The sequence below is a fragment of the Glycine max genome, chromosome 15 (assembly GCF_000004515.6).
Source record: "Glycine max cultivar Williams 82 chromosome 15, Glycine_max_v4.0, whole genome shotgun sequence".
Lineage (NCBI taxonomy): Eukaryota > Viridiplantae > Streptophyta > Magnoliopsida > Fabales > Fabaceae > Glycine > Glycine max.
The window spans coordinates 23,428,615-23,500,703 of NC_038251.2; the positions used below are offsets into that span (position 1 = coordinate 23,428,615).

The 72,089-nt window shown below is 35.2% G+C and overlaps 3 protein-coding genes, 1 long non-coding RNA gene and 1 other non-coding gene across 6 annotated transcripts; all 5 read left to right on the plus strand.

Annotated features, from left to right (window-relative positions):
* Positions 1-5,508: 5,508 nt before the first annotated feature.
* PHYE2 (phytochrome E-like) lies at positions 5,509-17,166 on the plus strand (the record flags this gene model as incomplete). The annotated part of the gene is given in 5 exon segments (NM_001289257.1): positions 5,509-6,378; positions 11,044-12,127; positions 12,721-13,525; positions 13,979-14,275; positions 16,923-17,166. Coding segments are annotated over 5 exon segments (3,300 nt in total), but the record flags the coding sequence as incomplete, so codon positions are not given.
* A 10,477-nt stretch (positions 17,167-27,643) lies between these two features.
* LOC112999635 (small nucleolar RNA R71) lies at positions 27,644-27,750 on the plus strand. The gene has a single exon (XR_003264846.1). It is a non-coding gene; the product is annotated as a small nucleolar RNA R71 (small nucleolar RNA).
* An 11,359-nt stretch (positions 27,751-39,109) lies between these two features.
* On the plus strand, positions 39,110-39,690 carry LOC121173521 (uncharacterized). The gene is made up of 3 exons (XR_005888594.1): positions 39,110-39,404; positions 39,482-39,572; positions 39,645-39,690. It is a non-coding gene; the product is annotated as an uncharacterized lncRNA (long non-coding RNA).
* Positions 39,691-39,888: 198 nt separating this feature from the next.
* LOC102659383 (uncharacterized) lies at positions 39,889-40,994 on the plus strand. Its single transcript, XM_041009563.1, has 4 exons — positions 39,889-40,040; positions 40,116-40,236; positions 40,595-40,654; positions 40,774-40,994. The coding sequence occupies exons 1-4, from the start codon at positions 39,925-39,927 to the stop codon at positions 40,936-40,938; spliced, it is 462 nt and encodes a 153-aa protein (XP_040865497.1). The 5' UTR covers positions 39,889-39,924; the 3' UTR covers positions 40,939-40,994.
* A 9,025-nt stretch (positions 40,995-50,019) lies between these two features.
* On the plus strand, positions 50,020-51,347 carry LOC102665111 (uncharacterized). 2 transcript variants are annotated; one of them, XM_041009564.1, is made up of 3 exons: positions 50,020-50,227; positions 50,608-50,910; positions 50,990-51,333. In XM_041009564.1, exons 1-3 carry the CDS (start codon positions 50,195-50,197, stop codon positions 51,128-51,130), a joined length of 477 nt encoding a protein of 158 aa, XP_040865498.1. In that variant the 5' UTR covers positions 50,020-50,194; the 3' UTR covers positions 51,131-51,333. The 2 variants fall into 2 exon arrangements, 1 of the variants encoding a protein (XP_040865498.1); XR_001384993.3 differs by having other exon boundaries at positions 50,021-50,486; positions 50,990-51,347.
* Positions 51,348-72,089: the final 20,742 nt, after the last annotated feature.

The window sequence follows — 72,089 nt, forward strand, 5'->3', positions numbered from 1 at the left end:
AAAACCATAGTTGTCAGTTTAATTAAGAAACAATTACGTGACCAATTTGATAAACCTTTTGAGTCAATCATATATAGAAACCTTTTGGTGTGTTGTTAAATTTCAATGTTATGACATTTTTTTTTAAGAAATGCTAGGAATACAATATTATTAGGGATTAATAATTACGGTGAAAGTTATGTAGGACCACATGGTTCCATTAACACCTTCATTGTTAATCCATAATAATAGTTTAAACCAAGATTTTTAAAATTGGATTGATCATTGAAACAATAAAGTTAATGATTCAAGGTTTAATGGTGCAATTTTTATTAATCATTGTTAAATCTACAATAAAATAATAAGCAATCTTGAAAAGAAAATCATAATATTCATAACTCCATAATATTATTAATAAGGATGAGCATGAGATGGATTGAAATAAGTTTATCTTTTTCCTCCTACTCGGCCTGAACTTAATTTGTTAGGGTCATTTATGTAAACTCAAATCAAATTGGATTAAGACTAAATAATATATGGAATAATACTAAGTAAACACAATTTATTCAAGTAATATCTTAATATTAACACTATATTGAGTTAAATTGTATAAGAAAATAAGTATATAACCTAAATAAAGGTATATTTTACAATTCATATTTCAAAACAAATAATTAATATCATTATAAATATAATATTATTTTAGAAAAAATATTTTCTATTAAATTGATTTTTTAGTAATACATAATTGTTAAAAAATGATTTAAATATATTTTTAGTCCTTTAAATTTGAAGTACTTTAATTTTTGGTCCCCCAAATGAAAATTCGAGGAATGTTACTTTTGGTCCTTAACTTCACTTTGAGGGATTAAAAATTTGGGGGGGGGGGGGGGGGGATAAATGGACTAAAAACCTATATTTTTTTGTCCTTTAAATTTAAGGGTGTTTGTGGCTTTGTTTGGTTCAATTTTTCATTAAAGAGTTACTTGAATCAAACTTATAAAACATATGTTGTTTGGTTTCACTTGATTTTATTTAAAATAAAATCCAAACCAAACCAATATTTTGTTGTTTGATTCAGTTCAATTTTTGCAATTTTTACTAAAATATTATTTCATTAAAATTTATATACTTTCTTTTCATCTTTTAAATTAAATTGCATTAAAACAATGTTCATAAAAATCTACCAAACTTATTAATATGTTAAACCTTCTATAATAAAAATTTGTCAAATTTTCATATTTTAAACCAAACATATATTAAAAAAAATCATTTGAAAAAGAAAGTGGTGTACATTGTATAAGTTTCATATAAATAACACTACAAAATACTGAACTCAAGTGATATGTATATAAAACACATAACACTAAAGTAATATAAGTCTTGGCGGTTTGATTCAATTTCAAAAACACAAATCGTAAATTGAACCAAACCGATTAGTTTGAGAAAAAATCATCCAAACAAATCCAAAAGAGAATAAGAGTGGTTTGGTTTTTGGTTTTTTTAAGCATTTTTCGATTTTTGTTTGGACCGATTTGGATTTGAACACCCATACTTAAATTCACTTTGGGGGAACTAAAAACAACATTTCACAAATTTAAGGGATTAAAAGGAGTAAATTTTTAATTGAGGGACCTAAACCAAAAATACCCCAAATTTAAGGGACTTGAAACATATTTAACTAATTTATGTAAAAAAAAATATACTTCTAAAAGAATATAGGACACCAAGTTATGTTAGGACAACCCAAAGCATAACCTAAACCCATTCTACAAAAACATCAAACTAATTTTTACAACTTGAACCCATAATGTATTGCTAGTGTTTCTCAATAAAAAGAGTCATAACATTAATCTCAGGTCAAATCGAGTTAATCTATTCTAGGTTATTGGTATCGAAAAAACTCAATCGAATTAAATCGAGTTACTCTGAGTCTATCACATATATCGTTTAATAGCCTAATCGAACTGATTAGGACACCAATTTTCCTTCAAACCAGTGTGATTGGATGTGGTTTTCACAATTATGAAAATTTTGTAATGTATTTGGTCATCCCATTAGAAGCCTCACAGAAATAGAAAACAAACAATTTGATTTTTTTAAGAAACATTGCAATTTAAAAACTACCAACGCACAACACATGCCTTATACTAGAACAAGGTTTGATAGCATAATAGTATACCTGGCAAAGGAAAACCTGACTCTAGTATCAAATGATGAATTTTGTACACCAAAAACAACATAATAGTATATTTAATTTAATTAGGTTACTAACCTACAACCATAGCTCTTCCCATAATTCAACAGATGAATTTAACAACACTCGTAGTTTCAATTGCAAAGAATACTTCTAGCCTTTAACACAATCACTTTAGATGGAATAGGTATTGTTTTCTTATGTGCTTAGACTAGGGACTCTATGCCTATTTATATAGATAAGATTTTATCCATCAAAAAAACTGATTCCATAATATCAGGATGCAGGTATACTCTTAACAACTTTATAATTAAAACTGAAATGTTGTTACCAAATTTGACTAAGTCAAGTGATTGAGAAAACAAAAAAGTGGGTTAGAAAAATTAGGACCACTTTAATTTGATTTCAAAATCAAAACTAACATTCTCCCACTTAATCCAATGGTTCTCACACTTTATGATATCTACAACACTGATATTTGGTACATGTAACAGTTTAATCTTTGATAATCTCTGGTGATAAAAATAAGGTTCCCATATTGACGGGAGAAAACTATAAACAATGGAAGGAACAAGTTCTTCTCCCTTTAGGGGTTGTTGACCTTGACTATGCTCTCCGTAGGGTTGAGTTAGCTAAGCTGAGTGTTGTCAAATTCATCTGCTGAATTGTGGGAAGAGCTATGGCTGGAGGTTAGTAACCTAATTAAATTAAATATATTGTTATGCTGTTTATGGTGTACAAACTTCATCACATCATTCCTCGTTGAACATGGTAACACACAATGCAATTGGCATGTCCGATGTGGTGCGCGAAGTAATTGAACATCCGGAAGAGGAATTGGGCCTATTCTCCGAGGAAGTTCTTGACAGTTATGACCATTGTTGATTTTGGTTCTCTTTATGTTTTCGCAGTGGCGACAAACTATAGAAGTGGTTCTCGCTGAGATGGCGACTGGGGTTGCGGCTTCTACTGACTTGACACCACCACTGGTCGACATTGACGTGGTGGTTAGTAAGATGATGGGTTTGTGTTTTGGGTTGGGTTTTGATTTAGTTTAGGAAAAAAGGGAATTAGGGTTTTGTGAAGGATGAAATTGGTTTTAAAAATTTGAAATCTATCTTGATTAGGAAAGTGTTATAAGTCACAACATCAAACAAGGTTTCATCAAACAAGGTCTCACTCGAGAAGTTTGGAATTGGAAACCTGAGTCTAAGATTAGGATTGAAAATTTAGGATTGGAGAAGAAGGAAACATGATTAAATTCAGATAATATATTTGTAGAAATTTTGTGACGATTTTGATTTTATACTGTCATGAAATTATTTATATTTATTAAAAGTTAAAAGTAATTATTGGCGGATTTTAAACACCAATAATCATTAATTAACTTAAACTTTTTTTTGACGTGGAAACTAACTTCTAGTATCAAATGAAATCAATTTTTAAAACATAAAAAATTAAAATAATTTTTTAAAAGATAAATGATCAAATTAAATAAAAAATAAGATATAAAGTACCAAAACAATCATTTGATCATGTTTTTAACATCTTCAAGTAATATGAGAACAGTAAAATTATAATCGAGCGCCTAAATTAATTAACACATGATTGTTAACCAGTGGTTGAAGAAAAATATTTGTGATTCATAAAGATTTTATCCAAAATAGTTACCTGTAACGAAAGAAATGAAGAAAAAAGAATATGGAGAGGATTCATTTCCAAAAAGAAGATACTTGTAAAAAAAACAAAACTTATTATTTTTCGTGCCTTCAAATTCAAATTAATAACTCCAAATAATTACTCTCAATTCATTTGATAAGTAAGTGATAATTGAAAAGATAAAAAAAATTGTATACTATAAGTATACGTGTTTTTTTTACATTATTAATTAATTAAAATAATCTTAAATGTGTCTTTTAAATTAATTATTATAAAAAAATATTCATAATTTATAATTATATAATATTATAAAAAATATAGTCAAAATATTTAAACCAATATTTTTTATATTAGATTGGTGATTGAGTCAATCATATTAGTTCAAAATTAAATAGTTCAATCATGTTCCAATTGTGATTCAACTGTATTAATAAAATAATACATAAGATAATATCAAATAAATATAATATAATAAATTTCTAAATTTTAAAACTAAAATAAAATATTATTTTATAAGCTCTTAACATTCAAAGTACACTTAAAAGCCCAAATCAAATATATAATAATATTAAGTTGTTTTTGAACAGATAATATTTAGGTTTTAACAAAATACAACAATATTCGTTGACAATAACAAAGAAAATGATAACTTAATATAATATAAAATATAAGAAATTAAGATGTTTAAAAATTTTAAATTAATATAAATGCCCCAATAATATGTTTTATAAGATTAACAATTAACAGTAATTGGTAAAATAATTTATACCTATGTATCATCCTTCTTAAATGCCTTTTTATTTATCATAAAAATATTTTAGATTAAATTTTAAAAAAATTGAAAAATAGAAAAATTTGAAAAATACCATTTCAAGCTACTTTTTTTTTTTACTATTTTCATCAACATTTACTGATTTTGAATCAATTTGACTATTTTTTTTTAATCAATTTTCGCAAATTCTAAAATGATCGAGTTTTTCTAGAGCTAACCACCAAACCGATAAAATTGCAAGCTAAAATTGTTTCTAAAATTTGAATTTATGACCTTTGAATCACCAAAAAGCAATGCTATATAATTTTTTGGTTACCGTGACATTGGAGTATATTCACCGTTTTACTCACTCGAACCAACTTGTTGGCAGAAACAATGCATTATAGAGTACGGCATGAGTCTGCCACTAATTGTCCTCGGTAGTTTTCCAGGATTCGTGGAAAAAGAGGGAAAAGTAACGGTGAAGTAAGTAAGAAGATAGAAACGGAAACTAAGGGTGGTGGTGTCTTTTTGACAAATAAAGTACTATAATTGGATATTTTCAAGTTAACCAATTACAAATTGTTTTCCTAGAATTATTGCCAAAACTGGTTGGCCAAGGAATTTGATTCCATGCTTACGTTGTTAGCAGTAAAAGTTAAGAGAGGATAGCAATTTGCATGAATTGGATTGAACGAATGTAATAATATAGGAGAGTCATTAAGTGGGGTGTGTTCATTGTCGGCTTGTCTCAACAGAAGAACAATGCGCTTTGAATAAAAACTCTCTTCTTAATTTTTTTTGCTTAGAGGGTATCTGATAATATACAAAGCTAGAATCAAACTGGCTTCATAGAAGGTGCAACAAACAAGGTACAATAAGCAAATAAAATATTTGGTATATTTTTGCACAGCCTTGAAAAATGAGTTTTGGAAGTAGAGGGAAGCTGAAAGACACAAGCTTGAGCACATCAGCTGAAAGCAACACGAACACCAAGAGAGACAAGATACTGGCTCAGTACAGTGCAGATGCTGAGATTCTGGCTGAGTTTGAGCTGTCTGGTGTGTCTGGCAAATCATTTGACTACTCAAGGATGGTTCTTGATCCTTCCAGGTTAGTGTCTGAGCAGAAAATGACTGCATATTTGTCCAAAATCCAAAGGGGTGGCCTTATCCAACCCTTTGGATGTATGCTTGCAATTGAGGAATCCACTTTTAGGATCATTGGGTACAGTGATAATTGCTTTCAATTGTTGGGTTTGGAGAGGCAAATTGATTCAAAGCAGTTCATGAATCTAATTGGGGTTGATGCCACAACCCTTTTCACTCCCCCTTCTGGGGCTTCACTTGCAAAAGCTGCGGCTTCCAGGGAAATTTCACTCTTGAACCCTATTTGGGTCTATGCTAGGACAACCCAGAAGCCATTTTATGCCATACTGCATAGGATTGATGTTGGGGTTGTGATTGATTTGGAGCCTGCGCGGATGAGTGATCCGACATTGTCACTTGCTGGGGCTGTTCAGTCACAGAAGCTGGCTGTTAGGGCTATTTCAAGGCTGCAATCTCTTCCCGGGGAAGATATTGGACTGTTGTGTGACACTGTTGTTGAGGAGGTGCAGAAGCTTACTGGATATGATAGAGTTATGGTTTATAAGTTTCATGAGGATGATCATGGTGAGGTTGTATCTGAGATTAGGAGGTCTGATTTGGAGCCTTACTTGGGTTTGCACTATCCGGCCACGGATATCCCTCAAGCTTCTCGGTTCTTGTTCAAGCAAAACCGGGTCAGGATGTGATGCAATCCTACTCCGCAAGGGCATTGGATAGAAAAACTCCAAATAGATTGGGCCAGAGATGCAAGAGAAGGCCCTAGGGTTCTTATGAGCCTTAGGGTAGATTTCGGGCCCATGGGCTAAGTACGAGCCCGCTTATCTTTGTAAATATTAGATTAAGGTTTCATTATTTTTGGGTCTTGTATTTAGGGCTCCATAATGTAGGTAGGATACCCTAGAAATATAGGATTTTTCAGCCCTTGTATTTTAGGGCACCTAGACTAGTTTTTGTATTAGGGGTAGTTTTGTAATTTCACATGCACTAAGTGGATATTTGATGTGTGTGGTTGGAAATAAATTTAATTGAATTGGTAGAAGCCCAATCCAATTAAATTTTAGAGGGGGAGGTGAGCATTTGCTTACTACACCCCATTGCCACATCATATAGTCACACTTTGTGCATGTCCTTCATGCTTTTCATGCCTCATGATACCTAAGCACACTTAGTGGAGAATCTTGGAATTGATCTTGGATTAGTGGGCTGAACCATAACTAAAATTCACTAATCATAATTAGTGAAATTTTGGCTCCAAAGTTTGGCTCCACAAATTCAATTTCAAATTCAAGTGAAATTTGAATTTCCCTCCAATTTTGTGTGACACTTAGGCTATAAATAGAGGTCATGTGTGTGCATTTTTTTCAACTTTGATGATTTGAATATTAAACTTCAGATTTCAAAGCTCATTTAGAGCACAAAATTTCGTGCTCTTCTCTCCTTCTCCCTTCATTCATCTCCTTCTTCCTCCAAGCTCTTATCCATGGCCTCCTATGGTGGTGAGCTTCTTCTAGACTCATCTTCTCCTTGAAGTGGCGTCTCCTCTCTCTTTCCCTTTCTCCATTCCGCTGCCATTCATCTTCCAAGAAGCAAAGGAATCCATTGATGAAGAAGATCCTAGGCCTACAAGCTCCAATGGAGCTTGCATCATGTGGTATTCCCTCCCCCTTGAAAAGGATTTGACCTCAAATCCTGAGGTTCTTGATACTCTGGGCTCCTTCCCTTAACACCTGTAAAAAGGAAAAAAACATATGTATTAGTGGTGTTTAGTATGTTGAAGTAAGGTAAGGTCTGAAAACTCATTTCCTGGGCATCTTCCCATGAAGGAACATGGTTCCTCACCAACTCAATGAGTGGTGCTACAAGTATAGAAAAATATGGGGCAAACCTTTTGTAAAAGTTTGTTAAGTCTTGGAAGCCCCAAATTTTTCTTACACTTGGTGGAGCGGGCCACTCAGGAATGACCTTTATTCTCTTAGGGTTCATGGGAACCCTTTGATCACAATTTAAAAAATTAAGAAAAGTAAAGCAATAGAACATACCTTTTTCTGTATTTTCATGTTGATTATTCCTACCAAAAAGTATGACAAACCTAAGGTGTCCCATATGAGTGCCTAAGTTTGTATTGAAACTAAAAATAAGAACAAACCTACCTAATGAGTCCCTATGTACACAAATCATGAAGATGTTGGGTGCATGAGTAATTTTACAAAAGAGTGTTGCACCACCCAAAGCATTCATCACACCACCTATTTTAGGGATTTGGTGCCTAATAATACCTATTTTGGGCACCAACAAAGCACAAGGATTTAATCTCTTGAGAACCAAACCCTCATCCAACAACTCCTTTACTTGAGGAATAAACTCAAGCCTAAGAGATGTGGCAATGCTAACAAGTGTCTTTTTACAAAGGAGAAAATGTGGAGGTTGTCTAAGAAGGGAAATTTCTTTAATATTTGTCTTTATTTCAAAATGTCTTTCCTTCTTAGCTAACCTCTTGGAGGAGACACTTACCTCCTTACACTCCTCCTTAACCATTAAAGGTTGTCCTTCTTCTTGGGGGTAGATCTCTTCACTAGATTCTTCCCCTTTTGCTTCTTCACTTTTACTAGAGGAAGGTGAAGTAGTAGCCTCATCTTGGCTACTATAAATGTCTTGGCCCCTCATAATCATGGTTTTCTTGGTGGGGCATTGAGAAGTAATGTGTCCTCTTCCAAGACATTTAAAGCACTTCATGGAGCTAGTCTTCTCTTGCATACTAGCCTTAAGGGGTTGCTTTTCTATTGTCTTCCCCTTATCATCTTTGGGCTTAGAAGGTCTCACCCCTAAGATTCCTTGACCTTGGTCTTTCTTTGGATAAGAGTGAGAGCCATAAGATTTTGAAGTAGACTTCCTTTTAAGTTGTTGCTCTACCCTTATTTCCCAATCTAAATTGGCCTCTACATTGTCCTTCCCATGGAAGTATGGGAGTTTAATGTTAACCTCTTGAGGCTTTCTTTCATTTTCTCTCCTATGGGAGTGAGGTCTAAGATGTGACCTATGCCTTCCTTCATAATAGTCACGAAGTTCTTCACTTAGGCTCTTGCAAGAGTTATGACTACTATAGGAGACATGTTTTTCTCTTTTCATTTCTTTCATTATTTTTCTTCTTTCTTCCTCTCTTATTTTCTTTCTTTCATCTTGACTTATTTCTTCCACTCTTTTTTTACCTTTTTCTTTTCTCTCTTGTTTTTCTTTCCACAACTTAAGGGATCTCAACTCATCTAATATCTTATACAAGGGGTCCTTAGGAGTAGAACCCTCACCATTAACACTAGATGAAGAATGAAGACTCATGTTGGTTCCTAAGTTATGGTTCTTTCTTGTTGGGGGTTTGAAAAAAAGGTAAAAGAAACTATGGTTGAAACTAGCCAAAATAAACACTAAAAAAAGGTGTGAAAGATAAGGTAAAAACTAATTGGTAAAAGGAAAGCTATCTAGGCGGTTTGACAATGGAGGGTAAAGGAAATAAGCTATGAAAGTAAGCAAGAAATTAAAGTGCAAGAAATGCAAACTAGGCGGATCCTAAGAGTGTTTGGATGACCTCATTTAAGGTTCCCAACAAAACACTCACTATCCTAAGGGAAAATTGCCTAAAATTATTACACACAAATGGAAGTAGGGTGACCTAGCGGAGGCTCCCAACTTACTTCCAATGAAAGGCCTTTTTGTTACAAAATTTGAAAGCAAAGCAAATTGCCAATTACAAAATTACAAAGAAAAAAGTCCTCAATTGTGGTGGCTATTCTCTCTTTAGTGTTTCACTCAATTTGGAGTGCTTCTTAGTCCAATAGCTCTTAAGGTGGTTGGTCCCTTGCTTCTTGACTCAAATTCTTCAAGATATGGCACCAATCCTCCTTTCCAATTCCCTATATGGCAACTCACAAGCAAGGAAACAAAGAGACAAGCAATAACCAAAGACAAAAAAAATGAAATGAAAGCTAAACCAATAGAGTTTTAACAAGACAAATTTCCAAGGATTATTCAACAATTAAAGCAATGGAAAGCACAAAAAAGCAAGCTAGGACTCAAAGAGAAACCTAGAATGGCTCTAGAGTAGAGTAGAAAAACTAAAAAAAAAAAGACTCAAGAAACCTCTAGTTTTGGCACTTGTTTTCACAATAATTTTCAATTGAAATTTCAGAACTAGGATTGGTATAAAATAGGCACCAATTATAGAACAAATTTTGAGCCAAAACAACAAGCACACTTTCCTTTCACTTTTTTTTTTCCTGGACACTGATTTTTCTGCCAACTTGTGAGATTTTTCTTTATTTTTCCTTTAATCCAAATCGCTTGGTTCTTTTTTTATAATTTTGGTCCAGATGTCTAAAAAATTCAGTAAAAGTTTCAGCTCAAAAAACGTAGTGACCAATTCCCAGTAATTTATACACTTTTGTATGTTCAAGCTGCCTGCACCAGCGATTTCAACCTAGAAATCAAGAGTAGTGTTTATGTTGCTTAAGGCTTGGATAGTTACAATTTGTGTTTGCTTATGCTCAATTATCTTGAATAACACAATTCAAGAGAGCTTAAGACTTATTTGATTCACAAATCCAGCCACAACTCAACACCACATCTCAACTTCATCATAGGCATCATGTAGGAATCTTAGAAAACAAAAAAGAGTTCAACAACAAGACTACTTCTAGGAATTGATTTAGAACATGTTATGAACTAAATAACATGCATGAATTAGACTCAAAATTCAAAAGATAGGCTAAGAATGACAAGAATACATGAAAAAATGTATCTAGAATTCAAAAAACAAAATAAAAATTCAACACAAACTTAGAGCATAATGTGACAATTACTATGACTAAACATGACTCTAAGACAACATGGATTAAGTGATTTACACTTAGATTTTTGTGTTTTTTTTTTCTAATCAATATTTTGGAACAAAATTTAGATCTAAAGGTTCAGCACAAGAATATTATGAATGAAAAATGATAGAACCTAAAATCAACACAAAAACAAGATTCAAGAGTAGATCTACAAATTTTGAACCATAGAAATGCAAGAACAAGTGTAGATCTAAGATTTAATCGGTTTAATTTTTTTTGAATCTACTCCAAGCTCTTATCCATGGCCTCCTATGGTGGTGAGCTTCTTCTAGACTCATCTTCTCCTTGAAGTGGCGTCTCATTCACCGAACAAAAAGATAGAGGAAGCAAAAGAACATCACCTAGATGAAGATGCTCTTGATACCACATGATGCAAGCTCCATTGGAGCTTGTAGGCCTAGGATCTTCTTCATCAATGGATTCCTTTGCTTCTTGGAAGATGAATGGCAGCGGAATGGAGAAAGCTTGGTGAACTCAACCCTTAGGTTACCACATGGTTGTCACACTCAGTACATGGCCAACATGGGCTCAATTGCCTCTCTGGTGATGGCAATTATAGTCAATGGAAAGGATGCAACAAGGCTTTGGGGTTTGCTAGTTTGTCATCACACTTCACCACGCTCTGTGTCTTTCCTGGTTCGCTATGCTTGTGAGTTCCTAATGCAGACTTTTGGACTGCAGCTTTACATGGAGATTCAATTGGCATCACAGATGGCAGAGAAGAGAATTCTTAAGACACAAACCTTACTGTGTGACATGCTCCTTCGTGATGCACCATTCGGCATTGTTAATCAATCCCCAAGTATCATGGATCTTGTGAAGTGTGACGGGGCTGCCTTGTATTATGAAGGAAACTGTTGGCTGTTAGGCACAACCCCAACTGAAGCACAGGTGAAAGACATAGCTGAATGGCTACTTAGTAATCATGGGGACTCAACAGGTTTGACAACAGATAGTTTGGCCGATGCTGGTTATCCAGGCGCTGCTTCACTGGGCGATGCAGTTTGTGGCATGGCCACAGCAAGAATCAATTCAAAACATTTCTTGTTCTGGTTCAGATCTCACACTGCTAAGGAAGTGAAATGGGGAGGAGCCAAGCACCATCCAGAGGATAAAGATGATGGAGGAAAAATGAACCCAAGATCATCATTTAAAGCTTTTCTTGAAGTAGTCAAAAGCAAAAGTTTGCCTTGGGAAGTGCTGGAAATCAATGCTATTCACTCATTGCAACTAATAATAAGAGATTCATTCCAAGACACAGAGAACACTGGTCCAAAGACTTTAAGTTATGTACAGAAAAGTGACACTGCAGCTGGAGGGATGGATGAACTCAGTTCAGTAGCACTTCAAATGGTGAGATTAATTGAGACAGCAACAGTCCCAATTTTTGGGGTTGATTTAGGCGGTGTAATCAATGGATGGAATACTAAAATAGCGGAATTGACAGGTCTACAGGCCAGTGAAGCTATGGGAAAATCCCTGGTAAATGAAATTATACATGCGGACTCGGGTGACACTTTTAAAAATACTCTAAGCAGAGCCTTGCAAGGTAAATCAATTCTTGCCGAAAAGATAGTGGTAAATTCAGAGTTTTAACTTTATTAACTCACCCAAATGTTACTCATGATTCAGTGTGGGGAAAAAAATGTTCTGTAGTTGCTAGCCTAGCAGCCACAGGGGCCGTTCTTCAGAATTTGATTCCACCATGATCGTTTGAAATGTTCAAATCATGAAACTAATACTGATCCTTGCATAGGTTCAACAACTGAACCATGCATAGTTTCATACCTTATCCAATATTAGATATTGGTGACCGTCTTTGCTGAAAGCTTCAGCATTTATTCTCCATTTGCATATCCTTTACTTCCCTATGCTTCTAAAATTAAAATTTAATTTTGAGGTGGTTCACTTCTGAGACTCTGAACATCTCAAGGATGAAAGTTTTTGGTGTATATATAAGGCTTTGGACAAATAAATATATCATGTTTTCTAAGGTTATGCTATTGTTTTCATCAATAGGAATGTAAAATTAAATGGATAGTGTTATATAATTGAATATGAAAGTTGGAGTTTGACTTGTAATCTTATTTCAATTTCTTCTCCCTCAGAAATTTACCCTTATTGATTACTGATGTTTTTCAGGCCAGGAGGACAAAAATGTTGAGTTGAAAATAAAACACTTTGGGCTTGATCAACAACAGGAAGTTGCATGTCTCATGGTCAATGCTTGCATTAGTAGGGACTACACAGATGCTATTGTTGGGGTATGCTTTGTAGGTGAAGACATCACTTATGAAAAAGTGGTTCAAGATAAATTCATCAAGTTGGAAGGTGATTACAAAGCAATCATACAGAGTCTGAGTCCACTGATTCCACCCATATTTTCTTCTGATGAGAATGTCTGCTGCTCTGAATGGAATGCAGCGATGGAGAGGCTAACTGGTTGGAAAAGAGATGAAGTCATAGGAAAATTGCTTCCTGGTGAAATTTTTGGAAGCTTTTGTCGACTAAAAGGTCAAGATACACTGACTAATTTTATGATTTTACTATACCGTGGAATAAGCCGTCAAGATTCTGAGAAGTTACCATTTGGATTTTTTCATAGAAATGGAGAATTCATAGAGACTTACATAACAGCAAACAAGAAAATTGATGCTGGTGGGAATATGCTTGGCTGTTTCTGCTTCTTGCAGATTGTAATGCCAGACCTGAATCAGCCTTCTGAAGAACACAATCCTAGAGGCAGGGAAAGCATTTCTGAATCTGAAGAGGCATATATACTACAAGAGATGAAGAAACCTTTAAATGGTATACGATTCACCCGCAAACTTTTGGAAAATACAACTGTCTCGGAAAACCAAAAACAATTTCTTGACACTAGTGATGCATGTGAAAGACAAATCATGGCAATTATTGAGGATACACACTTGGGAAGTATTAACGAAGAGTAAGTGTTTTTGTTGCATTTTGATAGGCATAAATTCTCTTTGAGTTGTACTTTCTTTTTTCATTTGTTATGATTAATGTTTAAAATAGGGTTAAATATATTTTTCGTCCTAATAAAATTTCAGATTTCGTGCTTTATTTTATTTTCCATGATCGACAACAGTCCCTGCGAGGGACTATAAAATTGGCAAAAATAGATTAAAAAATTTAACCCCCACAGACTGGTATTGATGACAGAAAATAAACAAGAAACTAAAAATAGAAAAAAACATTTAAAAGGACTAAAACTAGAAATCTGAAATTTTATAGGGACCAAAAGCATATTTAACTCTTCAAAATATCACTTTATGTTCCACACTGACATATATGCATACATACTGTCACGCCTTTAGATTACGCAGATAAAAATACAATAGTGCTGACTTTTGTTTTTGATATTTTTTGCTGATACTAGCAGCACTTTGCAGCTAAACGTGGAAGAGTTTGTTCTGGGAAATATTTTAGATGCCATTGTCAGTCAAGTCATGATGTTGATAAGAGAGAAGAACTTGCAACTGTTTCACGAAATTCCTGATGAAATAAAAATGCTTTCTCTATATGGTGACCAAATTAGGCTTCAGGTGGTCTTGTCTGACTTTTTGCTTAATGTAGTCAGCCATACGGCATCTCCAAATGGCTGGGTAGAAATCAAGGTTTCACCTACTTTAAAGATAATACAGGATGGTGATGAGTTTATCCATCTGCAGTTCAGGTAAAATAACCAAGAATTTATTGTTGTCCATAGATTATTCATAGCTGATTAATTTGGTTGCTTATACCATATATTAGACTTTCTGACTCAATGATAGTTGATTTCTCTCATTTTTGTTTCACATGAAATTCATGTTTGGTTGATGTCTGAATCAGTTATGGTTTTATATTTAAAATATAGATTTTTGTGACAATTGTGGGTCAAGCTTCCTCTAACTTGTTTGTACCACATGTTGCATTGCATATGTTTTCTACTTCTAGTTCTCAAATATTCTAGATCCATGTGCACTTTTTCTCTCTTATTGTTTATATTGGCTGCAGTTGTCCACTATGGAAATTGACATTGGTCACAAGGTGTAGGTAGACATCTAAATTATGTTATGAAAAGCATCTTTTGTGAAATACATATGCAAATTTTGGGTCACTATTGAGCCTTATTTAAACCCACTCTATTACTGCACTAGAAAATAGAAGACCAGAAAGGATCTTTGTCAGTCAAAAAAATATTTGGCCTGCTTGTCATAAAATTGAGGCATGATGCATTCAACAACAAAGGAAGCCCACCATTGAGTAGTAAAATGTGCTATCATTCAATTTTAGGTGATCTTGGTACTATTTTAGACAATTTCCTAGGCACTAAAATTATGTTAATTCTGTGCTTCCTTGTTCATTTACTTCACCTAGATGTGATATATTTAACCCTTTTCTGCATTTCATGGTTGGGATTTGTTATAATCCTTCACTTTTAGACCTGCTGGCTGTCTTGATTAGACATGCCAACTTAGGCACAGTTAAGATTAGCTTCTAGCTCATCAGCGTGTTTTTTAATTCTAGAAGGCAAGAATAGCTCTGTTGAGTTTATAGGTGGTTATGGAGAGGTTAGATACGGAATATTTTAAAAAAGTTGATTTTAACTTTTACAAGAAGTTTGATTAAATTTACTTCCTTTATTCATTTTATTTTCTTTTCTTGTAGGTGCTGAGTGAATAGGCAATTTAGTCCCTGAGATTGTACCCATTTTGTATATTAGTCCCTAACTTAATATTAAATTCAAAATAGTCCCTATCTTTGCATAAGTGTTGCAAAATAGTCATTCCGTTAAATTTTAAAGTAACGTCGTTAGTGAGGTAAATTTTAATGCCACGTGGACTATCCAACATGGTACCAAAGGATGACGTGGCATGACACGTGGATGTGTCTCCTAAAAGATGTCATGTCATTTAATGATAACAAAATGAATAAATAGGCAATTTAGTCCCTGACTTTGTACCCCTGTTGCATATTAGTCCCTAACTTAATGAAAAATTCAAAATAATCCCTATCTTTTGCATAAGTGTTGCAAAATAGTCCTTAACTTAAAAGATGCCAGAAATCGTGCTTAAAGTGTCCATGCATTGCAAAGGTTGTGCCTTGCACGATTTCTGGCGGCGCAGATTCCTCCTTGGATTCCTTGTCATCTTTTGATTCCTCTAGTTTTTTCTCTTCTTCTTTCTTTTCTTCTTCATTTGCTTTTTTCTCCTCCACTTTGTTTTCCTCTGATTTTTTCTCTTCCTATTCAAAACACAAAAAAAAAAAAAAATCAAAACCCGGAATGATACATTGATGGTAATTGAAGAGAAAAAAGAGAGGAAAAGAGAATGGTTATGCAGACCTCGCCCATTGGTGTTGACGACAATAGAGATAAGGTTGTTGCTGTGGATTTTTGGTTCTTTTTATTTGTGCAAGTGTGTGTGGGTTCTTTTTCGTATATATGCTTCAATTGGTTCAGAACCATCAAATTTGAAGAAGCCACTCATTCTATCATCATCAAATGACGTGACACTAAAATTGACCTTACTAACAGTGTTACTTTAAAATTTAACGGAAGAACTATTTTGCAATACTTATGCAAAAGATAGGGACTATTTTGAATTTTTCATTAAGTTAGGGACTAATATGCAACAGGGGTATAAAGTCAGGGACTAAATTGCCTATTTATTCGTTTTGTTATCATCAAATGACGTGACATCTTTTAAGAGGCACGTTCACGTGTCATGCCACGTCATCCTTTAGTGCCACGTTGGATAGTCCACGTGACACTAAAATTGACCTCACTAACGGTGTTACTTTAAAATTTAACGGAAGGACTATTTTGCAACACTTATGCAAAGATAGAGACTATTTTGAATTTAATATTAAGCTAGGGACTAATATGCAAAATGGGTACAATCTCAGGGACTAAATTGCCTATTCACTCGTAGGTGCTTGTTGAAAAGTGTTTCCAAAATGTCCCTTACACTATTGCTTCTAGTTCTATAATGATACTTTTTTCCCTTCTGTTTGAATAGTTGATAATCACGTTTGTTAGATTATCACTGCTTTCTCTCACTTTAGATTCTAAACTTTACTCACGTTCATGCATTCAACACAACATTCCTAATATCACCCACCCTTAAAAATGCAAATGCCTATAGTCGCGATTGTATGACCATTTCATGGGATAATCATTATTGTTTTAGAAACAGCATAGTTTTGGACTCTACCTGTTGTGATGGTTACTTTAAAGATGTCACCTAAATTAGAATCATTCTTGTTTTAGAAACAACATAGTTTTAGACTCTACCTGTTGTGATAGACTAGAGGCTCATTTTATGACATTCTTCAAGCAGAATTGCCCATTCTGGTCAAGGTATTCCTTCCAATGTTATTCATGAAATGGTTGAAGGAGGGAATCAATGGACTACACAGGAAGGTCTAGGACTATATATGTCCAGGAAAATTCTCAGGAGGATGAGTGGTCATGTCCGCTACCAAAGAGGACAAGATATGTGCTATTTTCTCATTGATCTTGAAATTAGAACAAGAAAAGAAAGGCAAAGGAATTTGCATGCAAAGACAAGCATGTTAAGTTAGTTTTATTCTCTTGATGCTCTTACAAGTGAAAGGGGTGTTAAGGATCATTTGCAGAGAGAGACCAGTAATCTTGCTTTGAAGCTTGCAGATATAGCAAGTGCTCATATCAACACTGGGATTTATCTTGTAATGCATTAAAGGAAGTCTACGCTTGTGCAGGAAAAATTTTAGGCAGTATATATACCTTCGTACTAAGGCTTAAATATTATTACAGTAACACACATAGTAGAATGCTAAGAGGAATTTTGAATATTGTATGCCCCTTCCTGCAAAGACAAGCATGGCTATTGATTGTTTGTAATACTAATATTTTATGTATAAATAAGGCGCAATCTAGTAATATTGCCCTACATAATTGGCTATACCATGCAGATGCATTTTTTTTTTCATTTTTAGAGCTTAAAAATTCATAGAAAAAGCAGAAGTCAGTACATCAATTAATAACATAAAAGGAACAAGCATCTCTTCTCACGAAAACTAAGCCATGACAAAAAATTAACTTCTTTCTATTATAGTAATTGACCATGCCACAAAGATTCATGCAGTTCTTCGTAGCTGTCGCATAAATTCTCTGTAACTTATACATAAAAGGTGCACACAACTCATAAGGTCACCTTATGCTATGTTTTATCAAAATTTTAAAGATCTTTGAAAAATGTAAACACCTATGAACAATGACTCCAACAGAATATTATATAGTATAGACAATACTCTAAAATAACATTACAAACTGAAAAACACGTTTGGTGCTGTCATGCCATAAGCTGTACTAATCAATGTAAATATGATAGGGAATTGCTATGGGCACCATTCATTTTGCTGGTACACCCAGCACAACATATGTAATTCTCATATTGTCCTTCTGTAATTGGTTTACAAATTCACAATCCATAAGCCAATTATGGATCAGTAATTCGTATGCCATATACGAATTGTCGATCCATAATTGTCTTATGGATTGTGAATCCGTAAACCAATTATGGATCAGCCCAATCCGTATGTGGCCCTTACGTTTTTTTTTTAATTTTTTCAAAAATATGTTTTACGAATTAATTTAAAATTAATGGTTCAAGTTCGAGTTATTAACACAATGGTCCAAGTTGGCTTGGATTTGTAGAGGCAACACTCATGTTTGGCATGAAAATGTTGACTTCACTTTGATGCACCATGCACATTTTTCAACATGCTAATTCAACAATCACAAGCTCCATTAACTTAATTTGTTTTTTTTAGGGAATTAACTTGATTTGTTGAATTAGTAAAATCCACCAAGTCACCATCTCATTATTATCATTAAGTTTGCTTTGGTGGGGAAGAAGACTATTGGCAAGATTTTCACCAAGGAAGAGAAAGAAGAAATGGTACAATAGTGCATTAGTGATGGGTGAACTACTAGGAGAAAAATCATAAGTTTAAATTTAAATTTTTGTACTTTGAATTAATAAAATAAGATTTTGTGACTATTTTTTTCCATGTGACTTAAAATTTCATGTACTTCATGTTAGGCAACCATAAAAAATTAATGTTTTTTCATTTCTTTTTATAATTATTAGATAATAAAAATAATTTTTTGATTTATTAAAGGGAAATTGGATTGGATTTTTGGAGTAGGTTTACACCAAACTAATTACGCCATGTCCTAATTACTGCATGTGACCAACACCATCATACAAGTCACACTCATTGCAAAAGGGAAGAAACATAAGCACTAAACTTCACAACCACAGAGTTCGGTTAAGAAACCTATTGCAAGCAGTTCTCATATCCAAAATACAGACTTTGTCAGTCAGGAAACTTCTTTGAATCTTCAAGCCCTAGGAGGATCTCAAACAACACTTTCAAGTAAACAGGTCTAGTCTAGAGAAAAGTTGCAAATGTTGGAGGAGAGGCTAAGGGCCGTAGAAGGTAGCAACTATGACGTTGGGGAGGTTGTTGATTTGTATTTGGTACCCAATGTAGTCATCCCTCTGAAATTTAAGGTGTCATAATTTCCTATGTACAGTGGAACAAGTTGTCCAAAAGGACATCTGATGATGTACTATAGAAAGATGGCATCACATGCTTGTAATGAGAAGCTACTCATTCATTGCTTCCAAGATAGCTTAACTGAGGCAACTCTCAATTGGTACATGCATATAAAGCAAGCACATATTCGTTCTTGGAAAGATCTAGTATATGCTTTCCTAAAGCAATACAGATATAACATTTATATGACTCTAGATAGGTTCGAGTTGCAGATGATGTCAAAGAAGAACGGTGACACATTCAAGGAATATGCACAAAGATGGCAAGAAGTGGCAACTCAAGTAAAACCTCCTTCGTCTGACAAGGAAACAATGATGCTTTTTATTGATACTTTGCGAGCACCATTTTATGACAAGATGATTGGAAATATTTCTTCTAGCTTCTCAGATATAGTGGTTATCGGGGAAAGAGTGGAGAATGGCTTGAGGAGTGGAAAGATCACCCTTGATTTTTTCTAGAATAACTGGCTCCAAGAAACCTTCAAATTGGTCAGGGAAGAAAAAAGAAGGAGATGCAAACATGGTGACGTTCAAATCCTCCGAGATGTCTAGCTAGAGACCACCTCAAACATTTAATACCTCTCCTATGGCCTATCCCCACATCACAACCATTTCTCAAACCCCTTATTCTCAACCATTCCACCCAACTTCACCCACTACGCTTGCCACAAAATCACCTCGACCTAACTTGTCATGGAACCAAAGTTCCAATCAAACTAAGCCATAAAACGCCCAAAATTAGAAATAAGTTGAGCTTGATTTCATTCCTATGTCTTACACTAAGTTATTGCCTCACTTAATTCAAAATGTAATGTTAGCACCTATTCCAATGAATCTTGTAGAGCCACCATATCCTAGGGAATATGTGATCGAGGCCGTACCCAAATCAAATAAACATTAAAAATGCAGTATCTAGGAAGTGATCCTAGGTCGTCTCTCAACGAGCAATGGTCAACCAACGTTCATAATAGATAGTGATAAAACAGTAACGAATTAGGGGGGGGGTTGTTTGTTTTTGTAATTTAAACAACAAGCAAATTTTAATTAGAAAATAACAAAATTAAAACATGTTGTTTCCCCTTGATTCACAAGCAAGTCTTTTATCCTAGGTTACGAGGATTTATCCCTAACCAGTTCAACCACTTAATCCAACCCTAAATTAAATTACTAAGCGAAAATTAACATAAAGCTGTCATTATGTGATTAAGCAACACATACACCAATTAATCATGAACAAAACTGATCATTAAGCATGAACGTAAATTAAGCGTAGAGGCAATTAATCAAGCACTAAGCACGCATGAATTAATAGCAACAAATACAGAGTAATTGGTGAAGAGGAAAAACTGATCAGCATTCAATAGTAATAACAAAACCTCAAAGAGAGCTGTGCTTGATCCTCAAGAGAAAACAACGCTGGAGACTTAGTCTTCCATTAATCAGCATAAAACGAAATTGTAGATTGAAGCAGAAACGAAATTGCAGAAAACGAATTTTATTCTACATGAACAGTGTGCATGAACAGTAATAAAAACTGGAATTGCAAAACCCTAAAATTATTCTCCTCTCTGAAAAACTCCCTAAACTAAAACCCTGGTGTTGTTATATAGGTCCTCAGCCCCAAAGCTTACAAATCTATTTTAAGTCCAAGCCCATAAACGAAATAAAATAAAATTAGGGCAAGATAAGATAAGATTGGATGAAATGAAATCTGGACGAAATAAAATCTAGATGAAATAAAATCTGCATAAGATAAGATTTGATAAAATAAAATTGTCTGCTCTCTTCAAGTCCAAGCCCAATTCCGGATTCAAGCCCAATTGCTTATAATTCTCCTGAAATTAAATTAAAAACACAAAATTAGTCAAGTAGGCCCAAATGATAAAACTGCATAATTAATTTGACAATTAAGGCTAATCAGTAATTAAAATGGTGACAAAATGGATTAAGAAATAGGAGAAAATAATGACACATCAAATCCCCCCACACTTAGCCTTTTGTACTCCTGGGCAAAATCAGAAAGCAAAGCAAGGAACAAATCTAGAGACATTAAAGAGAAACAAACAAACACAAAAACAATTACATATTTCTCAATGAATCTCAAGGAATGAAAGGAATGGGCAACATCCAACACGTAGAGAGTTAAAGAATCAAGATAGAAATGAAAATCATCCAAGCATCTCAAACATGGCAAGATAGTCAATCAGCTCAAGAATGAAAAGTGATAAAGCCTCATAAGATATGCACTCTATCTCTCAAGTGTCTAGGCTATTGTTTACTCTTAGAGCACCCATGAAAACAAACACCACATAGACTTGGCAAGACTCTAAAATTGACAACCACACCACAAACATATGCATATGAGGATCAAAAGGTCTTTTAAGGTTGTAATAGGGCCAAGGACAAGGTAGAGGAAAGTATGGGATAAGTAGCTAAAACCCAAAGGAATAGAGGAGCAATGGGAAATAAGTGAGAACTAAGAAAATGTAGTAAATCCCAAAACCAAAATTAAAAATTAAGCAAAAAAAGTAAACCCAAAGCAAAGTCAACCAAGTCCTCAAACCAATCCAAGTCTTCAAACCAAGACCTCATGTATTCAACTTCATTCTTTTTCTGTTTTTTTTTAACGTGAACAGTAGCAATTGAAAGCAATTGAAAAATAAAGCAAAAATTAGGAAATATATGTATATACATCAAGCCTGGCCAAAATACATCATCAAGCATGGCCAACGAAAACATATCATCCAATGAAACATACCCCCCCACACTTAAACCCAAAACAATTCCAAAGCTCCAAAATTCCTTAAGGGTAGGGTGAGATCATGGTTTTTCACTTAAGGCTTGTAATGAGCTTCAAAACAAAGAAAGGGGAACATAGGCTCAAAGGGGCTATCAAAGGAATTAATTCAAGGTAGGCTCATTTGGTTAGAGGCTTATAAGAACAAAATGCCTAAATCATCTCCCAACATGCATTGAAGCAAGAAGTATCAACAAGAGTCAAGCCAAGGCTATTGTGCAAGCAATCAATGGGGCAAAACACACCGAATAAAATAGATGATGATGGCTCAAATTCTCACCAAGGGTAAATCTATCACTTCCAATTCGAACATTCAAAACTAACTTGACATGCAAAGAAAAACAAGGATTTCAATTCACAAAATGCCAAGAAACTCCTATTTCAAAAACAATTACCCATTACCTGTGTACATAACCTATAATTCAAAGAGAAACATGCAATATTGTACATAAAACATAAAACCAAAATAACAAAATTAACCTAAAAAACCTAAAAAAATTAAACTAGAAAACCCAACAAAATTAGTCTAGAATTCCCAACAAAATCAACAAAATTAAAGAACAATCTTGCCCCCCACACTTAAACAACACATTGTCCTCAATGTAGCACAATCACAAGATCAAGATCAATCAAAACAATCAATAAAATTGGACAAGTGCAATAAAAGTAAAGAAGTAGACAGAAAAAGAAAACTCCCTAAGTCATGGCGAAAGAGAAGTAGGGTGAAGTAAGGAGGTCTCCTCCACCACTACATCCACTAAGGAGGGATTTTTGAGGAATGGTTTCAGCCGGTGTCCATTGACCTTGAAGCTCTTATCTGTGGATTCACTTTTGATCTCAACTGTACGATAAGGAAAAACATTAGTCACCACAAAAGGACCAATCCACTTTGACCTCAACTTACCACTTATGAGTCCGAGCCTAGAGTTATACAATAAAACTTTCTGTCCAACCACGAAGTCCTTCTTAGCTATCAAGCTGCCATGGAACTTCTTGGTCTTCTCCTTGTAGAATTTGGAATTCTCATAGGTTTCTAAACGGTTCTCATCTAGCTCACTTAGTTGCAACTTCCTTTCCTCTTCAGCTTGATCAATAGAGAAGTTGCAGGTCTTTACAGCCCAGTAGGCTTTGTGTTCTATCTCTATAGGAAGATGGCATGCCTTGCCAAAGACGACCCAATAAGGCGACATTCATATGGGTGCTTTGTAGGTAGTCCTATGCACCCAAAGAGCATCATCCAGCCTGGTGCTCCAATCCTTTCTATTCGGCTGCACAATCTTCTCTAAGATCCTTTTTATCTCCTTGTTTGAAATCTCAGTCTGCCCATTAGTTTAGGGGTGGTAAGGTGTGGAAATTCTGTGCACGACCCCATACTTTTTGAGCAAGGCATACATGGATCTGTTACAAAAATGGGTGCCTTGATCACTAACGATGGCTCTAGGGACTCTAAACTTGCAAAACAAATTAGATCTAACAAAGTCCACAACAACCTTAGCATCGTTAGTTTTGGTGGGTTTGACTTCCACCCATTTTGAAACATAATCAATGGCAAGGAGAATATAAACAAAACCAAAAGAGACAGGGAAAGACCCCATAAAATCTATACCCCAGACATCAAACACCTCACAGAATAACATAGGTTGTTGAGGCATTTGTTGTCTCCATGAAAGTGAGCCGCTTGCTCTCTGACAAGGCTCACAAGTGCTACAAATTCTCCACGCATCCTTAAAGATGGTGGGCCAATAGAAACCGAAGTCAAACAGAATTGCAGGATCGAGTTGATCTCATGGTCTAGAATGCATCTCCTAATAACCTAGTCACTGCACAACTTTCACAAATAGGGGTCATCCTAAATATAATGTTGAGCATCGCTCTTAATTTTATCATTTTGAGCTTTAGATGCTAAGGGAGGAAAAACAGAAGCAACCAAATAATTCACAATATTAGCAAACCAGGGAGTGGGGAAGGAATCAGAAATACTATACTGAATGTACAAATGGCCATAAGGAAAATCATCTTGAATGGGTGAGTCCTTAGACACACGCTCAATCCTACTCAGATGGTCAGCCACGAGGTTCTGTGCACCGCTTCGATCACGGATCTCCAAATCAAACTCTTGGAGCCAAAGCATCCACCTGATCAATCTAGGCTTTGATTCAGCCTTCTTCAACAGGTATTTCAAAGTTGCATGGTCAGTATAAACAATAACATGAGTACCAAGTAAATATGAATGAAATTTCTCAAGAACAAAAACTATCGCTAATAGCTCCTTCTCTGTGGTAGTGTAATTTGCTTGAGCAGCATCCAAAGTTCTGGAAGCGTAGTAGATCACCCGAGGCAGCTTATCAATCTCTTGAGCAAGGATAGCCCCCAATGCGTAATTGGATGCATCACACATTAGCTCAAATGGAGTTGTCCAATCAGGTGACTGAATGATAGGGGTGGTAGTCACCGCACGCTTGAGGCAATCAAAAGCCTCTTTGCATTGGTCATCAAAATCAAACTCCACCTCCTTTTGCAGCAGATTGGATAGTGGAAGGGCCACTTTGCTAAAATCCTTGATAAAGCTCCTATAAAACCCTACATGACCAAGAAAAGAATGAACCTCTCGCACACAAGAGGGGTAAGGCAATTGTGAAATAACATATATTTTTGCAGGGTCTACCTCTATGCCCCTACTGAAAATGATATGCCCTAAAACTATACCTTGTTCTACCACGAAGTGACATTTTTCAAAATTCAGCACAAGGTTAGTTTCAATGCATCTACTAAGAACTCTATCCAGACTATCCAAACATGCATCAAAAGAGGATCCATAAATAGTAAAATCATCCATAAACACCTCTATGCATCTCTCTAAAAAATCACTGAAAATGCTAAGCATACACCGCTGGAAGGTACCAGAGGCGTTGCATAGGCCAAAGGGCATCCTTCTATAGGCAAAAGTGCCAAAGGGACAGGTGAATGTGGTTTTTTCTTGATCCTCAGAAGCAATATGAATTTGTAAATAACCAGAAAAACCATCAAGAAAATAGTAATGAGATTTACCTGCCATGCGCTCAAGCATTTGGTCAATGAATGGTAGGGGAAAATGATCTTTTCTGGTTACCTGGTTCAGCCTCCTATATTCAATGCAGACTCGCCAGCTATTCTGCACTCTTGTGGGGATAAGCTCATCCCTCTCATTCTTGATGACTGTGAGGCTTGTCTTCTTAGGAACCACTTGGACTGGACTCACCCACTGGCTGTCAAAAATGGGGTAGATGATTCCAGTTTGTAAGAGCTTGGTCACTTCCTTTTTCACCACATCTAGAATGACGGGGTTGAGTCGTCGCTGTGGCTGTCTCACTGGCTTAGCTCCATCCTCTAAAAGTATCCTATGCATGCAGGTAGATGGGCTAATACTAGGAATGTCTGCTAAAGTCCATCCAATGACTTTCTTGTGCTTCTTGAGAACTAGCAACAACTTCTCCTCTTGCTCAGCAGCAAGGGAGGCAGAGACGATCACTGGAAATTTTTCCTTGTCCTCCAAGTAAGCATATTTGAGGATTGCTGGTAAGGGCTTCAACTCTGGTGTGGGTGGTGGCTGAACAGTGGGAGGTACCAGGGTAGGAGAAGAAGACGGTTCCTCAGCCTGTACCTCATAAAGCAAGTCAGAAGTATATGTACTTCCTGCAACATGGTTAGTGCATTCTGACTCTAAAAAATCAACATTAAGAGGTACAACACCCAGAAAATCAGAACCAGACTCAAATTCAGATTCATTCTCAACATAAAAATCAGATACAGGATCAAATGCAAACTCAGATTCAGATTCAATGCATAAGGAATGACAAGTATATAGATAAGATAAAAATGGATGTTTCCTACCATGAAGAACAGAATCAAAATCAAACATATAATCATCAATAATCTGATCAATTATCTCAGCACGAAAAACGGAATGATCCTCAGATAGATGTTTCATGGCATTAAGAATGTTAAAATGAACAACAATATCACCAAATTCCATAGACAATGTGCCAGCATAAACATCTATCTTGGTTCGGGTTGTTTTCATAAATGGCCTGCCTAAAATAATTGGAACTGAACCATGGGAAAATCCCTCTTCCATATTAAGAACATAAAAATCAACAGGAAATATAAGTTCACCAACCCGAACCAGCACATCCTCTATGAAACCTACGGGGTAAGCAACACTTCTATTTGCCAAATGAATCACCACATCTGTAGATTGCAAAGGTCCAAGAGATAAAGAATTGAAAATGGACAGAGGCATGACACTAACTGATGCTCCTAGATCTAGCATGGCATTCTCAAATTTACTTTTCCCAATAATGCAAGGTATACAGAAAGTACCTGGGTCCTTACATTTCTCAGGAATGTGAGGAACATATTTACCTATCAATGCTGACACATTTCTGCCCATGCTAATCCTTTCATTGCCTTTGAGCTTCCTTTTGTGGGTGCACAGCTCCTTTAGAAACTTGGCATATCTTGGAATCTGCTTGATGGCATCTAGTAGAGGTATGTTCACCTCTATTTTCCTGAAGGTCTTCAAGATCTCCTTTTCCGCTTCTTCCATTTTTTTGTTTGGAGTTGCTCTAGGTGGGAATGGAAGAGGGATAGGAGGCTGCGGTAAGTCAGAATTACTAGAAGAAGGTCCACCTGCATGAAAATTTTTGTTAGGAAGCTTTGTCTTTTGTGCAACTATCTCATCCTCTTTTTTAGGTGTAGAATGAAGCTTGACAGGTTCAGGTGCAGGTGCTGCTACTGGTGGAGGTACTTGAATTTGGTTGCCAGACCTCAAGGTGATCGCACTCACATTTTTCGGATTCTGCATAGTTTGTGAAGGCAAATTGTCAGAATTTTGGGACTGAGCTTGGTTCAACTGAGTAGCCATCTGCCTCATCTGATTTGTCAGACTCTGAATGGAGGCTCTTGTCTCTTGCTGAAATTGCATATTCTGGATGGTCATTTGCCTCACTGACTCTTATAAGGAAGGTTGAGGAGGAGCCTCAGTTGCTTGTTGTCTTTGTTGTGACTGCTGCTGTATTGGAGGAGGAACACATGGCTTGCTTGGACCAGCAGCATTCTGGAAAGGAGGGACATGCTATTGTTGTTGCGGAGGACTTGCCCATCTCTGATTTGGATGATTTCTCCAACCTGGATTGTATCTGTTGCTTGAAAGATCATAATTATTATGCTGTTGTTGGTTTTACTGCTGAAGGGGTCTATTATAAATGTTTGCAGCATAAGCTTCAGGTTGGTCATTGACTCTAGATTACTGCAAAGAAGGACAAAGATCTGTATGATGATCTACAGAAGAACATAGACCATAGACTCTTACAACAAGTGCAAATTTCTGATTCAAGGCAAGCTGAGTACTAGGTTGACCAAGGCATCAAGTTTTCCCTCAAGCTTTTTATTTTCAGTAGATGAAGATGAATCTGTGGCCACCTCATGGACTCCTCTAAGGACAATAGCATCATTTCTTGCACTGAATTGTTGGGAGTTGGAAGCCATCTTCTCAATCAAATTCCTAGCCTTAGCAGGGGTCATATCACCAAGAGCTCCACCACTGGCAGCATCAATCATACTCCTCTCCATGTTGCTAAGTCCCTCATAGAAATATTGAAGAAAGAGTTGCTCAGAAATCTGGTGGTGAGGACAGCTTGCACACAATTTCTTGAATCTTTCCCAGTACTCATACAAGCTCTCTCCACTAAGTTGCTTGATGCTTGAAATGTCTTTTCTGATGGCAGTGGTCCTAGATGTAGGGAAAAATTTCTCCAAGAACACCCTCTTAAGGTCATTCCAGCTGAAAATGGACTTGAGAGCAAGGTAGTATAGCCAATCTTTTGCCACTCCCTCCAGAGAATGAGGAAAAGCCTTTAGAAAGATATGATCTTCTTGGACATCAGGGGGCTTCATGGTGGAACAAACAATATGGAACTCCTTAAGATTCTGCTTATGAGGATCTTCACCTGCAAGACCATGAAACTTGGGCAGCAAATGTATTAGTCCAGTCTTAAGAACATATGGAACACCCTCATCAGGATATTGAATGCATAAGCTTTCATAAGTGAAATCAGGTGCAACCATCTCCCTAAGAGTCCTCTCACGAGGTGGAGGTTGAGCCATGTTCTCAGTATGAAAATTAGTAGTTGAATGCTCAAAATCAGAATATTCAGAATCACCAGCAACAAAATACTCAGAATGCTCAAAATGCTCACAATGCTCGAAATGCACAGAATGATCAGGATGCACACTATGCCTAACTAATCTATGAAAGGTTTTATCTATTTCAGGATCAAAGGGATGTAAATCACCTGGATTGCCCCTAGTCATGCACTATATGCAACAAATAATGTGTTCTCAAACAAGCACCAGGGGAGGGTTAAAACTACAACTATAGTCAAATGATATCCAAATGAGCTGGAATTTTGTGAGCAACACCCTAAAATCATGAAAAGATAGCACCAAAAATTTCAAACAAAAATTCAAAGTCTAACTATGAAAACTACTTAAGCAAAGTTTAGAAAAATAGGACAATAATACTTGAAAAATAAAAAAAAAAAACTTAGTAAACAGCTGATTTTTCAAGTTTGGAAGACCCCAAGCCAATTGCCACAGTATGGGAAATTTTTTTCTACCCCAAATGCATATATAATAATAGTCATTTTGATACCCGCAGCAAAAGTTATGGTCGTTTTAAGTTTTGCTAAAAACAAGTTTCCAAAATTTTTGTCTCTCTCAAATTCAACCACACCAAGTGCTCCTGGTATTTTCACACAAAATATGGATCAAAAGAAACTACCACACAAAAAATAAGCCAAAAATAACAACTCTAACTGTCAAAACAAAAATCGCTAATTAAATTACAAAATAGTTGCTAATTCTCAGTCGCTAATCACTGTTCACAGTAAAACACCAACTAAATCAGTCGCTAAACAGGAGACACGACTGAAATGCAAAACAGAACGCTACATAAAACAAAAAAACTAAACACTATTATGAACCTTTGGCCCACTGCTTCCCGGCAACATCGCCAAATTTGATCGAGGCCATTCTCGAATCAAATAAACATTAAAAATGCAGTATCTAGGAAGTGATCCTAGGTCGTCTCCCAACGAGCAATGGTCAACCAACGTTCATAATAGATAGTGATAAAATAGTAACGAATTTGGGGGGGGGGGGTTGTTTGTTTTTGTAATTTAAACAACAAGCAAATTTTAATTAGAAAATAACAAAATTAAAACATGTTGTTTCCCCTTGATTCACAAACAAGTCTCTTATCCTAGGTTATGAGGATTTATCCCTAACCAGTTCAACCACTTAATCCAACCCTAAATTAAATTACTAAGCGAAAATTAACATAAGGTTGTCATTATGTGATTAAGCAACACATACACCAATTAATCATGAACGAAACTGATCATTAAGCATGAACGTAAATTAAGCGCAGAGGCAATTAATCAAGCACTAAGCATGCATGGATTAATAGCAACAAATACAGAGTAATTGGTGAAGAGGAAAAACTGATCAGTATTCAATAGTAATAACAAAACCTCAAAGAGAGTTGTGCTTGATCCTCAAGAGAAAACAACGCTGGAGACTTAGTCTTTCATTAATCAGCATAAAACGAAATTGTAGATTGAAGCAGAAACGAAATTGCAGAAAACGAATTTTATTCTACGTGAACAGTGTGCATGAACAATAATAAAAACTGGAATTGCAAAACCCTAAAATTATTCTCCTCTCCGAAAAACTCCATAAACTAAAACCCTGGTGTTGTTATATAGGTCATCAGCCCCAAAGCTTACAAATCTATTTTAAGTCCAAGCCCATAAACGAAATAAAATAAAATCTGGGCAAGATAAGATAAGATTGGATGAAATGAAATCTGGACGAAATAAAATCTAGATGAAATAAAATCTGGATAAGATAAGATTTGATAAAATAAAATTGTCTGCTCTCTTCAAGTCCAAGCCCGATTCCGGATTCAAGCCCAATTGCTTATAATTCTCCTAAAATTAAATTAAAAACACAAAATTAGTCAAGTAGGCCTAAATGATAAAACTGCATAATTAATTTGACAATTAAGGCTAATCAGTAATTAAAATGGATAAGAAATTAGTGCAAGTAGGATATTGTGAAAGCAATGCATCGACGATTGACACATCACCGATGTTTCCTAAGCCTTTAGTTATCCATTATACTAAGGGTGTCACCTCCCTAACTCTTAGCACACCACGTCTATCACTATACAAGTATCGAAGGCTTTCCCATAGAAAGACAACAAAGCAGTGCCATGGAAGTATGGTGTGGAAGTTTGTGTTGATGGATATGATGGAAAAGAAACTCCTAATGTTACAAATATTGCAGGAGTTGGTAGCATGACTTGAAGTGGTTGAATATACACTCCATATGAGGAATGAGGAGAAATGAAAAGAAAGGATAGATCTCGAAGTGGTTGATGAAGAGAAGGCAAAGAAGCAAGAGGAAAGAAGAAAATAAGTTTATGATGAAGAGGCTAATGAATTCTTAAAGTTCATTAGACAAAGTGAGTATGCAGTGATAGACCAACTGAATCGCATTCCTGCCAAGATATCACTATTGTCACTTATACTGAATTCAAAACCTCACAGGAAGATGTTGTTCAAGGTATTGAATGAGGCTCATTTTATTCATGATATATCTGAAGAGAAATTTGAAGGGATTGTTGGAAACATCACTACTAGTAACCACCTCACATTTACTGATGATGAGATACATGTGGAAGGAGCAAGGCATAATAAGGCCTTGCACATATCAATGAAATGCAAAGATCATATCTTGGCAAAAGTGCTAGTTGACAATGGTTCTTCCTTGAATGTGATGCCGAGGACAACACTCACCAAGTTACCATATGATGAATCCTACATAAGGCCAAGTGCTTTGGTGGTTAGGGCTTTTGATGGGTCACATAGAAAGGTAATTGGTGAAATAAGCCTACCTATCCACATCGGTCATGTTACCTTTGAGGTAGTATTTCAAGTAATGGACATTGTACCAGCTTATAGTTGCCTTCTTGGAAGACCTTGGATTCATTGCACAAGGGCTCTACCTTTTACCTTTCAGCAACATGTCAAATTTGTTGTTGATGAAAAATTGGTAATTATTTTTTATGAAGAGGACTTGCTGGTTAGCAAACCCTCATTTCAGGGACTTGAAATTGCCAATGCCACTTATGTGAAGGAGGGAAAAACCATCTCAAAATTCCAACCATCAAGTGCATCCATGATGGTGGCAAAAGTTATGCTTGAGAATGAGTATCACTATCGGAATGGATTAGGAAGAAATGCACAAGGCTTAAGCCCGCTGCCTAACTTGATTGAAAATAAGGACTGCTTTGGTTTGGGCTATAAACCTCCAAAGGAGGACAAGAGGAGGATTGCACATGAGAAAAAAAGAAAAGAGGTTAGTTAGCTTGGAGAATATGGAGCCAAGGACTGAAGGGATCCCTATATGTGACCTGTAGGAGAGTTTTTGAAGTGTTAGGTTTGAGATTCCCAGTTTGATAGCTATTGTTGAATGAGACATTTTTAAGGATGAACACATCAACTGGGTTCATGCTTGCCCGCCAAATGCTGAGCTTAGCAATTGGGAGATTATTGAGCTTCATATGATTTTCAATTCAAAATTAAAGTAATTTTTGTAGTACTAATCCTATTGCTCTGCCTAAGGCTTTAGGATATTTACTTTGTTAAATAAGGGTTCTTTTTTCCTTTCAATATATCATAAATAAAAATGAATTATGTTTCTAGTATATATTTTCTTTCTTCTATTTTCTTTGTCTCATTCAATGCTTCTATCTCAATCTTAAATAATGCTAATTTGAAAATAATGTGCTTGAAAGTGATAATGCTTGTATTGCATCACGTAGTTTTGAGTGCCTTGACAATCAGGTGGATGAGGAAATTGAGGATGATTTGGAACCTTCCCTTGAACTACTGAGATTGGTGGAACAAGAGGCTAAAGAGATCAATCCCCATGAAGAAACGACTGAGGTGGTTAATTTGGGGATTGAAAAGAGAAAAGAGAGGTCAAAGTTGGCAAAATTATGAATGAAAGTAAACGCCCCAAATTGATAAAGCTCCTATGAGACTATAGCGATGTTTTTGCTTGGTCATATCAGGATATGCCAGGTCTTGATGCTAGGATAATGGAGCATAAGTTGCCATGAAAGCCAGAATGTCCTTCGGTTAAACAAAAGTAAAGGTGGACGAAACCTGAACTATCTTTGAAAAGTAAAGGAGGTTTAAAAGTAGTTGGATGCAGGCTTTCTTTTCATTGCCAAATACCCACAATGGGATGCTAACATAGTGCTAGTTCCAAAGAAGGATGGAAGAGTACGAACATGTGTTGATTACTGAGATCTAAATAGAGCCAGTCCAGATGATGATTTCCCATTACCCCGTATTGACATGCTGGTGGATAATACAACCAAATATACATGCTTTTCTTTCATGGATGGCTATTCTGCTTATAATTAGATCAAGATGGTAGAAGAAGATAGGGAGAAAACCATATTCATTACACCGTGGGGCACTTTTTGTTATAAGGTCATGCCATTCAAACTAAAGAATGTTGGGGCAACATACCAAAGAGCGATGGTGACCTTTTTCCATGACATGATTCATAAAGAGATTGAAGTTTATGTAGATGACATGATTGCCAAATTGAAAAATGAAGAAGATCATGTAATTCATATACAAAAGTTGTTTGAGCAATTAAGGAAGTTTAAGTTGAGACTTAATCCCGCCAAGTGGACTTTTGGCGTGAAGTTGGAAAAGTTATTGGGGTTTGTAGTCAGCCAAAGAGGAATTGAAGTGGATCTTGACAAGGTTCACACAATTCTGGACATGCCACCTCCTTGCAGTGAAAAACATGTTCAATGTTTCTTAGGGAGGCTGAATTATATTGCTCGATTTATATCATAGTTAACAACCACGTGTGAACCTATCTTCAAGCTGTTGTGCAAAAATCAACCAATGGAATGGAACAATGATTTCTAGGAAGCCTTTGAGAAAATAAAACAATTGCAAAATCTCCCAGTTTTGGTTCCACCAGTCCCTGGAAAGCCTCTGATTATGTATCTGACAGTGTTGGATGGGTCTATCGGTTATGTGTTAGGACAACATGATGAGTCTAGAAGAAAAGAGTGTGCCATTTATTATTTGAGCAAAAAGTTTACTTATGAGTCCATATATTCATTATGAAAGTGGACTTTTTGTGTTTTAGCGTGGGCACCTCATTGCTTAAGGAAATACATGCTAAGCCATACGACTTGGTTGGTGTCTAAAATGGACCCAATTAAATACATTTTTGAAAAGCCTTCTCTTATAGGGAGAATTGCTCGATGACAGGTTCTCTTATTGGAGTATGAGATTGTGTATGTGACTCAAAAGGCGATTAAAGGTAGTGCTCTGGAAAATTATTTAGCACATCAACCCGTAAATGATTATCAGTCAATATAATGTGAATTCCCCGACAAAGACATTATGGTGGTGCTTCAGGAGGAAGAGTCACCAAAAGAAAGAAAATGGATCATGTTGTTTGATGGAGCATCCAATGCACTAGGGCACGAGATTGGAGCTATTTTAATTTCCCCAGAAAAACAATACATCCCAATCACAACAAGGTTGTGCTTTGAATGTACAAATAATGTGGTAGAGTATGAAGCATGTACTTTGGGGGTTCAGGAAGTCGTAGAATCAAAAGTTAAAAAATTTGAGGTCTATGGTGACTCGGCCTTGGTCATTAACCAATTGAATGGTGAATGGGAAACTTGAGATACCAAGCTAATTCCTTATCACACTTACATTAAGGAATTGATGAAGAAATTTGAGGGAATTTCTTTTGATCATATCATTCAGGAAAATAATCAGTTGGTGGATGCATTAGCCACCTTGTCCTCTATGTTTGCATTGAGCAAGGATGAATACATGTCACACATAAAGATCTAATGTCATGGACAACCAACATATTGCCAATTGGTATAGGAAGCGTTAGATGGAAAACCATGGTACTATGATATTAAGAAATATATCAAAAGTCAAGAATATCCACTAGGTGATTTAGAGAATGATAAGATAACCTTGAAAAGGCTAGCAATGAGTTTCTTTTTGAATGGAGATGTGTTATTAGGAGAAATCATGTCATGGTGTTACTCATATTCGTAGATATAGCTGAAGCACAAAGGATTATCAAAGAAGTTCATGAAGGCTTATTTGGCACCCACACAAATGGGCATGCCATGGCAAGAAAGATCTTGAGAGTTGGTTATTATTGGTTGACAATGGAGGTTGATTGCTTTAGTTATGTGAGGAAGTGTCATAAGTGTCAGACGTATGCAGATAATATCAATGCTCCACCTACTTCCTTAAATGTTTTGGCTTCCCCTAGGCCATTCTCAATGTGGGGAATGGATGTCATTGGTCCCATCAAACCAAAAGCATCAAATGGACATGACTTCATCCTAGTTGCGATTGACTACTTCACTAAGTGGGTGGAAGCCGCTTCATATGCTCGTGTAACACAGAATGTGATAGTGAAGTTTATCAAAAGGGAGTTGATTTGTTGCTATGGCGTGCCAAGCAAGCTAATAACTAATAATGCCACCAACCTGAACAACAAGATGATGACAAAATTATGTGTTGATTACAAAATCCAACGTCATAATTCTTCTCCATATCTCCTAAAGATGAATGGGGCAATTGAAGCAGCAAACAAGAATCTCAAGAAGATAATCCAGAAGATGGTGGTGACATACAAAGATTGGCACGAAATGCTACCATTTGCTTTACATGGGTATCATACCTCAGTTTTCACTTCAACAGGTGCAACTCCATTTTTCTTAGTATACGGGATGGAAGCAATCTTACCCATTAAAGTTGAAATCCCTTCTTTAATAGTATTGATGGAAGCAAAGTTAGAAGAAATAGAGTGGGTCCAAATTTGTTCTGAGTAATTAAATTTTATTGAGGAGAAAATGTTGAAGGCGATTTGCCATGGCCAGTTATACCAAAAGAGATTAAAGAAAGCATTTGAAAGGAAGGTATATCCCAAGGAATTTCAAGTGGGAGATTTGGTTCTGAAGAAGATTCTTCCAAACAAAAAAGACAGGCTTGGTAAATGGACACCAAATTATAAGGGACACTATGTGGTCAAGAAAACATTCTTAGGAGGAGCTTTGATCCTCACAAACATGGATGGTAAACAATTCTCATATCCGGTAAATTCCGTTGCAATGAATAAGTTTTATGCTAGATTGAAAACCCAAAAGGGAAATCTAGGCAAAAGTTAGAGAAAAAAAAACAAAAACGAAAAAACAAAACTAGGTTTATAACCTGAGAGGGCGATCTAGGCAAAGTTAGAGTAACCTACCAAGTTGAAAGGGACATCTTGAGAAGGTGTGGAGCAAGAAATTGGGGCAAATGAGTGTTAAAAATAATTTTTCTCTGAAGTCTATTGTCGAACAGTCAAAGTTACTGACATGTGTTACTAACATTAACATTTGGAAAGCGTCACTCCAGCAGCAAAGTCATCCACTAATGTTTCCATTCTCTAAATTTGTTGTACATATCATTTTTTCTTTTCTTTGTTGTATTATCCTTGTAACTGTTTCACCTTATCTTGAATAAAATTGTTTGTTTCCCTTTATTAGTTTGCATTTTTATAAGAACATGTCGAAAGGAAATACATGTCAAACATTCAAATAAAAAGAATTACAAATACTTTGATAAGCTTTGGAAAGTCAAGGTATGCTCAATGAGTTCTCAAAGTGCATCCAACAAGGTGACATTGCATTTACTCACAAAGGCTTGTAGCAACATACTATTAACCCCATGTCTCACTTAAGACAAAAGTGCAAGTTAAAGTTCTACTCATCCATGAATTCTTAGCCTGAATACCTCACTGGCCATCAACCTTGCAGCCTAGATACCTCACCGACACTCAACATCATCAAGCCCAAAACCAACACTGCCACCAACATTCAAAGCCCGGAACCAACACTAGCACTTGCACCAAGCCTGGAACCAGCACCAACACTAGCATTCAAAGGCCAAAACCAGCACCAACACCCTGAATCAAGCCAAGAACTAGCACCAGCACCCTACGCCAAGCCAGAACACTGCTACCCTGCATTAAGCCCAAAAACATCATTCAAATCCTAGAAACAACACCGACACATCTACATTCAAAGTCCAAAAATAGCATCGACACATATACTTTCAAAGCCCAACACTGACCTAGCAACTGCATTCAAGTCCAGAACTCGAGAAGCATTAGCAAAAATCTTGTATGGCTCTTGTATTGAGCTTCCGAATAAAATTGATTCACTTGTTTACTCATTTCTTGCCATAATAATCTTAAAAATTTCATTATTTAGATTATTTGACAAGAAATTAGTAAAGAGGGGCAATTGTTTTTTGTATCTAAAAAATCTTGTTTTGTTTAACATGAAGAAATAAAGAAGTCATTGCAATTATTGGAAATACTACTAGAGGAACAAAAATGAAGGAAAGTTTATCATAAAATGGGTACCTCAATTTACTATGTGTGAATACTTAATTTTATCTGAGTTATTTTTTATCTTTTAAATAAAAAATATTTAAAATATTTTTGAAAAAAAAAGATAGAAGATGTGATAGTTACAAGAAGATTGGGCCATTAGAGGATATTTCAGTTATACTGGAGTAACTAGAGAAAATAATATGATCACTCAAAGATAAGATCATGAAGTTACAAGTTTAAAAACAAGGAGATCATGATATAGTGGAATCAATTAGTTACTTAAAGATCAAGTTATTTTTGGTCTATAAAAGGAGACCCACGACCGCTCATAAGAATAAGAAAAGCAAAGAGAGAAAAAAAAAATAGTGGAAAAATCACTGAAGAAAGAAACTATAAAGGTGGAGTACTAGTTTTTTTTCTCACTCATGCACATGTTGCAGTAGGGCTTAGGTGGGTTCATATTTCAGCCACTATTCAAAGGTTATCTTTGTTGCATTTTTTTTTTCGTTTCATTATATCAATACTTTTCCCAAATCTAATATATCTATAATAAAAGAGTAGTCCAATGAAAAGCCTATTATGCCCATGCTTCAAATGTTGACATGTGGCACTTTTCTTGGTTTTTTGGTCTTTTTGCCCCTCCAAGTTTTAAACCTGTTTTCTTCTGTGGACAATTCCACGTGTCTCGCTCTCCGATCGTCAATCGATTTTCTTCTCTAAACAAGGCCACGTGTCTCGCTCTCCAGCCGTCTCCAGTCATGTTGGTGTTGACGTATGGCGGTTGCACTCTGCAACACGCTTGCTTCCTCTGCTCTCCATCAAATGTCCCGTCAAGAAAACCCGTTTCTTCATTTGTATCATCCTTTGCCTCTTCCTTCTTCAGTTTTCTTCAGCTTGGTGGTTGTTGAATGTCCCCACGAAGAAGCATCCAGCAGGCAAGGTTTTTGTACCCTTTGCTGTTATGCATATTTGTTTGGTTAGTAATTGCCTCTATTTGCTCTTATGCATGTTTTCTTCAACTTTGTGGTTTTTGAATGCCCCCGCGAAGAAGCATCCAACAGGCAAGGTTTTTTTACCCTTTGCTGCATTTTTGGCTGCTTCGTTATTATGCATGTTTGCTTCCTTTCTAATACTATTCACTTTCTTTGTTTCCAATTGTAACACATTAGCACTGTTGTTGTGTGCCTAATACGGTATTGTTTTTATTTTTTTCCCTGCCTTCATTCTGTTACTTTTATTTGCTGTTATTCAACATTTACAATGTACTTCATTCAGCATGAAAGGTTTAAATTTTTATTCCTGCTATTATGCATGTTTTCTTCAGCTTGGTGGTTGTTGAATGTCGTCACGAAGAAGCATCCAGCAGGCAAGGTTTTTGTACCCTTTGCTCTTATGTATGTTTGTTTGGTTACTAATTGCCTCTATTTGCTCTTATGCATGTTTGCTTCCTTACTAATACTATTCACTTTCTTTGTTTCCAGTTGTAACACATTAGCACTATTGTGGTGTGCCTAATACGGTATTGTTTTCCTATTCAATGTTGTCATCTTTTTGTTGTTGGAAGTTTTAGCATTTTTGGTTGCTTTGTTATTATACATGTTTTCTTCCTTTTAAATTTGTTTATACAAGTTGTCGTACACATTTTTTTTACATGTTTATACTGTTTTTTTTTCCTCTTCAATGTTCTCTTCTTCGTTATTTAGTTGGTTTTAGTGTTATTTTGTTGCTTTTGTTGTCCCAAACCTGTTATAACAAATTAAGGAAAGGCATTTGTTCTTTAATCTCTGCTTTAGTTTTTTTTGGGCAATTTTTATTGTTGCTTTCTTGCGTGCTCATTGTGTTTGTTGTTATCATATTATCTATTTCTTTTGTGCTGGAAATTATACATTTTTGTGTCATTTTTATGCAGAATTATAGCTCGCATTCTTGACAAGATAAAGGACATCGATGGATCAAAAGAAACCCTTAAACTTGTTGTCAGGATAACTGACCTTTGGTTTGTTGGAATGCCAAATAAGTCTGAACAAGCTGAGATGATTATAGTGGACTCAGATGTATGCTTTTAGCCTCTCTTTGTCTTTGGTCCATGATTTACCATTCTAACAGTTTGTTTCATACTTTGCCCATGACCAGGGTGATCAAATTCACGTGGTTTGTAAGAGAGACCAACTGAAGTCTTGGAAGTCGGTTTTGAAAGAGAATTGTACTCATGTGATGCACAATTTTAAAGTCATGAAGAATGATGGTCAATACAGAGTTTGTGACCACCAATATAAATTGGTGTTTACTGGAGTTATTGTTCTTAGACAAACTCATTTGGACAATGTTCCTTTAAAAAAAAAATACAATTTTACTCAATTTTCCAATATCATTGTTGGCCACTTTCAACCTGGCCTGTTGGTTGGTAAGTTCAGCTACAATTTGGCTGCTGACTTTTTTCTGTAATTTGTAGCCATCTTTTTATAACATGACTTTCATTTTTCAAATTTCTTAAGACATTATTGGTGTTGTTGATGAGGTTGTCTTCCGCCATGTTTCATCAAGGAGTACAAGGGTTGTTTTTAAACTGAAGGACTTGAGGTTATGTTGTCCAATTTTCCCTTTGATTTTTAAATTTTGGGTCCTATGTTATTAATGGTTGTGTCAATTTAATTTCCAACCTTTGAATCTTATATCCATGTTGGATTATTATATACTAATACGGTGACCATCATTTTTTTATAGCAGCGAACAATTGCTATCTTGCACTCTGTGGGAAGATTATTGCTTGCAGTTCTTAGAGTACTTAAATGAGTGTCAAAGTGATGGCCCGATAATTGTTTTGTTGACCCATGCTAGAATTAAAGAAGCCCAGGGTATAGTCTCATGTGGAATTTGTCCATTCTTTTGCTTCTTATATGGCATCTTATATTTATGTTTTTGGCATTTGTAGGATCGTATCCACCGTCAGTGAGTAATTCTTTGAAGGCTTCAAAGTTAGTTAGTAATGAACTGGTGGACGAAATTCAAGAATTCAAAGATAGGTATTTTGCTCATGTGATTAACTTAGTTTGGTTATTTTTGCCTGGCCTTTCATATTAATTCTATATGTCTAGGCTTTCTGAATTAGGCATTGAGGTCCACTCAGTTATGACACCTCGCGGTCAAGGGAGTTCACAGCTTTCAGGTTCTAGCCAATTATCATCAAATGATGCATTTTTTTTATAAGGCTGAGGCAAAAAGCATTTTTGAGATTAACAACATTACAGAAGTACTGGTCTTATTTATGTTTTGCATTGATTCAACACATCAACCAGTTGGTGATCAATCCATTTACTATGTTGTTTCCATCAGGATATTGTTTGTGTTACCGTGGCCACCATTACCAGAATTGTTATGGAAAATCATTCATGGTGTTATCCAGCTTGCATCCAATGTCACAAAAAAACTGATATAGACACTATTGTGTTCACATGCGCATGTGGCAAATATAATGAACAAGCTATGTTGAGGTCATTTGAAAACTTTTTTATATTTCTATTACCTTCACGTACATCTCATTTTTACACTATTATGGATGTTGCCAGGTATAGACTTGAGGTGATGGTCAGCCACAAGGAGGAAAGCACCAAATTTCTTTTCTGGGACCATGAATGCACTAACTTAATTGGACAATCAGCTGATGAAGTGAATAGGTTAAAAATAGTTGTAAGTCCTTACATTAGCAAACATCAATTTTGAATCTTGAAAGGATGAACATTTTTTCCTTACTACGTAATCTGAGAGCAAATATTTAATGCACAAACTTATTTTCTTTATGTAAGGATGGTGATGTCGATTTAAATGCATCACCAAAAGGACTTGATAAGTTGTTGGGTTATGTGTTTGCCTTTAAAGTCAAGGTTCAACCAAAGTTCAGGAATGTTGTTGTTCTAAAATACTCACGTGACTTAAGTTTGATTAACACTATAATGGAGTTACTGCCTGATGCTGAGGTACTTTTTTGTGAAGTATCTTTCAACTGTTATTGGGATACAAATATAATGTTGTTGTATATGTCATGTAGGCATCTTCCAAGATCGATATTGCAATCCCTGATTCCAATGATCCTTATCACCATGAATCTGTAAGCTGAAAATATAATGTTCCCTTTTCAATTTGATATTTGTTGCTGCTATCCCATTAAAAAACTGTACAACTGCCAATTTTTAATTCAAGTCAGTGATTGGTCTATCTTTTAAGCAGCAATCCATGTCTGGAACAGCAGACCATGATCCACTTCTCGGACTCCCCTTAACACCAACAAAGCGACAACCATCTCAGGAATGTGATGATGAAGCAAGAAGCTCTCAGATTTCACCTGCACAACTTTCATCTAACAAATTAGTGAAACATGCTAAAATTGAATGAATGGTTATTTGCAAGATGTACATACACTGTCTAAGGAGCGGGCTGTCTTTCTATAGTAGTGCACTCTCTAAGGAACCTCTCTTTTTGTAGTGTGCCTCATAACATTCATTAAAGATTGGCATATTTATGCATGTGTCAATGTGGGATGTAAAGAGTACTTCTTATTATGCATTTCATTTTATATCGTACTATTCTGCAATTTAAATTCTATTTTCAATTGGAAAAATGTCCCATCAAACATATTACAAAGAACAAATTTTTTTTTTAAATAAGGAATGAAAGTTGACACCAAAATTTTAAAGGAAAAGTATGTGCTTCTGCATTATAAGACATGCTTACTTTGACAATAGGCGTCCCAACTTGAGAATACTTGCAAAGTAGTTGATAAAATAATACAAAATAAGTAGAAAAATGTAGGAAATTAGAAGGCAAAAAATACTAACAAAAAAAAAACAGGCAACAGAATGGGCAGATAAATTCACCGATCTTATGAGTTAAACAAGTTAATTATGATGGTTATATTTTAGTGAGTACCTATCAATAAAATAAAAAACCATTCCATTTTATCGTTGTTATACTTAACAAAACTGGGGAAAGCCATTTGTCCTTTAACCTGGGTTTAAATTTTTTCTTACAATCATTTGTTCTTTGATGTGCCATATTTTACTTAATCCAACTTTGAAAAATGGCAAACTTAATATTTCTAATATCCATAAAGTTTTATAAAAAGTACAACATACAATTAATTCATGGAAAAAAAAAAAGGTGACTGGATGTTTCTACATTGACGGCCTACTCCTGCCATACACAACATCTTTCATATCACTTTTTCTATCAATGTCAACAACCTCATGCCTATACATGCATATGTCACTGTGAAAAAAGTATGGTGCATTTAAGCAGCTGTCAATTTTTAACTATGGCTTTAGTTGGCCATGCAAGCGTTTCCTTTATCTTCCAATCTTTTGATCCATACTTTTAAAATTTCAAATTATCATCTCTTGCTCCATTCCACCATCCATCCTCTATTAAACTTTAAACCTGTAACATCATCAACAATTCACATGAACAACATGGATAACAATGTATATACAAACAAGTCAAAATCAACAAAAGCTCGAATGAAGAGAAAACATATCATGCAGCAAAAATGTCATACTCATGCTCAATTCCCTGTTCACACAACTCTACACCCGGCTCCACAAAACGCAAAAGATGATTGTAAGAAGTTATATATGCCATTCAGAATGAATTATCAGCTAACATTACCTAAATACAATCTTTAAAATTTTGGACCCTTCACCAGGATGTTTGTTATACAAATTTAGTTCTACAAAGGCAACCAAACTATAACTTGCATGCAATCTAAAACTAGATTGACATCTACTCCATCATATTTCCATCGTATATTATTATACCCAAAACATCAAAATTATGTATATTTAACAAAATATGTTTATTAACTATATCTAAATTATGGTCATACATTGCACCTAACTTTGATTTACCCCTATTTTTAAGTAATTGTTTCTGATTCATCGGACAATGTGAATTTTGAATCAACACAAGGTACTACTAAAAAACTTCTCTATCCAATTGTTTTCTCGAGATTATCATGTAATGATTATATCTAACTACAATTTTCACAGAATCGGACTCTGTTGGTTCTGTTGGAGATGTACATTGTGACTTCCCAGTTAATGATCCTACAATTAACATAGAAGGTAACAATTCTAACTCTAACCATTTGTTGCCACCTTTACTAAAATTAGCCACTTCACCTACTATGACTCCAACTTTCAAAAAGCATTTTTATTTATCATCTAACAATTTACATGTTGTTCTGGAAATGGTAGCAATTCTTGGCATCATATTGGAGTATTTCATTAAACAATTTCAGGGTATTTTGAACTTGGTGATCAACTCATGCAATGTAGACACTAATGCAAACATGTGGTATAATGAAAGAATATCAAAACATAAGAATAGTTCAAGCCCAAGGTTCAACTTATGTTGTGGAGATGGTAAAGTTGAACTTCCATTACTACAAAATCCCCTAAATCATCTCCAGCAACTTTTGTTTGATCATAATGTAGCTGATAGTAAAAATTATCAACAACATATACGGACATATAACATGATGTTTGCCTTTACTGCTACTGGTATTAAGCTAGACAAATCAATAAATGATTCAAGGGGACCTCCTACAATTAGAATTCAAGGCCAACGATGTCACAGGATAGGCAATCTATTACCAATGCCTGGAAAAAAACCTAAATTTGCACAATTATATATCTTTGACACAGATAATGAAGTGCAAAATAGAATTAATGCCATCAGATAGTAATTCTTTAATTCTTATTATTGTAAAAGCACATCATTAATGAAGCATATTTAATTCTTTAATTCTTCCTTTTACATTGATGTTGTCTAAATTATGCATTTTTATATCCCATTTTACAGCCAACATAACAAAATTCCAGCATGTATTGTTTCAAGTTTAAGTCAAATGCTAGATGAACACAACACCCATGCAAAAAGTTTTAGAATGGCGAGAGATAGATTGGCACATAGTGAAGTACATAATATCAGGCTAAAATTGATTGCTGACCATGAAAAAGATGGTCGTATATATAATGTGCCTACTGTTTCAGAAGTAGCTGCACTTATTGCAGGTGATTTTGATACATATTCAAGAAGAGATATTATTCTTGAGACTCGGAATGGCCAATTAAAAAGGATAGATGAATTGCATTCTAGCTATCTAGGTTTACAATACCATCTATTATTTCCTTATGGCGAAGATGGATATAGACCTGACATACTTCATCGTGCTACATCAAGTGGTCAAAAAAGAAAGAGAAATCGTCTTACAATGAGGGAGTGGTTTGCTTTTAGACTACAATGCATGTCAAATGAAGCACAAACTTTGTTGCACTCTAGGAAACTCTTCCAGCAATTTGTGGTTGAAGGGTATACTATGGTTGAATCAAAAAGACTTTCCTTCATCAGAAACAACCAAAAAAAACTTAGAGTTAACAAGTTTTGCAGCTTGCAACAGTCATTGGATGCTGGTACCACCAAAGGCTTACAAAAAGGTAAAAGGGTGGTTTTGCCTTCAACGTTTGTTGGAAGCCCATGATACATGGATCAACTTTATTTTGATAGTATGGCCATATGCAACCATTTTGGTTTCCCAAATCTTTTTATTACTTTAACCTGCAGTCCAAATTGGCCTGAAATTCGTAAATTACTGACACCATTAAATTTGAAAGCAACAAATAGACTAGACATTCTCTCGCGAGTTTTTAAATTGAAGTATGGACAAATGCTTTCTGACCTAACAAAGAATCATCTGCTGGAAAAAGTAGTTGCATGTAATTTTCTCCAATTTTTTCCCAATCCAACTTATAGATCAATTTTTTTTTTGCCTACTCATCTGACATCAGGTCTCAATATATATATGCAACTATTGATACTAACGACATAAAGAAAACTAATCATTTTAAAAGTTGTTTATCAATATTTTTTAATGGCATATATGTATACAATAGAATTTCAAAAACGAGGACTTCCTCATGTCCATTTATTGTTGTTTTTACACCCCGACAATAAATATCCATCTTCAGATGATATTGATCAAATAACATCAGCAGAGATACCTTCACAGGAAGATGACCCAGAACTGTATACATTAGTACAAAACCATATGTTTCATGGCCTATGCGGAATTCTGCGAAGAGAATCTCCATGCATGAAAGAAGGTAGGTGTAGTTGTTTCTATCCTAAAATGTTTCAGCCCCATACTGATGCTGATGGTTATCTAGTCTATCATAGAAGAGACGATGGTCAGACAATTTCCAAAAATGGTGTTACAATTGATAACAGATATATTGTACCTTACAATCCAAAATTACTTAGAAGATACCAAGCCCACATCAATATTGAATGGTGTAACCAAAACACTTCTATCAAATGTTTATTCAAGTACATAAACAAAGGATATGATAGAGTCATTGTTGTTATAGTTCATGATGACAATGATGCAATTTACCATGCTACAACCCAGAATGATGAGATCAAAGAATATCTAGATTGTAGGTAACATTAATTTGTAATATTTAATTCATATGACCAATATTGTTTTAATTCATGGATCTTCGTGGCAGATACATTTCTCCCTATGAAACTATCTGGAGAATCTTTGGTTTTCCAATACATGGTAGAAAGCCTGTTGTTGAAAGATTGCATTTCCATCTTCCAGGACAACATTTTGTTCTTTACCAAGACCATAATGATATTGACGATGTACTGTCTAAGCCAAGCATCTATAATTCAAATTTTATTTCTTGGATGAATAGCAACCAAAGCTTTCCTGAAGGAAGAACTCTTATGCAAAATTTGTTGCTAAGTTCGTATATAATCAGAAAAAAAAAGATCCTGGCAACTTAGAAAAAAAGGATACACTATTGGCAGACTACTATGGGTTCCATTAACTATAGGAGAATTATTTTATTTAAGGATGATGCTCACTGTTTGCAAAGGCCCAACCTCATTTGAGGATATAAGAACAGTTGCAAATGTTCAATATCCTACATATAGAGAAGCACGCTTTTATGAGTTTTTTACAAGATGATAGAGAATTTGTTGAAGCAATCAAAGAAGCAAAAGACTGGGTCACAACACATTATTTGAGAAAGCTATTTGTGTTAATGCTTTTAACAGGTATCATGAACAAACCTAAAGAAGTTTGGGACCAAACTTGGCATTGGTTAGCTGATGACATTGCATATCATAATAGGAAAACAACAACAAATACAGGTTAGTTCAATTATATTTTTATATCAAATCCCATTTATAATAATCATAATTTAACAAAGTAGTTCTGACCTGTTAGAGATACATCTTAATGATGACCATTTGAAAAATTTGGTGTTGCTTGAAATCGAACAACTGTTGCAAGCCAATTAAAAGTCACTTAGAGACTATCCTTCAATGCCATATCTTGAAGATGAAAATTGGCCAAGTTTTCTAGACAATAGTCTGATATTATCATAGCTAAATTACAATACTGATGAGGTTAGATCAGAATTTCTACATATTTTTTCTAAAATGACAAGTAATGTGCCTATTCATATGTAAATGCTATATCTGCAGAAAAAAACATTAAGAACAATACTAACAACATAAACAGAACAAAAAATTAAAATCATGATAGGGCACATTACCTTACATTTTAAATTCAAAATTGCTATACCAATATTCTATTTTCTATTTGTTTCTAAGATTACAATCTACTATTAATCAAATTTATTTTACATTTCATTAATTCTTCTTTCACATCTCATAAATACATATCCATAACTATAGATCAACAAGCATCAATTTATAAACAAATTATTCAAGTTGTCAACAAGGATGAAGGTGCCATGTTTTTCCTATATGGATATGGAGGTACAGGAAAAACATTCATTTGGAAAACACTAGCAAGTTCATTAAGAGCAGACAACAAAATTGTTATTATGATTGCTTCTAGCGGCATAGCTTCTCTATTGTTGCCTCGAGATAGAATTGCACATTCCAAATTCAAGATCCCTGTTCCAATTTTTGAAGACTCAACATGTAATATACACCAAGGAAGTCAACTAGTTGAATTACTAAATCAAACATGTCTAATCATTTGGGATGAAGCACCCATGACTCACAAATTTTGTTTTGAAGCACTTGATGAAAGTCTAAGAGATATTATTAAAGGTAAATCAAGTTCAAATCAGATCTTTGGAGGTAAAGTTATGGTGTTAGGTGGAGATTTCTGGAAAATTCTACCAGTCATTCCTAGGGGCAGTTGCTCTGACATTGTTCATGCAACAATAAATTCCTCTTATCTATGGAATCATTGTCAGGTATTAACACTAACAAAAAATATGCGTTTACAAAGCAACACACAAGCAACAGATAAAGAAGAAATTGCCACATTTGCACAGTGGATTTTAGACATTGGAGATGAAATTATTGGAAATCCAAATGATGGTTATGCTATAGTGGAAATCCCATAAGATCTCTTGATATCAGAATATGATGATCCAATCCATGGGATAGTTAATTCCACATTTCCAGGTTTATGTCACTATCACAACAACCTTGAATTCTTCCAATTTAGAGCAATATTAGCTTCAACAAATGAAACAGTCCAACAAGTCAATGATTATATACTATCATTGATCCCAGGTAATCACAACATCACTTATATAATTGCCTTAATTTCTATGTAATTAATTTGGCTTCCCTTAAATGTAAATTGTGTCTACTTCATTTGCCATTATGCATAATTACCAGCTATGTACTATCTTTATTGATTTTATTTATATTTATTATTAACTTCATATACTAATTACAAAAATGATCATAGGTGAACATATGGAATATCTAAGTTCAAACTCAGTAGAAAAATCAGAAACCATAGAAAGTTGTCATTTAAGCTCACTAACTATCAAATTTCTTAATTCATTGACAACATCTGGCTTGCCCAATCATTCTATCAAACTAAAGATTGGATCACCTATTATGTTGTTAAGAAACTTAGATCAAACTCAAGGACTGTGTAATGACACTAGATTAATTGTAACAAGGCTAGCAAAACACGTTATTGCAGCTGACATAATTTTTGGGAAAAATATAGGCCATAATGTTTATATTCTGGGAATGTTCATGTCCCCTTCTCAATCACCATGACCTTTTAAGCTTTTAAGAAAACAATTTTCGATAATGCTCTCTTATGCAATGACAATTAACAAGTCTCAAGGCCAATCACTATCCATTGTTGGACTTTACTTACCAAAACCAGTCTTTAGTCATGACCAATTATATGTTGCATTATTAAGGGTCAAATAAAAAAAAAGGATTAAAAGTTTTAATACATGATAAAGACCAAAAAACATTGGCCTGTACCACCAATGTGGTTTTCAAAGAGGTCTTCAAAAATCTAACAAGGTAAATGCAATCTCTATACAATGTCAATTATTATTCTGCATAATACTATATTTAACACTAATTCATCCACCCTATAATATGCAGCTACATTTCAAATGATATCAGCCAATAAACCATACCTCAGCTTCAAACATTGGATCTTCTATTATGAGGTAACCAATATCATTTACTGCATTTAAATGTTCCATAATTCTACATCAATAAATAAAAAAAGCTTGATAACATCTGCCATGGCCAATCATTCTAACACATCAATTATAGTTAAATTATGTAAGATTATATCACCATATCAATGATTCTAACAAATGAAATACAACTTCAAACACAGACATTCTAATATTTCAACATCAATATTGCAGACTTTCTTCGTTGTTAAATATTGACCATTAATTAAACCGGGTCTGTGCACCAATATCTGACATAAAAGGTTCTAGCCATAGTACGTGAGAAGCTATACGACTTAACTCCAATATTATTACTCGGATATAACAGCCTATTTTAGTACTTGAATATTTCCGAAGTGTTCTAGTCCATCTACACTTACTGCGTATTCCCAACATGTTAGATAAGACAAATATTGAATAATTATTTGATTTTCCCCTATTTTTTCCATTTCTGTGTGTAAATTAGCCAATATAGCTTCACAATCAATAACATCCTAATAACACCATGCATTGATGTAGTTTTTATAATAGATATTTTATAAACATCAAATTTGAGTGTCAATGCTATCTACACACACACCTTTTACATTAATTACAAGCATTGTTCTACACTAAAGAAAAATTAAGGTGTTTTAAATTGCATTTGCAATTATATCTAACAATTGTAATCTCATTGCCATATTCTCTGGAATTTGTGTTGTTGCGATTGTTTGTATTATGTAGATCATGTTAAAGTTGTACTAAATGTTGGCTTCAGTCCTGATGGACAACAACTAGCAAACGGTTCTTATGATACCACTGTTCGATTTACACTTGCACAGATTTGACATTTAAAGATAATAAGTTACTCTGTTATCTGCTAATTAAATCAATAAAAAGTCAATTTATCTTTTGTTATACTTTTCTTAGTATAAGAATAAAAATGATAAATTTAACTCATGCAAAACATTGTCATATTTGCGTTGCTATAGACAAAAAATTCTTGATAGTTTGTGTTATCTGTTATTACCCAGTACTATGCTACACCGGACGGGATGAAAATCAACTTGTGGGTAAGTCATCCTATCCACTTGCCAACCCATGCATAAACACATCCCTAATTATGTGAAAATTAATTTATATTTTCAAATTTTTGATGAATTTAAAAAAGTAATACTACTCATCACTACATTATAAGAGATGCTATTAAGTAGGTAATAAATATTAACAGGTTGTCCCACTGTCAATACTAACTTGAGGAACAACACTTTGCTGTCAATAAATTAGATTTTGGTTTGATTTGTACGAATAACAAAAGAAAAAGTTAATCATTCTGCTAAACTGGAATTAGTCCAAGACCAAAGTAAATTAACGTCACAAAAGCTATAGGAGTGGAAACAAAAAGTCTCAATAGCAAAATCTCAACAGCATTTAACTAAAATTATTTATTAAAAACAAACAAAATTAGATTTAAGAAACAAGTCGTTCTCTATTGTCCATTCCCGTAAAAATTCCCCAGCATAGAAGCAAGCCTGTGATTGGTTGGTTCATGGCTGGCTGCTATACATATAGACAGGATAAGTTCCACACCTTGGTAAAATTTTTAAAAATATCTGGCATGGAATAAAGCTGAATTTTAAAACATTAGTAATTTTATACAATGTTAGACTGATTAAGATAATTTTGAATTATCAGTTTTTTTTTCTACAGTTATTGGAGAATTATTTTCGAGACAAATCATTTGCTACAATAAACAATAATGACATCACTGTTTAGGTGAATGATGCAGAAAAAGGGTAGGGACATTCATCCACAACAAGCACAACAAACTCTTCATATCCTTACAACAGCACATCATAACTGCTTCTCTAGCATCACAATCATTCACCTGCCCCTTAGCTTTCAGTATTCACACGCCACAATGAATGATCTACACTTCCCGAGCCACTCCAATAGCCGCCAGTTACAACCCTTTAGAAAAACCAGCCATCATCTTTTTATTACCTGCTACCTGAGTCCAACTGCTCACGCCAAAATACAACTTTTCCCTGATACTTCACTTGTCGTTCTCAACACAATATTGGTGCTTATAAAACAATCTTCATCTCCTCGCCATTACCAACATGACTTCACAATCATCCACTGCCTCGAGCACTGTAAGTTCTTCGTATCAACTTCTCCCAACACCCTCAGTGCATTCTTTCTTCTCTTTTTCTATATGTTTTTGGCATTCATTTTCTTTACTCCTGTATTTTGAGAATAACACCACCTTCATCCTTTAGAATCACATTCATAAAGTACGTCTGTTTGTAAAAAAAAAAATTGCTATTATCATTGGGCTCATTACAGATAAGGCAACCACTTATCAGACCACCCGTTATCTACTAGTTTATAGTTGCGTTTCACCATGACAACGTAAGCTTAACTATCTATCTATTTTCATTCTTATTGTTCATTCATTCACGTTGTATCAATACTCTTTTTAAATGTTTTCTTGCATGACATTATTGAAATACCATGCTTTTACCACCGACAGTGGGCACCGAACTTTCCACCATTTGTTCACTTCAAAGACAACGGAGGCACTCACCAAATCAAAGTCAGGCAACACCACAAGAAATTTTACTTCGCTGATGGACTGACGGAGTTCAGAAGAGACTTGCAAATTTATGAATCTACTACCATCGACTTTTACGCTTGCGACCAAAACTGGATATTCAACTTACATTTCACACCGCCACTAGAACAGCAAACGTGCGGAAGACCTCGGCTATCTACAAGAAAATATGTATGGACTGTAGAAGCTACTCAATCCATGCTCGGTGCCCCTTATCCACTGGTAAATCTTCATTTTCTAATCAGACTCTCTTATTCCAATATTTATTAAATTGTATTACTTATTTCAATTTCTACTGTAGGCACTTCCACCCTGTGTTGTACCGTATGTTGATGCCTGTGTTCAACATATGATAATCCTGAGAAAATATGTCCCTCCCCTTCAATGGAACGTGACCATCATTGACCCTGGCATTGGCGAAAAATCCATTGTTCGACCTTAGTATCAGTTTTTGGCAGATAGTGATTTCATCCATGGAGATGAAATTTCATTTTACTTCAGGCCTTATGATAAAATCTAGGAAATAGTTATCAGAAGGCAAAAAGATTGGAAAGACAGTAACACAAATTAAATATGGTTATAGTTTATTTCATGTATAGACAATATTTTTTTTGTAAGCATAATATTATTATAAATATTCAGTTCTCTTCTTTCGTTTCCTTTTATTCATCGAAAATATTCATCCTTATTTTGGTTTCCTTTTATTCCAACCATACAATAAAAAAAAATTCCAATACTTACTGAATAAAAAACCAAATCACCCATGTGTATGCATGGATTACAGGCTAGTTTCTATTTAAAGTTACAACCTATGTTTCTTATTTTCGGATATTCACGAGTTAGTGTAAGGTTTTCGCAATCTATTGTTGTGGCCACTGAGCGTGTTAATGGATACGCAAGACGACAGCGAGAGTTCGTGTAGAAATTAAATTAGTATTTCAGGATTTTTTTTTTTAATTTCCCCTTTCCATTTATTGTTCAACGAGATATTGTCATATTAATATTATTATTATTATTATTATTATTATTATTGCGTTTGGTGTGGAGCCGAACCGAAATACTGTGTGTTGAAGACACATGCCGGTGGCTACAGGGGTTACTTGATAAGCCTCTGAATATGGCGATGGGTATGTTTCCTTCTTTTTTTAACGACAGTAAGATAGAGATTTTATTTTTATTTTCTTTCTATTTTTTTACTTTTTTTTATTATTGTACTTTTTTAATTAACTCAAGCAATGGTTTATCGTATTAATTAACAACTCAACCTTTCATGTTACACAAATCATAAAATTTCATAGAATAATCATTTCGCGCATAGAATTATCTTCTTAAATAAATCAAAATAAATAAAAGTATTTTTCTACAAAAATAATAAAAAATCAAAAAATATTTTTTTAGGATAAAGTAGACATGATTTTTCATAATTAATTATAGGTACTGTTTATAAAATGTTAAGATCTCTACACATAATTAATTCCCGAATTTATTTTTAGTTTCAAAGATTATTTTTTAAGGATTTTTCAATATTTTTCCCTCAAAATAAAAATAATGGTCACGTTTTTATATTCTATTATTTTCATGGTGATCCAATTGCAGACATTTATGATATAATAAATTAGGTACTAAAAGATATATCATTACAATTTGCAACAAACACTATCAAACCAATTTAGGAAAGGAACAATCAGGGGTAATCGTGTTCCAAAATTTTGAATTACAAAAAGATTACGAATTTGGTTGGTTGCACGAGTACACAAAAGTACATTATAATGCAAGATTGAACTATAGATGATTTTAGTGTAAAATAAGATTACATTTTTATTGATTTTTGTCATTCCAAAATGTGGGTCCAGCCATAGACTTTCATGCACCAAAGATGCACCGTTTTTGAACGTACAAATTCACTACCACAGGAACATGATTTTCAGTGCAGTAAATTTTGACAAATTTACTTTCTATGGAAATATGAAATTTGCAAGTGGTGGAAAGCAAAATCTGTGCATTAAATGCATTGTGGAAAAAATCTTCGGTCCTTTGAAAATTACCAAGTGCAATTGGTGAAATCCCTCTATAAATAAAGGAGGTGAAGTGCAACGGAGGCAGAAGCGAAGCAAGGAGTAAGCCTCACATTTGAGAGAAATTGCGAGAGAAAAATAGAAAGATCCTTAGAGAGCGTTTGTTTCCAAAAATTAAAGATATATTGTTGTATTTTGTATTCCCATTATTATTATAGTTGAGATTTAAGAGGCCAATAGGTCCCATGATTTTTCCTTACTCACACCAATGAGGTTTATTCACGTAAAAAATTTATGGCGTTATTACTTTTACACTTATGCTTTAGTGCCTATTTTGAGTTCACAAAGGAGAAAAATTATGATGGCATTTCTCAATAGTGGTATCAAAGCTCTTGGAACTCTTGGATACTAAGGTACCGTATTCATAATTAAGAAAATTCTTAGCATGCTTTGTGGTTACGGCGTTGTTTGATCTTCCACATCAGAAAAGGATTAAGAGTGTCTGTTGACTCACCTCTCTTTCTTGGGAAACTACTTAGTGACCTATTAACTATGGTAAATTTTTCAGTATAGGTAATTCTTAGTTTCGTTATTTAGCCTGTGTAAGACAAGATGGAGGGAGCTATGATTCATGATGGAGATATGTTCAAGCAAGTGGTGATAATTACACTTATTGGAAGCCGATGATGGAAGTCCATTTGTATTCCAAGGATTTGCATGAACCAATCACCCAAGAGGACAAACCGGAAGGGAAGCCTAAACAAAAGATTGGGTTTAAAATTTCAAAATAACATTTGTTTAAATGAAATTCATTATAAAACCACTTTTATCTCCATTTCCACTCATCTCTTTTCTTCTCCCTTTGATCGTGTGTTGCAGCTCTCTTCCTTCACTCTTAAATTTTTTTTGGTTAAATTAAAATTTTGATCCCCTATAATTTCAAATTCACAATTTTGATCATTTTATTTTTAAATCAACATATTTAGTTTTTCTATTTTTCAGAATAAGTAATTTTTGAATTTTTTGAAAATTTTAATCCCAAACAAAATATTTATAACTAAAATAAACTCATTAAAATGTTTTTAAATATTTTTAGTCTTAAACTACTTGTTTAGCTCTATGTAGTGTCCCTAGGGCATTTTCATTCTTTTACAAAAACTATCTTAATTGATTCTCATAAAATTTTCAAAATTATTATTACTTATTATAAGCAAACTTTGTTGCTCATACTTAAGCGAAGGCGTTGATAATTTCTTTTCACACCTTATTTTGCGAGCAATTATCCTAATTTTTCTTTAGAATTTTTGTACATAATTGTAGTTTTTGTTGATAAAGTGTATAAAATGGTTTTAGAAACTTTAAAAGATAGTTTTGATGTTTTTGTGTAAATTTTGATGTTACAAGAACAAATTTTGATCATCAAAGAATGAAGAGTTGTGGAGATAATCTCGCCACAATGAGATAGTCTTTTGCCACAATAAAACAAAATGTTCGATTGGTTGGAATAGACAAAGATTTGCCTCAGCGAAGCTGCACTTTGCTACCGTGAGTCCACAAAGCTAAAGACCTTGGAAGTAAGAGAAACTAGCCACAACAAGTTGTTCATTCGCCCGAGCGAATAAAGGTCCAAAGGCTTGAAGATCAAGTGCAGAATCCTTAATTCATAGGTGTAGTTTCGCTGCAGCAAAAATCATCTAAGGCAAAAAAATTAATTGTAATCTCATCTCTATTTAAAGAGCTTGTAAAAACTTAATTCATTTTGGATATTTTCATAATAGAACCTCAATTTCTCTCTCACTTTTCTCTCTCCCTCCATTGTTGCTCTTTTTTAGGTTCTATTTGGATCTTTCAAGATCTAAATGAGCTAAATTTCACGGTTGTTGAGTGATTGAATTAGAATTCAAGTATGTAATCTTTGTTTTTCTTATCAATTCTTGTACTTAACATGATCCTATTTCCTTTCTATGCTTAGATGCATGTCAAGAGTGATCAACCTAGCTTTTAGAGATTTGAATTGTGTGGACACAATTTCAAATCCTAGATTTGAATTGAAATTGTGCAAGGCTTTGATACCAGGAATGGATCAAATACTTGCATTTGTAGAGATTCGTTGATCTAATTCTGAGCTTCTAGGCCTAAATGCAAGTATTTGATCCATTCCTAGCATCAAATTCTTGCACAATTTTAACTCAGATCTAGGATTTGAACTTGTTTCCATACAATCTAAATCCCTAAAAGCTAGGTTGATCACTCCTAACATGCATTTAAACATAAATTTGAAATAGGATCACATTAACTATGATAATTGATAACAAAAACAGAGATTACATACTTGAATTCTACTTTAATTACAACAACTGTGAAATTTAACAAATTTGGATCATGGAGGTTCCAAATAAAACCTCAAAAAGAGCAACAATGGAGGGAGAGAGAGAAGAGAAAAGAGATACAGAGATCGAGATTCTATTATGAAAATATCAAAATAAACTAAAAGTTTTTACAACGATGTTACAAGCTCTTAAAATAAAGTCAATATTACAATTATTTTTTGTGCCTTGGATGATTTTTGTTGCAGCGAAAGCATAATTTGTTGCAACAAAACTATACCTATAAACTAGGATTTTGTACTTGATCTTCAAGCGTCTAGACCTTCATTCACTGGGGCAAATGAGCAACTCAATGTGAAGAGTTTCTCTTACTTCCAAGGTCTTCAACTTTGTTGACTTGCAGTGGCAAAATGAAGCTTCAATGGGTGAATCTCAGTTAGTTCTAACTAATCAAGCATCTTGTTTCGCTGTGGCAAAACCCTATCCCGCTGTGGCGATTTCATCTCTATGACTTTTCATTCTTTGATGATCAAAATCTACTCTTGTAACATCAAAATTTACACAAAACATCAAAAACTATCCTTTTAAGCTTCTAAACCCATTTTATACACTTTATCAACAAAAACTACAATTACATACAAAAATTCTAAAGAAAAAAAACTAGGATAATTGCTCACAAAATAAGTTGTGAAATGCAATTATCAAAATACCCCAAACTTAGACAATTTCTTGTCCCCAAGCAACACAAAATTCAACAAGAATGAAGAAAATATTTACAAAACACACTAGTGGTTAGAACCATCAAGCACATACATCACCACAATGAATTTCAAATTATGCATGACCAAAGATTAAATGTGCAAAAATTTTCACAAGGACTCATCGAAATCATGGAAGCAAATCTTTGAGATTGAGAAACATAAGTGAAAATTCACTATTTTGCATGACTTCTCGCAAGTCAAGTGTTTCAATCAAGGCATGATTTTCCAAGGTTATCACTTTCACTCATTCACAAATTGAAATGCCCCAACTCAACTTTGTTTTTCATCCTAGTTTTCATCAAAAGCATCACAAGAAAACATGAATCATTGTGGTCTTTTAGGCTTGTAACTTAGGTGGGCTAACAACAATTTCTTTTTTTGTTTTTCTAGACAATCAAAATCATCCTAGGATCAAGGAGAGCAATACATGTGCAAGTTTTGACATAAGCACTCACTTATCCTTTCCAATTATTTTTCCAACCAAGTTCCTCTTTTTGACTTTTTTATTTTTAACTTTTGCTTTTTGTTTTTTTGTTTTAGAAACTTGGTCTCTCCATTTTTCTATCCTTCCCTCATTTTATTTTTTACAACCTTTTCATGTGGTGAAACCGTTCCAAACGTATGTCAAAATTTCATCTTAAAAGAATGTTCTCCTATCACTAGGATGAGGAAAGCAATGGTTATTCTCATTGGAATTTTTATTGAAGCATTTCAATAGAAAATATTTTCTATTTTTGGCCCAAAAATGGTTCAAAGGTTAAAATTAAAATATTTTTTGTTGGCTTTTTAGCTAATAGGTTAAAATAAAAAGAAACAAGTGTCTTGATCACTTTCATGCTTAATGTGACATCCTAATGACATAGAAATCAAACAAAATCAATGAAAAATAAAACAATGATGACACTCATTCACTCATTGTGTATAGGATCACACCTCACAAGGTATGAGCATATTCATGAATCTCATCAAAGAATGTCACACAACCAATCTCATCCAAATACACCAATCAATTAATTCATCCAAGTTTATATATGAACAAGTCCCTATGGTATTAGTACAATTATAAATTTATCATGTGTTATGATGTGCTCAATTATTTCAAACCAAGCAAAGGGACTAGCAATCACTTATTTTTTCCCTTTCTTTTTAGATTTTTGAAAATCAAAACTATTTTTTTCTCTGAAAGTGAGGTTTGTTATGGTCTTGTCATGGTGAACTTTGTATGTTTTCATGATTTTTTTTCTTTGATGAATTCGCTACAACCAATGTATGATTCGTTATAGCGAATGGACACTTTTTGATTCCCGAATTTAGTATTCCTCATTGTAGCGAATTCACCACTCGTTGTGACAAAATTTATTAACAGAATCAAAGCAAATCTAAAACTAAAAACATGCACCCAAAACAAAATTGAAATTGGTAAATCTTCAAAATAAAGAGAAATATCCAAATTCTACAAGACATTAAATTGTTCAGAATCAAAGAGAATAGAGAGAATAAAGAAATAAGGAAGAAATAGAGAATACGAGAGAGTAGGACCATTCAGCAGTTTCAAATTCCTCTCCATTGTTGTTCTCTTAAGGTACAACCTTAGTAGTTTCCTCAACATTAATCTCTTTCTCTGCTCCAACTTCATCGTTAACAACAAATTTAGTAACATTGATCCATCATTCCCATCATTAGCTACATCTTCAGCTCCGGCTCCAACTCCATTGGTAGCCTCACCACCCATTTGGCTTTCTTGAGCTTGGTCCCCTGAAAGAGTAAGCCAACCCATGGCAGCCAACATTTCCTCCTGAGATAGGAATAGGTAGGAGGTGGCAAGGTGAGCAACTAAACCCCTTAGATGATAAAAATAAAGTATATGAGATATATGGTTTGCTTCCAGTATGATTCACTTCCTTTTGCATTTTCTCCAATCTTTCATTGATGCTTAGAGGCTTGGGAGGAGGAGGATGTGGAATAGGCAAAGATTCATCACCAACTTGCCAAAAGTTTTCAAATCCACATATGACTGAGCAATATCATTGGTGATGTCAATGTCTCTTCTAGCACCAAGAGCAGTGATAAGACATAGAAGGCCAACTAGAGAACCTTTCTTCTTGGCCATTGTCAATATCTCATGAGAAAGGATTTGGCCAATGTCAATAGAAAAGTCCTTGTGGATAGCATATAGGAATTAAGCTCTTTTCATAAGAATATCTGACTTGTGGGAGTTAGGAACAATGTTATTAGCATGAAAGCAGTCCAAAACTAAGCTAAGCAATCATGTCTACTTTATGGAGCCTTTTAGCTGTCACCCCGCCCTTGAAATATCTATTAGGAAGACATAAGATTTCTTCCATCTTAGCAATCATTGCCTCTTGTTCCTATTTTGTGCTCCTCTCTTTATTGAGCCACTCCTCACAACCAAATTGTTGCCTTTTTCTTAACTTCAAAATTGAACCCAGTATACTGTCAATAGAGATAGCATCATATTTAACAAAATGATTCCTCACCCAAGATTTCCTCTTTGCATAACAATTGTTTATGAATGTATACCATGCATGTTTTGATGATGCCAAAAGTTTACTTGATGAGAACATATTGAATCAAGTCAAAGAACAAGATCAAGAAAATCTAAGATAAGGACTTAGTAAATTTGTTAAAAGAATCTCAATTTGATTGCTATAGTTTGGCCTCAAAATATTTACTGTCAAAATTCTTTTATTAAAGTTAAATTAGTTCAAAAATCTATTTTTGAACTGGTAATCGATTACCAGAGAGTTTTTGAAAATGACATATTGAAAATTTTGAACTAATGAACCAACGACACAAAATTATTTGAATTTTGATATGTGTAATCGATTACAAGAGTCATGTAATCGATAACCAACAAAGAGATTTTAGAAAAACTATTGAAAAGTCACAATCCTTCAAAGATATGACTCTGCAATCGATTACAAGTGTCATGTAATCGATTACCAGTGAAAAAGTTTTAGAAAATCTTTTGAAAAGACACATCTCTTCAAACTGTTTTGAACAGGCACAATGGGTCTATATATATGTGTGTCCTTACTTTGAAAATAAGTGAATTCTCAGAGAACTTAACTTTCAAAACCTCTCTAAACATCTCTAGCCAAACTTTTGCAAATTATTCATAATTCTTCTAGGAACTTCAAGTTGTACCATCTTCTCTAAAAGAGATAAATCATTCTGTTCATCTTATAAAACTCAGTTGTAATCAAGAGATTGTTTGTCTCTTGGCGTGTGAGAAACTCAAACACAAGGGTAAGGGATCCCAAGGTGTGTTCAGAGATCGTAAAGGATTTACAAGGATAGTGGAAAATCTCAAGTGGGTTACTTGAGGACTAGACGTAGGCACGGGAAGTAGCGAACAGTATAAATCAAGTTTACAATTCTCTCTTCCCTTATCTCGTTTATTTTTATTGCAATTTACTTTGTGTTGCACATTTAAAGAACATTGTTAAATTGATTGTTGTTTCTTCTCCTACATTTTAAATCTATCACATATCATTTAAAGGGGATTAAAACTTGTTAGTCGGAAAATTTTTAAGACTTAATTCACCCCCCTCTTAAGTTATTGAGGCCACTTGTTCAACATTGTTGAGTACAACATTGGCATAAAACTCCCTAACTAGGGATTCATTGCAAACTCCTAGTTTCATCAGTTGGTTCCAACCTCTATCCTCAAAAACTTGTTTCTCGTTAGGAAACTCATCCTCTTTGAGCTTTATTCTTTCATTGTAGATCTCCCCTCTTGAGATTGGCATAATATATAGCTTCAATATACTTGTTGAAAAACCTCTCAGTGTCATTAGTAGGTTCATCTCGCACTTGAGGTTATTGAGGCTTAGAAGCTTTAGTAGCTTGCTTTGGAGATGTTGCCTCCTTTGGTTGCTTCCTCTTCTTAGAAGGAATTGACTCCTTGTATGACTAACTATTTGTCCTTGCCATCTGAAAAATTACAACATAACAAAGATATACAATTTCTAGCTTGTTAGCAAAGAAAGAGCATTGAACAATTTAAACCAAGAGAAGTGAAAAAGAACATTTTCTGCATCAGGTGGTCATTTCGCCCTGGCAAGACCTGGCCTCAAAAGACCCGATCTTTCCATGGTGAAATTGACTCTTGAAACTCGTTGAAGCTTCTGGAAGTGCATTTGCCATGGTGATTTGGACCCCTACAACTAAAATAGCCTCTAGAAGGCATTTCTCTTGGGCAAATGATAACCTCATTGTAGCTAAATAGATCTTGAAACCAAATAAAATCTTTGGAAGTAATTTTGCCATGGCGAAATGAGTTCTCACCATAGCGAAAATGACCCTTGAAGCTTTTTCAGTCTCTGTGACTCATTTCACTTGAGCGAAAGCATGGGTCGTCATAGTGATCCCAGACTTAAGGTCAAATTATGAAGTTTAGAAATATACAATGCAGGTACTGGAAAGAAGACAAAGCGATGAAGTTTCTATTCTATCCTCACTTCTTCAAAACAACACGCTCTAAAAGCTACCCTACATGCATCACTAATCATATTTACAATCACACACAAAATTATACTATTTTGGTTTGATTTCACCATGGCGAGTGAATCGATTACATGATAGGACAATGAATGTTCTGAAAAAACTCTCAATAGATTTGCAAGTGTTTGCCCAAGAGTTGTTGAGAGAGCATTTGGCAATGAAGTTCTCTTAGAATATCTCTCTCTTGCTTTTCAAAGTCAGGCTCACATATATATAGGCCCTTCGTGCCTTTTCAAAATGGTTTGAAGAGAAGTGTCTTTTCAAAAAGCTTTTTTTGAAATTCTTCGCTGGTAATCGATTACACAATTATATTTTGAAGGGTCGTGACTTTTCAAATTGAATTTCAAAGAGTTCCATTGCTGGTAATCGATTACACATCAATGGTAATCGATTACACCTTTTTAATTCAAATTTCAAAACCCTTCTAAAAGCTTATTTTTCAAAATTGTCTTTCGGTAATCGATTACACTACCTGGTAATCGATTACCAGAGCCTTGATCTCTTGGAAACACTTTGTTTTGAGGCAAAAGCTTTTTCTTGAATTAATCTTGAAGTAATGCTTGTTTGTGACCTAATTAGCCAAATATACTTCATACTATTTTCATTTCAAAGAGTTGTCAATTCGCTTTGGTGAAAATATGTAGAATTCTTAAATTCAATCCACTTATTTAAAACCTACATATTTATATTTATTTTGTTTTCTATTTTTTTTTTTTTTGCTGCCATTACAAAGCTCTGACTATGGCGAGATCCCTCTCCACCAAAGCGAAATGACTTATAGTGGGTACCTTGAGTCTAAGATATTTGCCATGGCAGGATCCTTCTTCGCCAGATCAAATGTGTGAAATTCCAACACATTAAGGTATAAGAGGTCAAATCTTTGCAACGAATTGTCAATTCGTCGAGGCGATTTTTTCTCCTGCACTCCTAGTTTTGATGATGTAGGTAGTTTTTTTCTTACAAAACTAAATGCCAAAGCAAAAATAAATCAAAACAAAAAAAATAAAAACAAACCAAATCCTTGGGTTGTCTCTCAAGCAGGGCTTCTTTAACGACACTAGTTTGACGCGTGATACGGGATTTAAGGATCTTCTCTTATCTGATAGCTTTTTGTATATTATTTAGTGTTGGCTGAGAAATTTTTATAGAGTTCCTCTCAACCAATTGGTTGGCAAGCTAACCAACTTGAAATTCCAAACTCTTGATGGAGGCTTCAATACTCTTATGGTTGGAAAGAGATACTAGGACAAACTGAGTAAGGGTCTCTTCCTAGTTTTCTTGTTCATGTACTACATTTTTCATAAAGATTTTTCCTGGGCATGGCATTAGAATTACTTCCTTGCTCTTGACCTATACTTGGATGAGGTTTGTAACCTTGATTGTTGTAGTTTTTGAAGTTCCCTTGCCTTTGATTGTTCATGTACTACATTTCCTTGTGAATCATAGCACATTTATTAGTTGCATAACCTGCTCCACAAGATTCACATACATAGCATTTGAGTTTATGATTAGAAGCGACTGGTTGAAGCTTGAATTGTTGAGGAAGATTATTGATTTGTTGTGTAAGCTCTTTAATTTGTCTAGTGGGTAGTTTTTGTTGGGCTAAGAAACCATCTTGGGTGTTAACTTCAAAAAGTATTTTTGAAAGAACCATGGCTCTATCACTTTGAAATTCATTAGCATTAGTAGTCATGTTTTCAATTATCTTTACAGCCTCTCTTGGAGTTTTGAGAGAGATCTTCTCACTAGCTGAAGCATCAAGCATAAGCTTAAATTTTGGGTATTAGCTCTCAAGTCTACAATCATATTCCACTATGTATTTATGCTCTTATTATGAATGAAATGGCATAAGTATATTTCCTTAAAAAAAACATATGGTGACTATGGATTTTAAACCCCTCATGTTATTTTTACTACTTTATCCTATTATGCAGCTTTCTAAGGATGAATCACCCATTTTACCATTTTTCAAGCGTCGGTTCAAATGAAATATTCAAAATCTAAACTAAGTTGTACTCATGAATAAACATGACTATAAGCATAACTGTGGAGATCAAAATTTTGATATTCTCATTTGGTTCTCTAGAACAAAATCCAACATAAATAAAAAAATAATTTAAATAACCAAAAGTATAGGTGTTACATATAGTCCTTGAATTTCACCCTAGTAAAGATCTTAAATACTTAATTATATTCACCTGAGACCATGAAGTTAGTAAGAGAGTAAGGTTGTTTAGGGTGCGATCTGGTTTGGTTTTTAGACAAAAATTCATATAAATCAAACATACAATAAAGATGTGGTTTGATTTAAATATAACATTAAATCCAAACCAAACTAAATCAATCTTTTGTAGTTTGGTTTGATTTGGTGGCTTTTATTTATTTTTAATTTATTATCATAATTTAAAATCTATCAACAAAAATTATATAATTATTATTCTATATAAGTTATTTTAAAAATGAATTTTCTTTTTTACAATTTTTTTTAACATATGTTAGCATAATTATAAATTGATGTTATCAACTCTTTATGATAAATTTTATTTTTAAGACTAATTTTAACGTATTGATACATCCTTTTTTAACTTATGAAAATAAAATATGCATCTTTGATTATAAAGAAAAGGAAATGTAAAAAAAAAAAAAAAAACTATTCAATACTTTATTAAAATATGTGGTTTGATTCGGTTTAATTCAATTTTGATAACCAAACCGCAAAAATTATGTGGTATTTTAGTTTTTTTATTTTTATTTTGATGTTTTCAATTTAAGCAAATTTGGAATTTTTTTGGATCAATTTGACAATTCACAACCAATTTGGTTCAATTTTTTACATCCTAAAAGAGAGCATTAGAAGATCTCAAACATGGTGGGCATGCATAGTTGTACTTATAGTCCACATTCGATCTTCACTTCCTATGAATTCTACACAATGTTATCAAACTTGAACGGTTCATTGATTTAGTGGTGTATTGGTTCATTATTCGAACAAGTTAATTATTAAAATGCATGAATTGATTTATATTATTATTATCATATAAAAGAAAGTAGATATGGGGTATCTTTGTCATTTTCATTTTCTCACCTATTTGAAGAGCTCTTATGTACTTTAACTATTATCATACTTCCACTATATTTGTTTGTCTTATTAACATACCTAATTTATGTTTATTTATTTTGGTAAGTATCTGTCATTTTCATTTTTTAACCTATTTGAAGGGCTCTTATGTAATTTAACTATTATCATGCTTCCATTATATTATTAGTTTGTCTAATTTACATACCTAATTTATGTTTATTTATTTTGGTAATCAATATTAGCATAATCAATTAATGAGATTAATGTTGGACAAATTCTCCAAGCACGTAATTTCCCTTTTATACTTCAATATATATTGGGAAACGAATAGGCAATAACCATGCATTTTTAAAAGATTAAATATTTATTTTAATTTTTTTCAAAAGAAATTTGGAATATCTATAAACACACTATTTCCCTTTTATACTTCAATATATATTGGGAAACGAATAGGCAATAACCATGCATTTTTAAAAGATTAAATATTTATTTTAATTTTTTTCAAAAAAAATTTGGAATATCTATAAACACACTATTTCCCTTTTATACTTCAATATATATTGGCAAACGAATAGGCAATAACCATGCATTTTTAAAAGATTAAATATTTGTTTTAATTTTTTTCAAAAAAAAATTGGAATATCTATAAACACACTATTTCACGAGGTTGAAATTGAATAGACACAACATTGTGTTACTGATACAGAGTTCGGATTTAAAATAAAAAATGAAAAGACACAATTTTTTGAGATTAATAATGAATAGAGAAAAATGAAGAGGGGAAAAGAAAATAGAGACAGAAGAAAAGGGAGAAAAATGAAAAAATAACTAAAGAAAAAGATGGAGCAGTGGTGCTCCTCCATGCATAGCTGTGATGCGTCATCGACAGTGACAAGGGTGAACAAGAATGAGAGAAATGACATGATCAGCACGGAGGAGGAGGAGGAGAAAAAGAAGAAGGAGCGGTGGCACTCTGCCGTGCATGGTCGTGAATTGCCTTGGCGAAATCACTTCTCACATGGTTATGCAGAACCAGTCACAAAGATTTCAACACAAACACTAAAGAAAACATAATATGTACAAGCATCAACTACATAACTTCCTAAACTAAACTATCTACAAGGGTTTAAGACCCCTAATTTCTACCCTAGATTTTAGAAAATGGCAAAGAAATGGTAATCATAAAACCTAAATCTAAACAATGTAATCATCAGTTTATAGAAATTGAAGAGGAGGTAGATCGTGCGACGATGTAAAAGAGACTTTGTTTCACGTTGAATGTATTTTGTTTGTAGAAATTGAAGAGACAAATTTAGGATTGTTGCTCCTCTCTGCTTCCAAAATCACCGTGAGTATTTCTCCCAAAACATACATATTTCCTTCTACATTCCATTTCATATTGAATCCATCCTTTGATTTTCTTTTAAATACTCATCGATCAGTCAGACTGTTTTGGAGTTTATCAAAATTGTTCCTTTGTTTTCTTTTCAATCTATATGTATAATTGAATAGACAAAAATTTGGGACCGTTTATCCTTTCTACCTCTACAATCAAGATGATTATTTCTCCCAATAAAATATTTCATTTTACATTCGATTTTTGTATATGATCATTCTCATATATTATGTTTAAGATAAACTAAGTATACAAAGCCAAGTTTATATGTGTGGGGTATGAAAAACAATAATTTTTAGATAAATATTCAACCATTTCGACAATTATTTTTTATTTGCTTTTAATTTAAAGTATGCATGTATTCTTATATGTGAATCATCAATTTTTCATCTTTTTTCCCCTTCTATATTAGGTATACGAAGGGAGAAATTACATAAATTAGTAAAGGTATATTCAATATATCAATTTAAATCTTAATTAGTCTTTTTTTTGGTTTGTCTCTTTAAGATTCTTTCTTTCTCTCTCGTTTTCCTTGAATCCTAAAACAAATACCTTCAAAATTTTGTTAAATATATGTTTTTATTATATTATGTTTTAATATTTGTTTATTTTCAAAAATAACTTTTATGTCTCTCCACATGCAGTTCATTCCCATCACCTTCAATCTATATAAAAATTCTCACCTTCTTTATAAAGATGCAGTAACTTAATCATTCTTATTTCCAGACCCAATTCAACAAGACTCTTTTGGTGCTTGCTACTAGATCTATAGTTGACGCAACAGGAAGGTCAGAAACTCTTATTAAAATTATTTATTGAATTATCAATCTAGAAGAAAATTCATGAATAATTTTGAGGTGTTTAAAAAATAAATTATCCATACCTTTCTGGTTTTTAGGTGTTTGATCAAATTGAATTAAAATACTGTTTGGAAAATTTTGAGTTATTTTTTGATCCATAAGAATTGAAAAATAATGTTAAGGAGTTTACAATAGCTCATGAATCCTATTCAATTAATTGAGTTAGACTTTCTTGATGAAAATTTTGTGTCTTTATTGTGTCATATACTATTTTTTCATTTAAAACCTTTTTGACACCATATATTCTCTTCATTGTGTTTAGGATTAATGAGATCAGTCCACTTTATGATTAGTGTAAGCATTTTGTGTTCTGTATTGATGGTATAACAAATTTTCTTATATTTTATCCTTTTCATCAATATATTTTTTGTTTCTTAAATTAATTTTATTTTTTAAACAAGCAATGTACCGTCCAGGACCCACAAAATACATGTGACATGTTATATGGTACTCTGAGGCACGTGTCCACCCTCCACATCAGCCCTGCTATAGGAGCGCAGATGCTTGGCCCTTAGCAGTCAGACTCCCCAACCAACAGGTTATCTCTAACCTACTCATATTTGAATATATCCCAATATCTTATCTATTGACAGATATTAATTATTTATAAGTCCACACATTATCTAAAAGGTACGATTATCTTATACCTTTTATCTATAAGCATATGTTTATCTCTTAACATTATCTATAAGCTCCCGACTAGTATCTACAACTCGGAAATTATCTGCAAGGGCTATAATAGTCCCTACAAACAATGACCAACGGTCACGCTCCACTCCTATAAATACTAGGTTCCATTGAACCCTCTACACATCCCATCACATCTCATTCGCTCACCCTTCAAGCTTAAGTATTAATGCTCTCATACGCATATACTTTCTTATTTCTCCTAACTCAAATTCTTACTTGAGTGTTGGAGTCCTTTGTTTTGCAGGTTCCCCCTCATGACCTCTCAAAAAAGGTCATCCTCAAAGCCGACGTGTAAGGTCTGGGACCCCACATTCGCCGCATCAACCCTGACGTGTCCAGGTTCTGGATTTCGGTTAGAACATTTGGCATCCACCGTGGAGCCGCGGTAAAACATACCAGTGGCCTCTCATCAATTCTCTCTCATTCATACATGGTTAGCACTCGGTCTGGCCTCAGACGCGAGACCCCTCTCGAAGACTCTCATCCTCATTCGGCAGCTGTGGTAGACATGGACATTTTACGGCTGCTCCAAAACCGCATCGCAAAGATGGAGCAACGCCATGAAGAGGAGTTGACAAAGCTAAAGGCTGACCATGACTAGCTAGAGGCTTGTGTCAGACATCCCCAAGGCAATAAGCAATCCGCCCACACCTTGCCTAAACGCACCCAAGGGGAATCACACCCCCCGGCACACAGGCAACACTACAAATGACTTAACTGTCTCCCACATGCACTGTCCAGCAGGGCGGATTGTCCCTCGACATCCTTTTGTCGACCATATTATGGAGGCAGACATACCCTTGGGGTGGAAACCATTTAACCTCGAGCGGTACGATGGGACAACAAATCCAAACGAGCATCTGGATGCCTTCTTGACTCAGGCGAACCTCTACACTATTGATGACGCAATTCTATGTCGTGTCTTCCCAACATTCCTCAAGGGAGCAACATTGACCTGGTACGGTGGACTTCCACCTAGGTCCATAGATAGCTTCAACACCCTCTTCGAACGATTCAATGCACTGTACGCCACCAGCAGATCTCACTACATGACCTTGGCCGCCTTGGCCAGTCTACGACAAGCAGATGATGAGTCCCTCAGAAAACTCATGGACAAATTTGAGCGCACAGCTGTCTAGATTCGAAATCTTAACCATGAGGTAGCATTGCATTCCATGCTCCTCGCCTTACGCCCCGGCAAGTTTGCAAACAGTTTGTGCACCAGTAGCATGCACGAGCTGCGTGAACAACCTAAGGGCTACGTCCAGATGGAAGAAATGTCTAGATTCCGAAAGAAGTCCACCAAGCCGGATAGAAGCACGTAAAGCGCAAAGGAAACACCAAGGGCGACTTGCACAAGTCAGACAAGAGGCACAAGTCAGACAAGCGCCAACCTCTCCCCAAAGGGTCCAAGTACGATCGTTACACACCCCTGACGGCCAATCACACCACGATTCTGGAGGAAGCTTTCAACCAAGAGGTACTCATCTGGCTACCCCAGATGAAACCTCCCAGGCTGGGGTTAGATGCAATCAAATATTGTAGATATTACTGCGATATTGGTCATAACACCAAAGACTACTACACCCTGAAGTACAAGATAGAATTATATAGACTAGGCACTTAGCCCAGTTTGTTAAAAAGCCAGACAACAAAGCAGGAGCAAGACCTAGAGGACATCAAGAGGAGCAACATAGGAACTAGGAAGTAGACAAAAGAACAATAGAAGGCCAAGGCACACAAAGACACCAGCAACAACGACGTGAGTGACAACCTCCACAAGAACAAAAACCCGTCCAGCAAATCAAAGGTGTAATTATCACCATTGCAGGCAGATTTTCTTATAGGGGACAGTCTAACCAGTCCCAAAAGTGTCATATGCACACCTTCCGAGACATCGACATTAACTTTTTTGACACACCCTTACAATGAAATCTCCCTTCTATCACCTTCATGGATAGGGACTTCAAGGGCATCAACCCTGTCAACCAAGATGACCCTGTGGTTGTCTCCGTCATCATTGCAAACTTTATGGTTTCCAGGGTCCTTATCGACCAAGGGAGTTTCACTAATATTCTGTATTGGAAAACCTTCTAGAGACTCAAGGTCTCACCCGACACTATCTACCCTCACGTTGGTCCACTCCTCGGTTTTGCAGGCGAGAGAGTCGAGACTAGAGGATACGTGGACTTGATGACCACCTTCGATCAGGGTAAGTTTTCTAGGAGCTTCAGATATCTACTGGTTAACGCAGACACATCATACTTTGCCTTAATCAACAGAAAGACACTTGACAAGCTTGAAGCCATAGTCTCCACACCCCATTTGAAAATGAAATTCCCTACACTGACAAGGGAGATTGTAACTGTCAAGGCTAACCAAAAGCAAGCACGATAATTCTATATAGAGAGCCTGAAGGTAGCACCGTATCCTCCCATCCGGGAGCTTGCCATGCCTCACCCCACAGCAGTTGAAGGAACTCAAGTCATAAACGTGGACGAAGGGTCACAAATCCGAGCCCTAATCGTCTACCAAGCCAACATGGGCAGTGAATTTGACATAGATCCGCGAGACGACACCTCCAACAGAGGCCCGAAACCCATCAAAAAGCTTGTCCAACAACAACTCGAACCTAAACCCAGGCAGTGCATGCGGCTCAGTGGGGACCTCATTAGTCATGAGCATCGGCGCATCACCAACGTGCTATGCAAAAACATGAATTTACTTTCCTAGCAACCATCTGACATGTTGGGAATTCATCCTGGCATAATCTACCATAAACTTGTTATCTGCCCCCAGGCCAAACCAGTATCATAGAAGAAAAGAAAGATGGGAGAAGAACGGTGTAAAGCCGTAAAAGAAAAAGTCGACAAGCTCCTCCATGCAAACTTCATTAGAGAGGTTAGGCTTTCTACTTGTCTCACCAACGTTGTTATGGTAAAAAAGGCCAACGACAAATGATGAATGTGCACTAACTACACTGATTTGAACAAGGCGTGCCCCAAAGACGTATATCATCCGCTCAGTATCGACAGGCTGTTCGATGGAGCGTCCAAGTTCTGGGTGCTAAGTTTCTTGGACGTGGAGAAAATGACAATTATCACTGAAGATGTCAACTTTTGCTACAGGTTCATGCCTTTTGGTCTCAAAAATACAGGTGCTACATACCAATGACTGATGGACCGACTCTTCAAACAACAGATCAAACAAAACGTTGAGTTATATGTATACGACATGGTCGTCAAGTCTCAAAGCATACCCCAACACATGGCGGACCTAGAAGAAGTATTCGGGGAACATTGCAAATATGACAATGCCTCAACCCTGATAAATGTACTTTTGGGGTAGGCAGAGGTAAGTTCCTCGGCTTCATGATCACACATCGGGGGATTGAAGCCAACCCCGACAAATGCATTGTCGTACAGGAGATGCGCAGCCCAACCAACATCCAAGAAGTCCAGAAGTTGAACGGTAGGCTAGCATCCCTATCCAGGTTCCTCCCAAAGCTTGCCAAAAAGGCAAAGCCATTTTACAAACTGCTCAAGAAAACTAAGTCCTTCCTATGGGACGAGACTTATGAACAAGCCTTCCTGGCTTTCTAGAAGGCCATAGTCACACCGCCAATTTTGAGTCGACCCAGGCCAGGAGTACCCCTACTCTTGTATCTCTCAGTAGCAAATGAAGCTATTAGCTCAGCCCTCGTACAAAAGGAAAGGAAATATCAACTCCTTATCTGCTTTACCAGCCGCATACTCTATGTCGCTGAGAAGCACTACAAAATGATCGAAAAGGTGTCGCTAGCACTCATCACCTTGGCTCGACGACTTGGGCCCTACTTTCAAAGTCATCAAGTGGTAGTCAAGACGAACGACCCCATCAAGCATGTTTTGAGAAAGCCTGAACTCGCATTAAGGATGGTAGCCTGGTCTGTCAAACTTTCAGAGTTCAACATCCAGTATGAACCACGCAGCCCCATGAAAACACAATTCATGGCTGACTTTATGGAAGAATTCGTTGGAAACGACACAACCACCCCAAACTGGTGGACCCTTTACGTTGACGATGCATCCAACGGAAAAAGAGAAGTCGGAGCAATCCCTTAAGCTTAACTTCAGAGCCTCAAACAACCAGGCAGAGTACGAGGAACTCATTGCAAGCATGAAGCTAGCAAGAGAAGTCAAAGCTAAGAAGCTACGATGCTACACAGACTCGCAGTTTTTCCAAGGACAAGTTTCCATCATATACCAAACCAAGGAAACAGTACTGCTCAAGTACTATCACATAAAGAAGTCTCTCATCAACAATATTGAATGTTTCAAAATGTACTACATCCCCAGGGAAAGCAATACCAGAACAAACCTACTCTCCAAGCTGGCAAGCACCAAGAAGGTCGGGCACCTCAAGACTATAATCCAGGAGATGCTCCAAACTCCCACTATAGATGCAAAAGAAATTATGGCCGAAGAAGAGGAGGAGCCAAACTAGATGACCCCTTATAAGAACTTCCTAATTCAGGGGGTACTGCCACCAAACGAGGACGAAGCTCGATGCCTCAAATGGAAGGCCAACTACTACGTCATCCTTGATGGCGAGCTATACAAAAGAGGGTTGACAACACCCTAACTCAAATGCCTAAATAGTCAGAAGGCAGACTACATCATGAGAGAAATCCATGAATGGATTTGCAGTCTCCATACCGAAGGATGCTTCCTAGCCACCAAAGTGATGCGAGTCAGTTACTATTGACCAACACTCAGGCCAGATGCCCTCGATGATACCAAGAAATATAGATGTGCCACACACTCCTCCTAAAAATCTTCACAGTCTGAGCTCCCCTTGACCCTTTGCCATGTGGGGAATGAACATACTGAGACCACTGTCAAAGGTCACAGGAGTAGTCAAATACTTACTGGTCGTCATCGACTACTTCATCAAGTGGATAGAAGCAAGACCACTGTGGGAAATTATGGCTAGCGAGGTGGAAAAATTCACTTGGAAGCACCTCATCTGCAGGTATGACCTCCCATACGCCATTGTCACCGACAACGACACTCAATTCAAAGTTCACTTACGAAGAATATTTAACAAGGATGGGCATCAAGCACCTAGTCACCTCTGTCGAACATCCTCAGACTAACGGACAAGCAGAGGCAGCTAACAAAGTCATCCTCAGGGCCATGTGTACTAGACTCAACAAGTTTAAGGGCCTATGGATAGATCTCTATAGCATACTTTGGGTGTACCACTGTTCACCCCAGACAAAAACCAACGAAACTCCTTACCGACTCACATATGACACAAACGTCATGATCCGCATTGAAGTCGGGAAACCATCGACAAGGAGACTATTGTTCCAGCAACAGCAAAATGAAGAAAATATGAGGGTAGAACTTGAAACCACCGAAGAAGTCAAAGAAATGGCAAGGATTAGAGAAGATGCTACCAAACTCCAAGCAGCCAGGAGATACAATATAAAGGTTCAACCACAAACCTTTCAACCTAGTTCCATCAAACCCTCTACACATCCCATCACATCTCATTCGCTCACCCTTCGAGCTTAAGCATTCAAGCTCTCATACGCATATACCTTCTTATTTCTCCTAACCCATATTCTTACTTGAGTGTCAGAGTCCTTTGTTTTGCAAGTTCTCCCCTCCTATCCTTTCAACAAAGGTCATCCTCAAAGCGACGTGTAAGGTCTGGGACCCCATATTCGTCGCGTCAACCCTGATGCCCTGATGTGCCC

What these genes read in the sequence shown, in the direction of transcription:
- LOC102659383 (XM_041009563.1), top strand. Translation starts at nt 39,925, where the DNA reads ATGGAAAATCATTCATGGTGTTATCCAGCTTGCATCCAATGTCACAAA. An exon ending in TGAATAGGTTAAAAATAGTT is followed by an intron (nt 40,237 to 40,594) that starts GTAAGTCCTTAC and finishes TATGTCATGTAG; the next exon opens with GCATCTTCCAAGATCGATAT. An exon ending in ATCCTTATCACCATGAATCT is followed by an intron (nt 40,655 to 40,773) that starts GTAAGCTGAAAA and finishes TCTTTTAAGCAG; the next exon opens with CAATCCATGTCTGGAACAGC.
- LOC102665111 (XM_041009564.1), top strand. Translation starts at nt 50,195, where the DNA reads ATGACTTCACAATCATCCACTGCCTCGAGCACT. An exon ending in CATCCACTGCCTCGAGCACT is followed by an intron (nt 50,228 to 50,607) that starts GTAAGTTCTTCG and finishes TACCACCGACAG; the next exon opens with TGGGCACCGAACTTTCCACC. An exon ending in TCGGTGCCCCTTATCCACTG is followed by an intron (nt 50,911 to 50,989) that starts GTAAATCTTCAT and finishes TTTCTACTGTAG; the next exon opens with GCACTTCCACCCTGTGTTGT.